General features: G+C 33.8%; 1 protein-coding gene and 1 long non-coding RNA gene across 2 annotated transcripts; one reads left to right on the top strand and one right to left on the bottom strand.

Annotated features, from left to right (window-relative positions):
- Positions 1–23697: 23697 nt before the first annotated feature.
- LOC127710403 (uncharacterized) lies at positions 23698–26933 on the bottom strand. The gene is made up of 5 exons (XM_052216232.1): positions 26666–26933; positions 25885–25950; positions 25654–25734; positions 25120–25185; positions 23698–24784 (listed from the first exon to the last, which is right to left on the bottom strand). The coding sequence occupies exons 1-5, from the start codon at positions 26925–26927 to the stop codon at positions 24342–24344; spliced, it is 918 nt and encodes a 305-aa protein (XP_052072192.1). The 5' UTR covers positions 26928–26933; the 3' UTR covers positions 23698–24341.
- A 592-nt stretch (positions 26934–27525) lies between these two features.
- On the top strand, positions 27526–29508 carry LOC127710409 (uncharacterized). Its single transcript, XR_007986172.1, has 4 exons — positions 27526–27681; positions 28224–28282; positions 28642–28704; positions 29249–29508. It is a non-coding gene; the product is annotated as an uncharacterized LOC127710409 (long non-coding RNA).
- Positions 29509–67770: the final 38262 nt, after the last annotated feature.

Below are 67770 nucleotides of genomic sequence, written 5' to 3'. Positions count from 1 at the left end.
CTAGTAATCGGCACCATATATGCCTTAAATAGGGGGCATCACTTTCAAGCAATATGACTGAGAATGGGAGGGACACCATCATTTGTCTTGTTCCCGATCAAATTTCGGTATTTGCATTTGGGAACGCAGCCCTCCACCGCTTAGCTTCCTGGACACCCCTTCAAAACAGTGGAAGTAGATCCGCTGCTGGCTGTCTTCTACCCGCTCTCTTAAAATTGAGAGACACTTCAAATGACCCTCCGCACTATGTCTTCAGGTGCCAATCGGATATGTACGATTAGGGGAACTTCTGCCTCTGCACATAATAAGGACCCATCTTAACGTACCTATCTGCGTCTGAAGAGGTGGGTTTCGCTGGCATAGGTCCAGCCCGACCTCCCCAACAGACCTCACCATTGGCGACCCAACTAACTCACAGAACTGTTTGTCTTGTCGAATAGTGCTGGATGGAGCAATGGCTCGTATGTCATTTGGACTTTTTATGATATCTTCAGTTGAAAGTTTCAAAGCTTTTTCACCAAATGGGAGATTTTTAACAATGTGACTGGATATTAAAAAGTCTATTTTTTCAACATTTCTTCAGCAATCGTCTGTCTTTTGGTATCCCACAACCTCCGGAAACTTCATCAAAGCTTTTGATATGATGGACAGAAGTTGTTTTCTCAATGTCAATGTCTCAGCCTGAAAGATTCAGTTAAAGGTAATTAATAAAGGGTCAGATACTATCATTTTATTTGTCAGGTAATTATTTGCTGGAAATGAGGCTTCAAGTCATAAGATCACCTTCACCTTGGTATATTGTTGCTAATACCAGATCAACACAGTCCTTAGCCTTTTGAATATGTCGTCTTGTTTTATCTTTCACTGCAGTCTGCAAACACTTAACAGAGCTAAAACCAGCAGTTTGTAGAAAGTCATTTAATTTTTCATTCATGTTTTCCAGTGTTAACTACAGAGGCATCTGTTATCTAACTACTCATGTGTAATTCACTGTTTTTGGCTCTACAAAGAGAAACATATTTCAACAATTGACAGCCCCTTCAATGCATATCTTTCATTTACCCTTGGACAGCTTGTCCGATGGTGTGGGACTCTGTTAGCCCTAGCCTGTTGATATGGGCTTCCAGCGCTTCTAAATCTCCACCAACTAGCATCCAGGCCTGGGCCTTGAGTGCCGCTACCCGGATTGGGTTAAGGGATGCTCTTGATATGAATAAAATGAGATCTCATGTGAAAGATGGGCGAAAGATACCAGAGGGACATTCAAACTCATAGATCGAAAAAAAAACCGACAACGCCATGGCTTAAAAAGACAAACAATAATACACAAGACTCAACATAGAAAACTAAAGACTAAGCAACACGAATCCCACTAAAAACTGGGGGTGATCTCAGGTGCGCCGGAAGGGTAAGTAGATCCTGCTCCACACGTGGCACCCGTCGTGTTGTCAATAGATATTAACGATGGACAATGGTATACCACAATATGTCCTGTTTTAAAAGACTGGCATAACATGATGGCTCAAAAATAAGACAATTGTAAATTTTGATGGCTTAAAAGGCAAAATTCTTGTTACAAATATTAATTGTTATATACATGTAGCTCAAAGATACCCTATACTAGTTACCCCTAAGGGTGACTGGGGAATAGAAGTATGGTCACCATTGGTCTTCCTCCGACCGGCAGTAAAACCCTCGCCAAAGTGGGGCGTCCGTTTGGCTGTGCGGGATGTACAAATTTGCAGCCACGTCCGGTCAGAATGGGGACGTTAAATCCGATGCCTCGTGTAAAGAGAGTCCCACGCTCTTTGCACGTTAAGAACCCTCGCAACAACTCTCTGAGGGGTCCGTAGGTGACCTGTTTCAAGGCTAAATATCTGTTCCTATCCAATATACCCTGATTTCCCGTGGCAGTCTAAATTTCTCCAACCTTAATCCCGGGCGCCTCTATTACAGAACATGCCTATTGTATTTATTGTTAATTTGTTCTCGTCCTGAATATGCATGAAATATTTGCCACTGGACGTTAAGCAACCAACAATCAATCAATCAAACCCTATACTAGTTGGGAAAACGATATCAAAATATCTTGTATATACAAAGAAATAGTTAGGGTGACCCCAATGGACCAAGTGAGCTTTCCTTATCACTTGGCGTCCGTCGTCCGTTAACTTTTACAAAATCTTCTCTGAAACTACGGGACCAAATTTAATCAAACTTGGCCACAATCATCATTGGGGTATCTAGTTTTAAAAATGTGGACGATGACCCGGCCAACCAACCAAGATGGCCGCCATGGCTAAATATAGAACACAGGGGTAAAATGTATATTTTGGATTGTATCTCTGAAACCAAAGCATTAAGAGCAAATCTAACAAGAAGTACAATTGTTTATCAGGTCAACATCTATCTGCCCCTGAATTGGTAATTTTAAGGAAATGTTGCAGTTTTTGGTAATTATCTTGAATATTATTATAGATAGAGATAAACTGCAAACAGCAATAATGTTCAGCAAAGTAAGATCTACAAATAAGTCAACATGACCAAAATGGTCAATTAACCCCTTAAGGAGATATTGTCATTTATAGTAAATTTTAAACAAATTTTCGTAAATGTTTGTCATCTTACAAAAATGTTCTCCTCTGAAACTACTGAGACAACTTTAACCAAACTAGGTCACAATCATCATAAGGGTATCCCCCCAAGGGTGATTTGGGAATAGAAGTTTGGCCTCCGACCGGCAGTAAAACCCTTGCTAAAGTGGGGCGTCCGTTTGGCTGTGCGGGATGTACAAATTTGCAGCCACGTCCGGTCAGAATGGGGACGTTAAATCCGATGCCTCGTGTAAAGAGAGTGCCACGCTCTTTGCACGTTAAGAACCCTTGCAACAACTCTTTGAGGGGTCTGTAGGTGACCTGTTGCAAGGCTAAATTTCTGTCCCTATCTAATATACCCTCATTTCCCGTGGCAGTCTAAATTTCTCCGACCTTAATCCCGGACGCCCCTCTTACAGAACCTACCTATTGTATTTATTGTGAATTTGTTCTCGTCCTGAATATGCATGAAATATTTGCCACTGGACGTTAAGCAACCAACAATCAATCAATCAATCAATCGACAGGACAACGTCACCAGTATTGCACATGCTGATTTATCCGTATTAGGGCTTATTTGCTCATATCATTTAATAATAATCTTTCATCCCCTGACTTCAGTTGTAACCCTGTATATATAAAGTGTGGTTAGCCACCCCCTTGTGCCAGGGATCCCATTTCCGCCTTACCCACTCAGTCTGATTTCCCCTAGTGACAACAATTCAATATATTTTTTTTTTTATTTTCGTCCTCCCTAATGTGTATTGAACAGTATACAACTTAACTGAAATATTAAGTAATTATGTACACTCTGATCTTCACCTTTACCTGTGCTTCTGAATACTATAAAGAGTTCGGGCATGAACGGTGATTGCTTCCAACAATGCTCTGATGTCCTATGTTTTGAGGGTGAGAAGCCTGTTTTGCTACCTCAGCAAACTATTGGGGATGACTAGTAATCGGCACCATATATGCCTCAAATAGGGGGCATCACTTTCAAGCAATATGACTGAGAATGGGAGGGACACCATCATTTGTCTTGTTCCCGATCAAATTTCGGTATTTGCATTTGGGAACGCAGCCCTCCACCGCTTAGCTTCCTGGACACCCCTTCAAAACAGTGGAAGTAGATCCGCTGCTGGCTGTCTTCTACCCGCTCTCTTAAAATTGAGAGACACTTCAAATGACCCTCCGCACTATGTCTTCAGGTGCCAATCGGATATGTACGATTAGGGGAACTTCTGGTCTTCCTCTGCACATAATAAGGACCCATCTTAACGTACCTATCTGCGTCTGAAGAGGTGGGTTTCGCTGGCATAGGTCCAGCCCGACCTCCCCAACAGACCTCACCATTGGCGACCCAACTAACTCGCAGAACTGTTTGTCTTGTCGAATAGTGCTGGATGGAGCAATGGCTCGTATGTCATTTGGACTTTTTATGATTTCTTCAGTTGAAAGTTTCAAAGCTTTTTCACCAAATGGGAGATTTTTAACAATGTGACTGGATATTAAAAAGTCTATTTTTTCAACATTTCTTCAGCAATCGTCTGTCTTTTGGTATCCCACAACCTTCGGATTCTTCATGATGTCGTGACATATAGTGACGGTATCTATTCAAGCCCCCCCCGGTGGATCGCTATCCTTGCCGTGGTCGGGGGGCTTGCGTGTCTCAGTGACCCCAAAAGCTATGCCAGCTGGAGCTTCGTCTCCTGGTAGGGTTACCCATGCTGGACAGGTCGAAGGGTAGAGACCAGACTAAAGTGATCCGAACATCGTACGAGTTGCCCGATGTTTTGAATAAAATAGGCTCTCCAACCCGTTGGCCGTGGGTTGCTACCCGTGTCGGTGGTTGACGAGATCCTTGCGGATGAGGGCTGTAGTCAGACTCCTTACGGTCAGAAAATACCCGGACGGACGAGACTATAGTTCAATAAGCTGCTTTGGCTCTGATATCATCTAAACGGGAGGTCGGATGGACCCGGTTCGATCAATCGGCTGGTCATGTCGAGCCCTTCAGTTAATCCTCAACAATAAGCTTTCTTGTAACAATTTTCATTATATACACATGTATTTAAATTAAGCTATTTATATTTCGGATAACTGAAGAAGGCGATGGCTCATGGGTCAATCAAGTGGTACGCTTTCTATTTCGCTTGATGGATACGCTCTGCTTGAGTATACTATTCTTGGAACATCTGGTGCTTTCCGCAGTGGATCTTGGGTGCTAATTTTGGGGACAGGCTGCATTATACTTGCAGCTTGCTTTCAGCATTAGCGCTTGACCCCGGCTCGCCACGGAAACACAGCATCGCCCTTGTAGGCACTCCGAGGTGGGTGGATGACAAGGATAGTGAATCTTTCTCCTTTCATATGGCAAACAAAAACCAAACTTCTCAATTAGCTTCAACAAAAAAAAGAAAATGTGATGACTCTGCGCCCTGTCAGGAAGATGATAGTTGGCCCCGATTTATTGTAATAAAAGGAACAGATGAAAAACCAGTTTCAAAAATATCTCCTTTTGTAATTCATAAACAAATTCAAAGCATTGCTGGTACAGTTAAAAAAGTTTCAAAACTGAGATCAGGGAATTTGTTGGTTGAATGTTCCAACAAAAGTCAATCAACAAATTTGCTGACCATGACAAAAATTACAGACTTTTCTGTTTCTGTCTCTCCTCACAATAGTTTGAACAGTTGCAAAGGAATCATTCGAGACAGAAGTCAATATCTGGGTGATCTTACCGTGGAAGAAATTAGTGATGAATTAACAAGCCAAGGTGTATCTGATGTTGTTAGATTTCAAATAAAAAAGAATGGAAATATAACCAAATTAAATACATATCTTTTGACCTTTAAAACTCCAACTCCTCCCTCATCTATTACATTAGGTTGCTTCGGAATCAGAGTTGACAGATTTATCCCTAACCCAATTCGATGCTTCACCTGTCAAAAGTTTGGTCATGGAACCAAACAATGTCGTGGTACGCAGAGATGTTTCAAGTGTTCTGGCGAAGGACACGAGGGAACAACCTGTAGCTCTGAATCTTCAAAATGCGTAAACTGTGGTGAATCCCATTTTTCATCATCTAGGGACTGCCCTGTTTACCTGAAAGAAAAAAAGAAAAAAAATATTATTAAAATAAAAACAGAAAGAAACATCAGTTACCCAGAAGCTAAACAGATAGCTTCTGTTTCGAGTGATCCTCTAGTTTCGAACAAACCATCGTACGCCAGCAAAGTTGTCCGCTCATTCAGTCACGAGCATACACAAACTGGGTGACTGGGGAATAGAAGTATGGTCACCATTGGTCTTCCTCCGACCGGCAGTAAAACCCGTGCTAAAGTGGGGCGTCCGTTTGGCTGTGCGGGATGTACAAATTTGCAGCCACGTCCGGTCAGAATGGGGACGTTAAATCCGATGCCTCGTGTAAAGAGAGTGCCACGCTCTCTGCACGTTAAGAACCCTTGCAACAACTCTTTGAGGGGTCCGTAGGTGACCTGTTGCAAGGCTAAATTTCTGTCCCTATCCAATATACCCTCATTTCCCGTGGCAGTCTAAATTTCTCCGACCTTAATCCCTTAATCTATTACAGAACCTACCTATTGTATTTATTGTGAACTTGTTCTCGTCCTGAATATGCATGAAATATTTGCCACTGGACGTTAAGCAACCAACAATCAATCAATCAGTCATGAGAATACACAAACTCGCATGACGTGGCCAATTGATGCTGAAACTTTTACAATGTTGCCTGTTCAATTAGAAACTTCCGATAAATTAATTATTCCAAGAAAATCAAAGCCATCTAAAACCAGTACTCAGTCAACTCAATCTTCCTTACAGAGCTCAATGTCATTATCTAAAAAAATGAAAAAAAGAAATCCGATAAAAAAGATGCAGTTAAATCAGACAGTTGGAGCGGTGAATCTGTCTGGGATCTTCCCAGTGACATAGATGATTCTTCCATCTCAAAAAGTCTTCCTTCATCTGCATCTAAAAAGTTATCTTCTACACCCAGTACAAAGTCTACTAGAGCCCCGTCTCCTCTTCGTTCTCCAGAAAAGAAGGATGTCCCAAAGAAGCCAGTAAATACATCCTCTTAGAAGTCTTCTGATTCGAGGTCGCGGGGTAGGGGTCGAGGCGGAGTAAAAGCAGCCGCGTGTGGTCCTGGAGATCGACGACTCTCCTCACACAACAGATTTTCAACACTTATCGACGAAACTGAAATGGAAATCGAAAGTGTTCCGCCACCCGAAAGATCACAATCTCAGGGTGAGCGAAATAAGAATGCTGGCAAACTCGACAGCATTCGCGTTTCTATTTTCAAATCATGACTAATATCATCCAATGGAATTGCCGAGGTCTTAAAATAAATCTTCTCGAGTTAACGCTTCTAGTTCAGTCATTTTTACCTTCTGCATTTTGTCTTCAAGAAACTCATTTAAAAGAAAGTGACAATGTATCTTTAAAAGGATACAACATGTATAGCACATTTTCTAGGGTAGATGAACGTGCTGCAGGCGGATCATCCATTTTTGTGAAGGACAACGTCATTCATAGCACAGTCCAACTCACCACGGATCTGCAGGCAGTTGCAATTCGTTTATCATTAGATAAGACAATTACATTATGTTCTATATATATTCAACCCAATTCAATTATAGATAAAGCTAAACTCAAAAACCTCACTGATCAATTACCCTCACCATTTATACTTATGGGCGACTTCAATGCCCACAACCCTTTGTGGGGAAGCAAGTCTCATAATATCAAAGGTAAGATCATTGAGGACTTTGTCTCTCAAGAAGGATTATGCATTTTTAATGATGGATCTAATACTTATCTTCATCCTGGAAACGGGTCTTATTCTGCTATTGATATCAGTATTTGCGATCCCTCTCTTCTTCTGGATTATTCATGGCGTGTTCATGATGATCTATGTGGAAGATATTTTTGCAAAACATGAAAATAAAATTCCTCCGTTAGGTATACGTTTAAAATCACATTTAGCTTCTTTTGATTTAAAATCTGTTGCTCAAGTTGAAACTTGCAAATGTCCTCCATGGGAACTTCCCAAACCAAAAATGATATTTGATCTCCGTGAACACAATAAAAATAAAACAAATCCTCTTTTAATTCAGCAACACTATGCTGAAATCAAAGCCAATTATTCAGATTTTTCAACTGTCTATACTGATGGATCAAAAGATGGTGACAGAGTTGCATCTGCTGCTGTCTTCATGGACAGAGCTGCAACTCTCCGTTTGCCATCTGATGCATCGATCTTTACTGCTGAAGCAGAAGCAATAATTTTGGCTTTGAAATTTATTGCTTCTTCAGATAAATCCAAATTTATTATATGTTCTGATTCACTTTCATGCTTACAAGCTATACAAAATACTAAAATTAAAAACCCAATAATTCTCAAAATCTTATATGTAATGAGGAATTTAAAAATTCTTCTTAAAGAAATATTATTTCTATGGGTGCCGAGTCATGTTGGAATCCTTGGAAACACAGCTGTAGACCTTGAGGCAAAGAATGCCCTGGGTGACCCTTTATCCAACTGTGATATACCATATACCGATTTTAAATCTAATATTAGAGAATATGTTTTTAATATATTGAAAAATGAATGGAGTAAAAAAGATGGCAATAAATTACATGAAATTAAACCTAATTTATGTAAACCTTTCAATAATTTTATGTGCAGAAAAGATCAGTGTGTTATTTCTAGATGTCGTATTGGTCATACTAGAATAACACACGAATATCTTTTAAAAAATGAAGTAGAACCACAATGTATACCTTGTAACTGCAAGTATACTATTAAACATGTTTTAATCAATTGTATTGACTTTGCTGATATTCGGAAGAAGCATTTCAATGTCAATAATATGTATGATTTATTTAATAATATTCCATTTACAAATATTGTTTCATTCTTAAAAGAAATTGGAATATATTATAAAATATAAAAATGTTGTTATATTTAAAACGATTTTAATTTTTATCACGTTATCTTAGTGTTGATTTTTATTTGTAAATAATCAATTTGCTTTAGTCTAGAATTTTAGTTTATTGAAAGACCTTTTGTCTGATTTTAAAAATATACCTTAAATTGTTATAATATTCGAATTAGCTCTCGCCGCGATATAGCCTTTCTGTGCTAATGCGGCGTAAAGCAAACAACAATCAATCAATCAATCTATTCAAGCCTGGAATAAGCCCGGAAACTTCATCAAAGCTTTTGATATGATGGACAGAAGTTGTTTTCTCAATGTCAATGTCTCAGCCTGAAAGATTCAGTTAGAGGTAATTAATAAAGGATCAGATACTATCATTTTATTTGTCAGGTAATTTTTTGCTGGAAATGAGGCTTCAGTCATAAGATCACCTTCACCTTGGTATATTGTTGCTAATACCAGATCAACACAACTACTAACTGGGGTTCTTTACCCCCCTACAATACCTATTATAACCCCTATATTTTGAACCCCTAGATACACAACCTCCATCTTATATGGGGGATAATTAACCCCAACCTTTCCAACACCCATATAACATCCAATGATATGGGAGTTAAATAACCCCCAGACTTTAACATTTAAATGTCAAGGAGGTTAAATTGATTTTAAATGTTATACAAGTTTGAAACATGGGGGTTATAAATATTTAAATGTTATATTCTACAACATACACCATTTTAACACCCATAAAATTCAACAGGATGATTTTGTATCCTCTATTTATGTAATCTGTTATATGAAAACAAAATCACTCACCATGAACTGTGATAATATAAATACACTTTATGTTCATCATGAGGTTTATACATCTTTTCGATCATATAGGTAGGATTTTAAAGAAAACAAAATGGACAGATATCAATGTGGTTGTTTTTCTGAAACATTTCATGATACTTTTACTAATACTGATCAAATTGAACACAACAACATTTGTGGACAACACCCATCACAAGAATCAGCTAAAGAGGGCGATGTCAAGAAATTAAAAATGAAACAGGTTATAGGAAAAGCTCGAGAAATGTTAATGGCACAAATGGATTCTGATAATGTGGCGTATCATTTGGCAGCAAGAAACGTCATAAACGTAGAAGATAAAAACAAAGTGTTCAAGATTAAATCTAAATATTTGAAAGCTGAGAGACTTTTGAAACGTGTTATTGAGTCTAAAAATTCATCTCTTCACCATTTGAGGATGGCTTTAATCAAGGCAGACCAGAAAGATCTATTGAAGTATATAAGTGAAAGAAATGAGCAATCCGAAGAGAATGATGATGATGATTTAACCAAAAGCTTGGAAGGAAGGTGTATGATTCCGTTGCAAGGGGATTCGTACGTTGTTGCGAAAACTTACAACGATCAGATTCTCATACACATTCGTAATTATCAAACAGTAGTTGAGAAGAAATATCCCACTAAACAAGGTGTGTCGCTTACACTCTCAAGATGGCTAAAGTTGAAATCTCAAAAAGACTACATTAACAGTATTTTTCAACTTGTAACGGATGGCGAATCGGTAGACGAAGAACTTATTCACTTAGGCGGAGGAGTGTACGTGACACTAAATTCAAAATATCCTAATGTAGACCTAAGACATTTCTGGAAACCTGAGGATTCGGATAAACCCATTGCAACCAAACGTGGAATAGCATTAAATAAAATCAAATGGAACAAACTTTGTGATGTCATGACTATTATGACTGACTTTGTTCCAGAACTTAATAATGCTATCATGTGTGAGTATACTCACTACAATGAAATGGAACTTCAGAAATGTTCTGAATGTCATCCATTTAGTGACGAAGATGAAGAGGAAGCATCTCAAAATCAGGAAGGGAATTTTCAGATAATGAAACCCATTATCATGCCTGATCATGAATCTGAATAAAATGGTGGTTTGACAATTTGTGAAAAGCAATGGAATTAGATGACACACTAATGACAATAATATTATGTTTAATATATTTTGCTGTTGTACTTATAAAATAAAATATACATATATAAATATTAATGTGTTTGTGTTTATTTTAATTCGGTATAATTGTTGAATTATTTTGGAACAGGTAGCAATATAGTTGACGATACTCTTATTTTTAGAGAAGGGTTTTACACTTTTAGTTTTTGTTTTTGTTCAATCTATGTTGTTGATATGGTTTGTTTTTAAAGGGATCTTTGTTTTCGAATTGGTACAGATTTGTAAAATTTTATAAATCATTGTTACACAGATTTAATGTTCATTTAAGTGGGCCATCATCAGAACGTTAATACACGTTTAAAACTACTATAAATTTGAACACTATTACACCACAGAAAAACAAAATGACACAGAAGCAAAAGGAGAATTACGTTAAAAGAATATGGACAAACCCTAATCATCCTGGAGCTTTTGCTGGACCAGATAAATTATTAAAAGTTATACGTGGTGAAGGAAAATTTGACATAAGCAGAGCACATTTAAAAAAGATTTTAGCTAAAGAGGATACATATAGTGTTCAAAAACCTTCACGAAAAACTTTTAGACGAAATAGAGTAGTTGTAGCAGGGTTGAATGCTCAATGGGACGGAGATTTAGCATCAATGGAAAATGTATCAAAATACAACTCTGATTTTAAGTTTTTATTGATACTGATTGATATTTTTTCAAGATTTTTGATAGTTAAACCTCTAAAAGATAAAAAGAGTGACACAGTAACGTCTGCTTTAAAAGAGATTTTTAAAAAGGGTAACAGGAGACCCAAAACTGTACGTTTTGATTTAGGCGGAGAATTTCAATCAAGCGTAAAAAAATATTTAAAGAAAGAAAAAATTAATGTATTTTACACGCACAATTCTAAAATAAAAAGCAATTATGCAGAGAGAGTAATCAGAACGTTAAAAAATCGTATTTATTCTTATTTTATGGAAAATCAAACATCTAAATACATAGATGTTCTTCAGAAATTGGTTAACAGTTACAACAACACACCTCATCAATCATTGGGAGGGGCAACGCCTGCGTCTGTTACCAAAATAAATGAGGACGAAATAAGATATATACAATACCTAGTTAGAAAAAAAACAAAATCTATAGAAGTAATAAAAAGGAAGAAGAAAAAACAAGTTTACAAATTCAGGATAGGAGATATTGTACGAATATCACAACTAAAAAGGGTATTTGAGAAAGGATATCAAGAAAATTGGACATTGGAATATTTCAAAGTATCTAAAAGATTTAAAAGAGAAAACCAAGACATTTATAAGTTGAAAGACACCCTTAATGACGAAGTGAAAGGATCGTTTTACAGATACGAGGTACAGAAAATAGACCAATCACAGAAGAAACTGTACAAAATAGAAACTATTCTAAAAACCCGAAAGGTAGCCGGAAAAGAACAAGTATTAGTGAAATGGTTGGGGTGGCCATCAAAATTTAATTCTTGGATTTTAAAGAAGTCGGTCAAAGATATAAAATAATATGCTGTAATTGTTAGATGTCATTCAAAGCCAAAATGAGTTTGATAATTGTTGTGTCTTCAGAAGATGGAAAAGGTTTATTTACCGATAACAAACCCTACGATTTCAGAGTTAAATTAAATCAAAGAATACGGGTTGATCATAATTGGGTGATCGCCATTACGGAATTTACTTCAACAGAACGTATCGATTCACGTAAAAATCCTGAATTATTTATTTTTTCAGACATATGCCAGAATAGTTTCATTGGAAATAACGAACATCCATTACTTAGAAGGACATATTTTGACAACGCAAAACAAAGAAACATTATTTACAATACTCCGTATTATATTCCGGTCAGACAGGGTGAAATACAACAAATTCATTTTTATATAAAGGATGACAATGGACAAGATGCTTCATTTTTACAAGAGAAGGTGACCATAACGCTTCATCTGAAAAAAAATCCCCTTGTTCTTTGAAATGAATAATTATCTAACAGATCCTCTCATCTGGAAAAGATTTCATAAAAACATGGAGGGGAATAAATTTAACGTATACAGTTACAGACGATTGAAAAGAAAAAATCAATTAGGACGGGGACTTCACGGTCGTTTTAGACATTCTTACATGATTCCTGTGAATGTAAATGCAAACGACACCGAGACAAATTCCATCAGTACTACCATGGTATCACCTGTTGTTGCCTCAGAAGATAGGGCAACTTCAGAAATGAAGGACGTAAAAGAAAAGAAAAAACCCCATGTTAAGGTGTCGAGTATTATAAAAAGAAAAAACAAGAAAAAAAAGCTCAAAACGAAAAAGGAACGCAAACAATCAACATCAAAAACAACCAAGAAGAGAACCGGACGAGCTTCAAAAAAGAAATTCAACAAAGACTATTACGATAACGTTTGGAGTCCAGTTTCTGTTAAAAAAAGAAAACGATAAAATAAATTATGGCTTTTTTGAGTGACGATAATAAGGAAATTGGCCTTCCAATGGAACTTTCAATATTTGCTTCTCCCCCTAACCAAGTGGCCATAGATAAAATAACATATACAGAGGAAAGGCCAATATCTAATCTGATTAATGATTCCACACCCATTGAAATAGCTATCTCAGGAGCCGGTAATGATTACATTGACTTGAGAAAAAGTCGTCTTTTTGTTAAATTACAAATTTTAAAAGAAGACGGATCTTACCTTCAACCAAAAGAAAAAACGGGAATTATTAATTTACCGTTACAGAGTATGTTTTCACACATTGATGTATACATGAACAACAAATTAGTATCGGCTAATTCCAACAATTATCCATGGAAGGCGTACTTCAAAGTTATACTGTCTTCGGGAAGCGATGAACAAAATTCTCAACTTCAAAGTCAGCTTTTTATGAAGGATGATGACCCTATGGATTCGTTGACATTAAATGCTGGATATGTTAACAGATATGAATACACAAAAGAGTCTAGGACATTCGAATTAGAAAGTAATTTAATGGAAGATGCATTACTTTTGGATAAGTACTTGATTAGTGGCGTGGACATTTACATGAAACTGTTCCGTTCCAGTGCTCCTTTTTTACTGATGTCCGGAGAAGCAAAACCAAATTACAAGGTTAAAATATTAGACGTGTTCTACAGAACTGCTAGGGTTAAAGTGGATCCGGGTGTTATTTTGAATCATAGGCGTCAAATTCAAGAATCTCCAGCTAAATATTTGATTAACAGAAGTAACGTAATACAAAATGTCATACCTCTAGGATCAACAGAATTTTACTGGGATTCTTTATTTCCGAAATCTCTACCTTCTAAAGTTGTATTCGGACTTGTTCCTCAAAAGGCAATAAATGGTGATTATACGGCCAATCCTTTCAATTTTCAACACTTTAACATGTCATGTATTACTTTGAAAGTCAATGGCGTGGAAGTGTATGGATCACCTCTTAACATGGATTTTAGCAGCAACAGAAATTACACAGCAGCATATGTAAGACTTTTTGAAATATGCGATAAATGGCAGAAGGATACAGGATTAAATATTTCTTTGAATGATTTTGGGAATGGTTATACGTTCATCGTGTTTTCCTTAGATCCTTCTGATTTCCAAGAAGATTTTCTCAATTTGGTAAAACACGGAAATGCTCGATTAGAAATACGGTTTAGCGTACCCACAACAGAGGTTGTGAATTGCATGTGCTATTACCAATCGCAAGCCATTTTGACATGTGACGAGACAAGAAATATAAACATAGTGGAACCATGAATGCAAGAGAACTGATCGTTTTGTTAAAAGACTTTAAATGTTTAAATAGAGTATCTATATGTATAAGTGACATTAATGGTTTGCCTGCTACCGTTGTGAATCACTACCCTCAACTATTTATTATCAATCCTGGAAAACATTGGTTGTGTGTATTTTTCTATGACTCTACAAAAGCTGAATATTTTGATAGTCTGGGAAAATGTGTAGAGTTTTATGGAACTAATTTAGCAAAGTTTATAAGCAACAACGCTAGAGATTGTTTTTCAATACAGAGACAATTACAGTCTAACACTTCAGATATTTGTGGACTTTATGTTGTATGTTTTGTAGTGATGAAAGTATGTTATCAATTTTCAATTAAAAATTTTAATGATATGTTTACTGATAATGTATTTGAAAATGACCAATTCATTAAAATGTTTTTTTCTAAATAAATATTAGATGTAAAAAAGTTTTGTTCTTTTTACGAGGGGTCTTCTCTGATATGAATATAAAACTCATATGCGACGTATCGTCTTCATTTTAAACAAAGTCATGGAGAAGGAACACACTCTTCTTCCTTTTTCATCTCCAACCACAATATATATCTCGGGACCAACTCAAGCAGGTAAATCGATTTTTACTAAAAAACTTATAGAAAATGCTGACGTAATGTTTACCAAACCACCGGAAAAAATTTTATATGCATATTCCGAATATCAACCATTATTTGACGACATGCAATCGTCCAACTTAATATTTCATGAAGGCCTGCCTGATAAACAGAAAATAGAAGAATTTACTCAAGATACTCAACATTCGTTAATCGTACTGGACGATTTGATTTCTAAAGTAGTACAATCAGAGGAAGTTTTACATTTATTCGCCGTCACTAGTCACCACAAAAAGGCATCAGTGGTCCTTATTTCACAATCTTTGTATCCTCCAGGTAAATACGCAAAAAGTATTTCCCTGAATTGTGCTAATTTTGTCTTGTTTCACAATCCTAGAGACATGCGTCAAATAGTAACGTTCGCATCACAAATACTTCCAGGAATGACTCGATATTTCTTAGATGCATTTTTGAAAATTACAAAACAGAAGTATTCATACATGCTTATTGACCTCTCGCCTCATAGAGAAGACAGACAATACATGCTTAGAACAGGTATTTTTCCAGGTGACACCTGTATAGTTTACAAACCTATATAAAAAATGCATTCTTGTTCGTAGGATCATTTGGTGATAATGAGCAGGCGAATGAGGTCAAATGCAGTGTTTCTGAAGTTTTTATACGAAGCTGGTACAAACCAACGAGTTGCAATCTTATCAAATCTGACTAAACCACAAATCAGTGTTCTATCTGAAGTAGCTTTAAATATTTATAAAGGAGTATTCCCCAACAAACAAAAATACGTCAAGTCATTAAAACCATATAAATCCATTGTGTATCAATTGGGAACAAAATCAGTAGGAGTGCGAAAAAAGAAACAATTATTGATTCGTCATAATAAACTAATTCCTAGTTTGTTAAGACCTGTTATGGATTTTTTGCAATGATGGCAAAAGAACTAGTTTTGTTATCTAAAAGAAAATATGATGAACTTTTAAAATCTGCGTCAGAGGATAAACAAGACAAACCTACAGGAGAAATAATGGAAAACGAAGACGGCGAGAAACCGCAAATTTCTAAACCCATAGAGCAAGTTCCAAACTCTGACCCAGCTGAAATGGGACGGTTCGTTGAGAAGATTAACGACGATGCGAGTGGTACACCCGGAATTCTAGATCAACCTCCTAAGAAAATGAAAAGAAAAAATATGAAAAAAAACTTAAAATGGATATTATATTAACTTTTAATTATGTAACTTCTCATTTGTACAATAAAAATCTTCAATAAAGGATTAATGTTAAGTCATTTGTCGCCACAGTAACCGAAAGGTAAAGTAGTTAAGTCATTTAACAATCTTCTCTTTGTATATACCATTCTGTACTCCTTTTCCTCAATCCTGTTGTATAATTTCCTTTTACATGCAAGTCGGGAAATTTTACGCGGATTGGTAGTCTTTATTGTCTTGATAGTTTTATTCACCACTACGTCACAAATAGATGAAAAATTTATTAGATCTGAATTCGTCTTATTGTCTAACGAAAAACCTCTCACTTTACACTTTTCATTGCCCGATGCCAATCTGTAGGCATAATTCTTAGGTCCTCCGGCCACAAAATGTGTGATGTGTTTATCCTCAGGCGAAATTTCATTTGTTAATTGCCCTAAGTAATTGCCAATAGGTAGTGTTTTTGAGATAATTTTATCTTTATCACAAAAGATGATCGAGTCTGTGTCTACATACAATGTGTTGTGACCCACTTGTTCCATAACGTTGTAGAGCTTGATTCTGGCCCAACAGGTAGTAAAAGATGCTATGAAGATGTTGGTTTTAACGTCTATGGGGATAAAAGGGGTCTCGTGTACATGTTCCATTTGTATGAAATCTTTACTAATGATATGGAAATCTTTTACATCCTTCCGGGGATCTGAGAGTAGCTGAAAGAACTTATCTCCCTCGTGTTCGTGGAAAAACGCTGTTTGCCTCATATTTAAACGTTGACCAAACTTGCCCCAAAAACTATTTAAACATATTTTTGCCAAACTACGGAGTCCTGGATTCTTTTTTATATTATCATAATCTAAATGTATTCCCTCGTGTTTTGCGTAATCAGCTATATATTCCATCTTTTCTTGATCTGTTTTACACTCCTGTGGGAAACCTGATGCTTCCTGTTTAAATTTCAAAAATAGATTGACGTAGGCATCAAAAAGGCCTCCCACACCCGTAAAAGGATCATGCTTTTTGAATTCTTCAAAATGATACACCTCGTATATTTTAAGGATTTCGTATCCTTTGGAAAGAGCCAGCTCCACTTCCGGAGTACACCATGTACCAACAATGGCTCTCTCGTCATTGGTGCAAGTGCAGTCGTTCTGGTTTTCATCATCGGCACACTTTTTGCAAAGTGGAAACTTTAATTTTCCATTGGAAACGTATGGTAAAACGGGATGAAAAAGACGTCTGTGGGGTAAAATCTTTACTTTAACCACCCCAAAATACTTGGAAATATCTTGAAAATTCGATGTAATGATAACTGGATGTCCTATGGGGTATTTAGCATACTTGTTGACGCTAGGATACAAGCTGAAAAATAAAAGAAGGAAATTTATCAACTAAGTAACCAAACAATGTAACATAAAAGAGTTCTGAATATACAAATGAATCAAAAACAGTACTTATTACATTATTTTATATTACCTTGTGAAATCATAATATTCTATTGTCTCTCCTGGTTCTGCGCATTCATGGTACAGTTTAATTCCGTTTGTCCTTCCACCAAAAAAGCTATCCCTTACATTTAATCGGTCTGTAACATCTAATGTAGAAACTAATTCTCTCATTTGGTCATCTGTCGACATTAATTGATGAAATTCGTGCTCCCAGATGCACACATACTCGTATCCTAGTCGTATCAGTTCCCTTTCTTTCTGTTTGGTCATAATATATAGTTCGGCCATCGAATGTTTTGTCTTCGGATGAGTTGTCTTTGTTCTATCATGGGGAAAGCAGGAGGGACAACCATGGAAACAACAACCTGAAATCATTAATGATAATAAGAGGGTTTACATCAATCAATGCGCCGCATGACTTTTACAATCGTTATTCAGTTGTAATAGGTGGGAAAAGTTTTGATCGTCTTGAAAGAAATCGATAAATAATAAGAAAAAATATAATAAATTTATAAATATATAAACAATATAATAAATTTATAAATATATAAACAATATAATAAATTTATAAATATATAAACAATATAATAAATTTATAAATATATAAACAATATAATAAATTTATAAATAATATTGCCGCCGCCGCCTCCTACGACCTTAATTATTTACTCACCTAAAAATTCGTATGCCGTTTTCTTTGGAGAATGGATATAGCCATCTAGTCTATAATTCGTGCCTGGTACTTTGTGTTCTCCTCGACCATTTAGTGCGTGTTGTATGTGAATTGGTTTTCCTGACCGTCTACCACGCTCTATTGTCCATTCCAACCATTGGATTGACACTTTACTGAAATTGTCTCTTGATACGTAACCCTCTGACGGAACTACTGCAATGGGACTTTTAACGAAAACTGTTCTTCCAATTGTGTACGCATTAGACGTATCTATCGTTTCCTTTAATACCCATTCACCGTCAGGTAATTGCACTTGAAGTGAACCGTTCACAAATTTCGAGGGACACTTGAGATTTGTGTTCTGGGTTAAATCCGTCACACACGTTTCATATTCTTCCTCTAGGAACAGTTGCCGGTAGATGGCTTGACAGACAGAAGCAATCGTGATGTAATTAAACGGATCTATACCTTCGGCGTGCGTTATTATTTCGCCTTTTTCGTTAGTGTCTTTTACAGATGTCACATCAATCATAATTTTACGAAACTCCATACATCCTCGCCTCAAAATATCTACATCGGATACGCAATAATTGTACATCTCCGACTGAAAGTCAAATATTTCATTTTCTTTTGAACGGTACCAATTCCAAAATAGTTGGGCTTCTTCTTCTCCCATATATTCGACTCCATAATATGATGCAGCCGGATAAGGTCCTTTATATGATTGGTGTTCTTGGGTGTTGAAGAGGTGGGGGAACTGACCCTTCTGAAGCTCCTGAAGACCGAAGCACTGTGGAATCTTTGATAACTTCATATTGATAAAGTTGATAGAATCGAGAAATGTAAGGTCTAAGTTTTTCGAGACATGCATATAGACAATCTTTGAACCCTCGAAGATGATTTTATCGGGTTTTACACTGTGATGATCTATGAGTGCATTGAGTATGGGGTAGTTGTCGAAACCTTTGGCGTTGTGTGCTATGAGAACCGTGTTTTTGTAATGGGGGGTCATGATGTGAGAGCAGAATTCGTAAGGTACGTCGTTACCTCTAAACACCCTCTGTCTGTAACCGCAACCATCTTTACAAGGTAAAATCCTTTTGTTCTTTTTTACTATTCTACAGTTTTCACAGCGACTCCCACAAACGTCACACTTAGAGTTTATCGTGAAATCATCGTTTTCACAAAGGGTACAAGTAGATTGCAAAACAGCAAAATTTACCTTGTGCTCATTCAGTCCACACCAAGACTGATGACAGTTGATGCAAATTTTACAAGAGTTACATCTCGTTTTCCTAGTACATTTCGTTTTACAAGGTTGGCTGGGTACGTAACCATTAGAACATTGTTCTTCATATCTACATCTGACCTCATAACAGTTCGTACAAATTTCGCATTTTTTACACCTGTCTGTTGTCGAGCATTGTTTCTCGCACGGTTCGCCGAGTAAATGACCTTCCCTACAGACCATTTGTTCATTTTGTGTTGTTTCAAAGTCGTAAAAAAAATATTTCCTCGGTTCCTTTTTACTAGAATTCCAAATTGATTTCCGCTGATAACACAAATGCTCTCCTAATTGATATTGGAAACAATTTTTACATTTCCATTCCCCGCATCTATGTTGTTCGGGTGCTCGTTTGTTTCTTTCTAGGACTTTTTTACAAGTTCTACACTGGTAAAACCTTTCGCACATTGATTTGTCGCAATCCTGGCCTCTGATGGTTTTACGGGAGTTGTGTCTTTTATAACACGCTTCACTACGACATGTTCGGTGGCAGTCGGAACAAGTAACTTGATCGTTACTGATCTTACATTGGTGACTACCGCAAACGTCACATGTTTCGCTACAGGAGTGCCTCCCCTTGTTTTTATACGGGGTTAAACAGTGCGAACAGAAATAGCCAAAACCAAAATAACCATTTATACTCCCTATGGCATCGTAATGTCCATTTCCGTCTGCATCACCCGTAAGGTACAGGTAAATGTTTTTACGTTGGGGGTTATTAGCCACACGATAAAATTTGTTGCCTAATTTTGAGGATAACACCAAAACGTTGAGGTCCAATAGGTTTTCAAAGCTGTGAATGTCTCTAATGCTTAGGGGTTTGTCAGTTGGAAGATTTGCTTCTTTACATAAAGTTAATGCCATGGTTTTACTGTAAGATTTATTATTCACGGCGGAATCACTCACGTGTTTGTAATAACTTTTGGTAGTCATGCCATGTTTCAAGACTTTTTGAAAAGTATTCATGTTGGGGTCATCGTCTTTTGTGATCTCTCTCCATTTGTTCAGGGGAACGACTTCGCAGAGCTTTAAAAAACATCTACCAATCGCTGTTGCCATGCACATTTCGTCGTCATTCGATACCTGTAATAATGACTTTTTTAGGGCAATTGAATTACGGGTTCCTTTGAGTCTTGTTATGGGTATCGTACCACTCCCACTAGGTACTGCAATGTTCCCTATTGTGACTTGCATAGCTGTATCCAGGGGTAAATTTTCGTCGGAATTTAGGACGTTTTCTACTGCAGCCATGACCCTTTGCGAGTTAATGTTGGACCAGCTATCCAATGGTACGACTATCGAATTATTCAATTCGGGATGTGAAATGATAACTCTTCCGAGGTCATAGTCATTTCCTCTGGCCCTACCCAGTACGTCATCGAACATACCCCTAAGTTCGTTTTGAAGATTGCGCATTTTTTTATTTTTCCAGATATCTTTGAATTTTACTTTGTATGTAGTCTCACGGGCTAAATTTTTGGAGAAGGTTTTCTGTCCTGACATTTGAAATAAATAGGGTAAATCTTCGTTGTCGTTACCACTCCCCCTTTGTTCGATGTCGTCCATAGTCAATGTGATATTAGGGTCGAGACTGTTTTGAAGGGACGTGTGTACACCTTGAATAACACTACCCCCCTCTTCAATGTTGTAGGGGGCAGCCATGTAATTTGTCGTTATAGCATCCATGTCCGTTACGTTTGCATCCACCCTTTGATTCAAGTCATCCATGGTATATACTATATTTTGGTTCATACCATATTGAAAGGGTGTTTGTGAATGGGGGTCCATATATTGACTAGCAGTGGCTCTGTAAGTGATGTGGGAGTGACTTGTTGATGGCATATTTATGTTTTTGATATTTTGAATAACATTAAATTCGTTTAAAGCATCCAAATCGAAATTAATGGCTAGGTCATCTGAATTTGATAATGTATTGATGTCATCTATAATTTGGTGAAATTCCAAATGATCTTTCAATTCCGATGATAAGTTGAATTTCATATAACACTTTTGACATGTCAACAAAAATGATAGTCTGTCTAAAACTTGGGAGTTGTTTAAAAGGAAGTTATCTGTAGCCCAACTTATTAAACTGTCAGCATCTGTAAATTTGTTCAATGTATATGCCAAATTGAATGACAGAAAGTGTCTGATCCTATTTTGTATCAAAGGATGATTCATAAGGTCATTGTCTAATGCCCATTGTTGCAAGTCCTCTAAAGATGTAAAATCCTTGACAATACTGTTCAAACTTGGTGATTTATGCTTCATTGTTTTTGGTTTTGTCCATTTACTGAAAAATATTTGTTATGTTCCGCATTATAAATATTTTAATATGTATGTCTAAGAGACAACAATTGCTTATACATTGGTTGGGGGGTATATTTACATCATATAACAATATTTTGCAACTATGAGACTGCCTTCCAGAAACTTTGTAACATTTGGTTTTATTTCTTTGGTATTTTCTATTTGCTTGATTATGTTAATATAAAAAAAAAGTGATGCCACTATTCTAAATTTTTAGTTTGATTGTACTAAAAGCAAAAATATTTGAAATGTTCACTTACCTTACATTTCATATGTTCCCATTCAAATAAAATCTTGTTGATTTTACTTGGTTTTATAACCCCTAAAATCATGGGGTAATGTTAAGGTTCAATTATTCTGTGTCATGACCTTGGATACAGTCCAATGAGTTTTACATAACAAAATATTTGTATAGTGGTACTGTTTGTATGAGATAATGTTAAGGTGCAATTAGTTTGTCATGTCATCATGACCTTGGATACAGTCCAATGAGTTTTACATAATCAAATATTGTTGTATAGTGGTACTGTTTGTATGAGGTAATGTTAAGGTTCAATTATTCTGTGTCATGACCTTGGATACAGTCCAATGAGTTTTACATAATGAAATATTGTTGTATAGTGGTACTCTTTGTCACACATTTTTTTTCTTTCTAAATTATAGATAAATGAAGACATAATGTTCATAATGGTTTTAATCAAAATATATACATTCATCATGAAACAAATATACATATTAAAATGCTTTTGGTAATGGAATTTCAGGTAAAGGAATGCAAAATATTTTAACAAATATCACATTTATCTTCAAGACCTACAATATTAAAATAACTTTTCATAATTTTGTGTGTTTTCTTTTTAATTTCAAAATCTTATATTTAAAGAATATTCAATAAACAATAACCAAGTAACTTCTTATCAAACTAAATTAATTATGTTCCCCCTATGTTTCTTTTATAAAACAAGTATTTGTTTAACAAAGCAATTACAGACATAGTGATATCAGAATTTCTTGGAAATTGTATGGCACATATTAGTCTTGATATATTTGGGATGAACACAAATAAATATCACATTACCTCCATGTTGTACACAACTAATGATTGCATAAAATAAAACTTCCTCAACAATAACCAAGTATTATTATTATTTTGAGATCATTTCTTTAAAAAACAATGTATGAGTAAAAATCACCTGAGTAACATTTTAGCACCAATTCTTTAATGCACAAAAAAATATCACATTACCTCCATGTTGTACACAACTAATGATTGCATAAAATAAAACTTCCTCAACAATAACTAAGTATTATTATTATTTTGAGATCATTTCTTTAAAAAAACAATGTTTGAATAAAAATCACCTGAGTAACATTTAAACACCAATTCTTTAACAATAATAGCACCTTGACTAGTTTATTACTTTTTATGAAGCACAATGACATATGGCATTAAAAACGTCAGTTAAAATATAAAAGTCACAACAGTTATGGCAATAATATCAAGTAAAATATATTCATATCAAAAAACAGTGATGAGGTAATACAAATCAAATACCTTTAAACAAAATAACAAGTTTCAACAATAAAAAATTAACAACCAATGGTGTAATTGAGTTTTTCAATAATTTCATACATGAGTATAAAATTTTTAAACATCAATACATAAAACATGTATAACAAAAAAAATACTAAACTACTCTATATACATCTTTAATATGAGCATCATATTATTCTGCAATGGATAAAAAAAAATCTAAATGAAATTTACACATGTAAATTAACCCTTTTATGAAAGATGTAAATATATTTCTTTAGGTTGAAAAGTTTAACATTATAGATTTAAAACTAAAACATGTGTATTATCCTAGTGTAGTCAAATAATAATATACATTCAAAGGCAAAACCAGATACACCCTTTCACCATAAAGCACTTTTAATAAAATTAGGGAGACAGCAAATCCATATTTAAAAAAGTATGTACCATTGAGTGTTTTGGATCTATTGTTTTTTAATAATAAGAATCCTCTCATAGATACAAAAAAAAAAAAATATTATATAACTAAAGAAATTGGTGTATGTATCTTCATTGAGATACTAAAAATAAATGCATTCACCTTACTATTCCCCCTTTATGAAAAACATCACCCCCTCTCCAACATAAAAAATAAAGGCTCAAATACATTGACCTAAATAAAAAGGATTAGGCCTAAAAATCAAAACAAGCAAAAATCTACTAGCTAATGAGTGTATTTCTAATATGTACAGACTAATCTTTCCAATTCTTTTATTTCAGGTGAGAAAATGTATTAAAATTTCAAATGAGAGGGTAAATAGTTTATTTTTAAAAATTTCAAGTGTTCAAAATATACCATTAAATTTTCAATTAAAGGAGAGATTATTCTTAAAAAAATATTTTGCGTTTATAAATATTTAAATAAAAAATTACCAGAGTTCAACAATTAAGGAAAATATAACATGATTAAAAATTTTTACAAGGCTGCTTCTAACTGTTTCTTCTTGTTGCGGGTTCTGGTGGCCACCGGTTCATTCAGTTCTACCATTTCCATGGGTGGAGCAGACGGTTCGGGTGAGGAGTCTCTGTTTTCAAAAAAAGTAGTAGGTGAATCTGATATTGGTAAGGGTATGGTGTGTTCAATTGGTGTAGACTCAAATGAAAAAACAGGAAGTCTGTCTATGGAATAGTCAGGTGTTGATGTCGGAGGTGGAGTGAGTGATGGCGGGACAGTAGAGGAAATCATACTCAAAAAAGAGGTCTGTGTTTGCGATATCTGGTGTCTGTCGGCTGTAATGGTGGTGGTGTCTAGCGGTTGGTGTAATGGCAAATATGTAGTGTTTCGTTTCAGTTGTAGTATCCATTTCAGGAGGTACATGAATGTAAACATCCCAAAAATTCCACACCCTGCCCAGAATGCTGTAAAACAAATTTATATAAATATAAATTAAACATATCATCAGACCTTTATATATAATAAATTTTATACATGTCTGTAAAATCATATCTCATATATGTTTACTCCATTTTTTTTTTACTAGTACTATTATAAATGAGAAAAAGTAGTCAGTTATCTCCCTTTACTGATGCAGGCAAGGGAGATAATTAAATTACCTCCCTTTAGGATATAGGGGGACATAAGTTTAGATGTTTGAGAGTGACAACAAAACAGGTTCAAGATATCCATTGTGTTCCAGCAATCAAAGTTCTTCTGTATTTAAACAGACATAACTTAAGTAACTATAGATGCATACCTATCATAGCAGTTTCCATGGTGCTTGACATCTTGTCACCATAGTTCATCATTGTTTTGTCCTGTACTGAAATAAAAAAAAAATTATTATAAATAAATCATTACTATGTTGTGTAGGGCCCCTTAAAAAAAAAAAACCTGCTCAACAATCAAAATGTTCCATTTACAGAGCTACTTGGATAGGTCCTCAATTGGCAAGGAATCTCATGTTAAAATTTCAAAGTTATATTAAAAACTGATGTGTCCACAGACACTGACAACACCAACCCAGACATGGACTGTCCCACATACCATAATACAACCGGTTTTTTTTTCAGTCATATAAAAACCTGACCCCAGACCATTGTAGAGAAACCGTTTGGAGAAATGTCATGCTCTGTACAGTATAAAGTTCTATATTATTTGATAAGAGTAGGCATCTTGGTAAAATTTACTGCCCCCAACATTTTACCATCAATCCCCTTTTAAAAAAAAACATATTGTACTGCATATAGCTGAAGTATTACTCATTAATAATTGTATAATAAAATCTTACCTTGATTTGTAGTCAGTGTTGTGGATATTTTCTGTTTGTTAGTCATTTCCAATTGAGAATCCTGTAAAACATTGTCTGGTACTACAAAATAAATGAAAAAAAAATTTAATAAAACATGTTTAATTCCTTCCTTAAAAAAAAAAACACACACACACAAAAAAAAAAAACAAATTGGGAGTATCTTACTTAAGTATTGCGCATTAATAATCATACTTAAATAATAAATCTTACCATGATTTGTAGTTATTTCCTGTTTCCTGGTTGTTTTTCCTTCCTCTGGTAAAATATTGTCTGGTACTGTAAAATAAATGAAAAAAAAATCTAATACTGGAACCGATTGGAAACTGGTTACAATCTCGCATGACATTGAAAGAGAAATTTGATATTTCATCCCTGGTTTTAAAATAAATTTGTTGGAAATGTTCCCATGGAATAATAATATTGATCACTCACACTTACTGCAAAAATCACCTACAAAATTGTTTAATTATGCACATACAGAATACGTTCCATTTGCCCCCCACAGCAGCAGACACATTTGGCGCCACTTGACCTCTATGACCTGCCATACTAATATCCAGAATGGACAGATAAGAAAGTGATGTATTTCATTCAATTGTTAATAATTTGCGATTTCTCATGTACATTTACTTGGCATCCCTTTACAGGACATTGACACAGTCTATGGTGATTAAGGGGCAAATTAGCTCCAGCTATTTTCATATAAGTCTAGCATTTTTTTTTCTGACAAGTTCCCATCAAGGACCTACCACCATACATTTTTCTACTGGAAATTTGTAAAGCTATAGATGGAGTTTCCATCTCCGATTTGGGACATGAAGATCAGATTTATTTATCCTTCAACTTTATAATAATTCCTAGTCAAGATCTGGTCGGATGCCTTTAGAGTTATTCCCCCTTTTTTAATTTTCGAAATAAGGCAAACTGTTGAAATCGTTAGAATGGTGGGACTTTAAGACATAAATCTTGTGAGGGGAATCATAAAACTTACCACATTCTATCTCATTGCAGTGCCAATTGCATAATTTGTTAAACATGTGTACCACTGTTGGCGGTTGCTCTTGTGCCTCAAGAAAATTGATGGTGCAATTACAACTTTCAGACTGAATTTCAACAATTCTGACGTTTTGAAGTATGTTAATTTCTGTACTACAGAAGCAGTTGGCAATTGCCGTTTCATATTGACAATCTATCTGTCCTTCTACGCTTAAAACTAATGATAACACCAGAAAATGAACGATCCAAAATGCCATGTTTGTTTTCTAATGTACCAAGGAGAACGTGATGGGTTGTAAACAACAGAATAAAAACATCGGAATCGTCATAAAAAATATAATATATAGCATACAATATAAGTATATTTTATAAACAATTCAATTTTCATCATATTTTAATATACATAATTAACGTCGTAAGAGAGAAAACTGAATAAATTAACTGTGGTTATTACATAACTCCTTACGGTTCACTAAATATATATGTTGGAATGGATATGTTATTGGTTCCGGAACGTTACACAAGATATTTAATTGTCCGATCATTTTCAAACGTTAACAACATGATTAAAATTACACAGTGAAAACTATTCTTAGATAATGATCTTTTAGTAATGTGCTAATTGAAATGAAGTTACCAAAGATAATAAATGGTTTCACAGTTAACTGTAAGCAGTGGCATTTGGAATGGGTTGTTTATATAATATTTTTTTACTATTACATATTTTCTCACATTAACAAAACATTTTAAAATAATAATGATCCTTTAGCAAGATGTTAATCAAATTTAATGAAATGTGTGACATCCTATTACCAAAGATAATTAACGGTTTCCCCGAGTGTAAGCAGTGTACCAGACGGGTGGCATTTGGAATGGGTTATTTATATAATAAATCTTTGCTATTACGCATATAGTCTAGTTTTAAAAAGTCTGATTTATTATGTAACACTTGTATATAATACGTGTAAAAATCAGTTAAACTTTATTCAGAGAAAGAAATTTGAGAAAAATGTAAGTACAATTTATTGAGTTATTTTTCATTTTAATGCATATTCTTTATATATGAGATAAAATATTTGTTATCTTCATTTTAACTTAAATTTATGAATTTTTGTTGTTAGAAACCTTACAAAATAAACTTGTTTCTATAATTCTAATAAATTAATTAAACTTGAATTGGTTAATTCTACTACATGTGTAAGTGATTTAATGTTGGTTTTAATCAGTCTAAATGTGACACAGGTAAACCCTAAATTCTGAATTAAATAATAAAAAAAAATGATATTGAACTTGTGTAAAGGAATTTAGTGTAAATATGTCCGTAAGTTAGGCCTATTCCTGATTTTGGAGATGATATTTCACTACGAATAACAAAACCAGAAAACTGTTGAATTTAATGTGATCCTTATTCTCCTTAATTTTGTTCAGAGATTGCGGAAAAATGTCCACATTAAGACCCTCTTTAATATTTGTGTATATTTATTAAATACATACCTAATATTGTAATGGTTATATCTGTTTTTTAAATATATTTTTGTTTCTTTCATTATTAGATTAAAATGGAATCTGTCATAAAACAGGAAGTACCAGTTAGAACCCCTGAACAGACCAGGTATATATCATTAAGGTTGTTAGCAAAACTATGTTGCCTTCATATTCACAATATAATCAATTATTTTGATAACATATCATTTAAACATCCTTTGAGTGAGTTTACACTGTCCATGTACTTGTTTGTTGTCTTCGTGTGTATTATACATATTTCTTGTTGCGTCCTTTGTTTGCATGTGTCCGAATTTTGCCATAGTCTATAAATTTATGATTTGTTTTTATTATCCTTTTGATTTGTTGCTGTGGTATTCGTTTTCCATTGTATTAAATTTATCTTCATTTATCTTCTATATACTGCTAAAATTTATGTATTTTATAATCTTTACATAAAAGTAATACATCTAATTTATGCTTTGGTAGATCTACTAATGTGCCTTTGGAACCTGTGCAACAACAGCCACCTAATAGAAATACCCAGGACATGTGAGTATATTTTTTCTTTTAAAAGCCTATTTTGTTTTAAAATAATATAACTCCAATACAACACACACACACATCCTTTCCTGAATTTTGTACAGTTAATTATGGACTGACCCCACCCAAAAATATGGGGAAGAGAAGTGTAGAGAGATACAATTTTTGTAAAACAACGAAATATACCATTATCACCGTTAATGTAACTTCTATAAATGACCATTTTGGTCATTTATACTTCTTCAGTACAGATTACATCAAAATAATTGAAAGATCCACAATCTAAAAGAAAATGTCTGATTGTGAGCAAATAAAACACATAGTTCCTAAACATTAAGCCATATTATTCAAGGTCAGATCCTTGCATCAGGGAGATATATCTTCACAAAATTTAGATATTGTATATTATAACCATTGACTTTCATGTTTAAAAATCACTTTAAAAAACCCTTATATAATGTGATTATATAATAAATCATTAGTAATTGTATATATCATAATTTATTATTTTAATTTTGTGCTGTAAAAAATAAATTTTATCTATATTTTTTAGACCTTCAGAATTAGAGATGGTGGAACATTTAAACAACATTATGAGTACAAGAATTGAAGATCTAGCCACCAAGATAGCGTACAATGCCCACATATTGACAATACAAAAGAGAAAGTTAGAAGAGGGAATTAGCTTTAAAAAACATTTAAAAATGAGAAAAAGACAAATGCTATTAGAAAGAAGAACAAATGGCATATAATTTGATCTTTGGAAATGGACACTAGTTATATAAAGAATTTTAAATACAATAAAAGAGTTGTATGTTATGATTGTTTTCTTTAATCTTTTATTACACAAAAAGTACCCTTACGGTGAGACAAACTCATAATGAGCAAATGTGTGGACAGGACCGTAATGCAGTTACCCTCTTGCCTTCCGTCTCTTATCACAATCAAAGTCACATGTGAGTTTTTATCTGTACCATTCATGTCTACATGCATAACACATTAAATACCTGTAAATATACTTTATATAAAGAAAAACACATATATTACATAATAGCTCATACATTTATTTTGATATTTTCCAAATACATAAGTAAGTCCTGTTATTAACTTCTGTGATAGATAACTCTTGTTATATACTGTATTATAGACCTCAAATAGTCCCATTGTCTCTGTGATAAGGATATTCCTTTAATAGTAGGTTTGTTGTTCAAAAATTGACGAATGTCTATAATTGTTCTTTTATTGTATTCACACACAGTTAATATAAATTCACCAGGTAGACGGAAATGTTTAATATAAGAACACAATGATTGGTTAAAAGTAAGGTTCTGTTCATTTATATCATAGTTGGAAACATTCATGTTATGCTTTGACATGTTTGATGACAAATATAAACTGCCTGTTATCCATAGGGTAGATGCTGTAAATATGAATATCACTATAACACCTGTCCATTTCAGTACATTTATGTGAATTTCATATTGATGGTACATATTCATTAAACTTGATGTGACACTATTCTGTGGTGATATTGAATTGATTCTGGTATGAGACATGGTTAATTTAAATAGTAAATCCTTTCTGTTAGAATTCAAAAATATATATAACCTTATAGAGTTTAAACACACTTTTATAAAATATTGTTGAATTGTCAGTTATATATTTGTATTCCTGATTGGTTAAACAGAAACACCCCCCCTTTACCCTAAATTGGTAAAAAAAAAAAGAAAGAAAACAAATTGGAGTAAATATACATAAGAGAAAATCTTATCACTATATATTCTGGATGTAACAAATGGGACATGACCCTCAAGTACAAAACTTAGATGTTGGATATATGGGTGTCAAACTTGTATAACATTTAAAATCAATTTAACCGCCTTGACATTTAAATGTTAAAGTCTGGGGGTTATTTAACTCCCATATCATTGGATGTTATATGGGTGTTGGAAAGGTTGGGGTTAATTATCCCCCATATAAGATGGAGGTTGTGTATCTAGGGGTTCAAAATATAGGGGTTATAATAGGTATTGTAGGGGGGTAAAGAACCCCAGTTAGTAGTAGTAACACAGTCCTTAGCTTTTTGAATATGTCGTCTTTTTTATCTCTCACTGCAGTCTGCAAACACTTAACAGAGCTAAAACCAGCAGTTTGTAGAAAGTCATTTTATTTTTCATTCATGTTTTCCAATGTTAACTACAGAGGCATCTGTTATCTTACTACTCATGTGTAAGTCACTGTTTTTGGCTCTACAAAGAGAAACATAATTCAACAATTGACAGCCAACTTCAATGCATATCTTTCATTTACCGTTGGACAGCTTGTCCAATGGTGTGGGGCTCTGTTAGCCCTAGCCTGTTGATATGGGCTTCCAAATCTCCACCAACTAGCATTCAGGCCTGGGACTTGAGTGCCGCTACCCGGATTGGGTTAAGGGATGCTCTTGATATAAATAAAATGAGATCTCATGTCAAAGATGGGCGAAAGATACCAGAGGGACATTCAAACTTATAGATCGAAAAAAAGCCGACAACGCCATGGCTTAAACAGACAAACAATAATACACAAGACTCAACATAGAAAACTAAAGACTAAGCAACACGAACCCCACCAAAAACTGGGGGTGATCTCAGGTGCGCCTGAAGGGTAAGTAGATCCTGCTCCACACTTGGCACCCGTCGTATTGTCAATAGATATTCACGATGGACAATGGTATACCACAATATGTCCTGTTTTAAAAGACTGGCATATCAAAATGGCTCAAAAATAAGACAATTATAAATTTTGATGGCTTAAAAGGCAAAATTCTTGTTACAAATATTAATTGTTATATACATGTAGCTCAAAGATACCCTATACTAGTTACCCCTAAGGGTGACTGGGGAATAGAAGTATGGTCACCATTGGTCTTCCTCCGACCGACAGTAAAACCCTCGTCAAAGTGGGGCGTCCGTTTGGCTGTGCGGGATGTACAAATTTGCAGCCACGTCCGGTAAGAATGGGGACGTTAAATCCGATGCCTCGTGTAAAGAGTGCCACGTTCTTTACACGTTAAGAACCCTAGCAACAACTCTCTGAGGGGTCCGTAGGTGGCCTGTTGCAAGGCTAAATATCTTTCCCTATCCAATATACCCTGATTTCCCGTGGCAGTCGAAATTTCTCCAACCTTAATCCCGGACGCCTCTATTACAGAACCTACATATTGTATTTATTGTTAACTTGTTCTCGTCCTGAATATGCATGAAATATTTGCCACTGGACGTTAAGCAACCAAAAATCAATCAATCAAAATATCTTGTATATACAAAGAAATAGTAATGGGTGACCCCAAAGGACCGAGTGAGCTTTTCTTACCACTTGGCGTCCGTCGTCCGTTAACTTTTACAAAATCGTCTCTGCAACTACGGGTCCAAATTTAACCAAACTTGGCCACAATCATCATTGGGGTATTTAGTTTAAAAAATGTGGACGATGACATGGCCAACCAATCAAGATGGCCGCCATGGCTAAATATAGAACACAGGGGTAAAATGTATATTTTGGCTTGTATCTCTGAAACCAAAGCATTATGAGGAAATCTAACAAGAAGTAGAATTGTTCATCAGGTCAACATCTATCTGCCCCTGAATTGGTAATTTTAAGGCAATGTTGCAGATTTGGTAATTATCTTGAATATCATTGGCGCTGTGCGGCGAGCCTTTTACATTTCGACCAATGAAAACGGGTTTAACGGGAAGAATGCGGTATCAGGATTGTTGGGGATGTCGCACCAGAAAATTCGATCATGGGGTTCAGAGTTGGTAAGTTTTTTGTGATTTGCCGACTTACAACAGACAGCACATCTTTGTGCGTTCACAGATGAAAGTAATTATTATTCCCGAAGAAAATGATGTATAACATTACAAGATTGGACATAAATTGAAGTTGCACGAGTCAATTTAGTCGCGAGGGGGTCAGTGAATTTTCCGAAAATGGAAACCGGAAGTTGACAATCGCAATGAAAATGTATATTCGACATTGCATATTTCGCTTTATTTTGATACAAGGTTACATAGATTAGCCACAAGTACCCTCATGAGTTACAATTTCAATCAATAAATGTTTGTTCTTTGAAAATCATAAATGTTTGAAATCATGGAGGAAAAAGGGGGAGGTTCAGGTTTACTTGAAGTTGACAGTGGCTGAATAAAAAAAAACAATGTTCTATCTTAACCTAGTACACAATTAACTATTCCATACAACTGATCAATCTTCACCTATCCAGTTCAGAAAATATATTAAAATGTTTTACCTACCTACCCTACCAAATTTTTTTTCAAGTGAAATAGGAAACACTATTTATTTTGGCCTGACTGTACATGTACCGTCATGTACATGTGTATTTTCAATGAAAGATTATGAACGATTTATCCTAGAATATCAATCACTCCTGAAAAAAAATATAGCATGCAGTTTTTATGACTATTCTTTATTTTTATCTATTTTCTTTCAGTTTACTCCCATCTGGTTTTCACCTTAACCAGCCTTACACTTGAAGACTCTGAAGATCCGATCCCGAACTGGCCAATTAAGCATCCAGAGAATTTATATGACCTCAGTAACACTGCGTCAGACGGCTGTTTCGATTACTTCTCAAACCTAACTACTGGACAATTCATATGTTTAATACATACAGCAAAGAATTTTGAAATTTACAATTTAAAAGTAAAGAAAGGAAGTTCCTCATTTGACAAATGGATTGACATTGCAACTGTTTGGCTTTCACACTTTACAAAAACTGCATTGAATGGAAAAGCTATCTGGGCGCTCTTTAACAGAAGACAAAAAAAATTTAAGGAATTGCAAAAGTGCTTCAATGCCAGAAATGATACAAAAGTTAAAGAAAAACTTAAAAGTTTTCTAAATGACAAACTTGTTCTACCGGAAGAAAAGAAAGAATCGTTTCAAAATGAAATTACTAAAGCTACAAAAGACACATCTTCTACCTGTAAACCTTAAAGTGACGTCTAATGATACATGTAGTGTTGATTGTGCAAGAATTGTACAAAGAAACAGACATTTCGCGAAGAATGTATCAAAACAGGCAACAATTTTAAAGTCACATAGTGCCAAAATAAATTCAATTAAGTTGGAAAACGATAATTTGAAAGCTGAACTAAGCAAAAAGAAAAAAAAGGTTAAGTGGAGTTGGCGAGAATGTAATTTCGCAAATTAGTAAATTAAAAAAAAGAGCCAAGATCTTTCAAAAAAATCAAAAGAGCTGAAATCATTAAAATTGATATCTACCCATCAACGAAAGCAGCTACTGACGATGAAAAAAGAAATTGGCCGTTTATCAAATGTTGTGAGCAAATCACTTGATCTTGCAGATGAAAAGGAAAATAAAACATCAGAAGTTGAGCAAAAATTGCATTCGGTTAATAAACTTTTAAAAAGTATACTAAAAAGATATCATTCCAACATATACAAATATCAAAATATCGTTCAATCAATGTCAACAAAGCAGAGACACGTCGCTTTCAGTGATAAATACAATTTTTTCTGTTCAAACAGATAAGTTCACAGAATTAGAACCAACTAACTTTCTGGTAGGAAATGAGTGTATCTCACTAGAATTAACAAGCGAACAACAGAACATTACCGCACACTTTGATGCACCTATTTTGAATCAGAAGATTCAAATGGATAGGGATGACATGTTTAAATTTCTATCTAGTTACTTTTCCGACAAACATATTGACAGTTTCTTAATGACAATTTGTAATGAGAATCTAAATTTTTTCTTTATGCCAGCAGCATGGTTCCAATCAAAAATTCTTCAATTTTCAATTTACCCGATAGAGAGTAACATGTATTGGTTTGATACCTGTGAATACTGATAATCATTGGTTATTGTTGGCGGTACAAGTACAAAAAAGAGTTATTTTGTATTTGGATCCTTTGGGTCATCGTGTTCGATCCAATATCGTAAACCGTCTTTACAATTTTACACTCTTCCAGTACTTGATTGAAACAAAGGAATCGCCAACGAAAACTGGAATGTTCTAGACCTAATAAAGAGTGGCCATTTCCCTACGCAGGGAGACTTCTCTTCTTGTGGTGCTATGATTTGCCTATACAGTAAAATGTTGGTTTCGGGAGCCACTATAATGGAAACTGGTGCGGTGGATAAGGATGTCAGGATGTTTCTTCTTAATGAAGTAATACAGACAATGTACAAAAACAGCGAAGATAGCTTTGGTTTGCAAACTGTTAGTTATGCATGTGACATGGATGACATAGTCCATGATATTGTGACCAACACCGAAAACAACGAAAGGCACAATAGGTTCATGGAGAATCCTGTTAAAATGGACATTGAAAGCACAACAGGCTTTGGTTCCACATTTCTATCACAGAGTTGCAGATGATCCAGGAGCACCTTCTATGGCGCTATTATGTACGAAAAAAATCTGCTACCATGTTTACATATGACACTAGAGTTTGCACAGTTGTTGATGCTACGGTTCTCAACAGCAAACTATGTAACAATTTAACATATGGACTTGTATATGTGTCTGAGGTATTGGCGAAAGAAGTTGTAATTGAACTTCTACATCGTTTACACGGACATCAAAGATTGACATCAATGCTGATTGTATACAAACAGACATTGCAATTCGCAGAACAATTAAAGATGAGGTTTATAAGATACGAATGCATAAGAGAAAGCTTCTGCAATAGGATACAGAAAGAACACTAACCAAAAGGTATCTTATATTTTGACAAAGATTTCTTGTACTTTATATTGTGTATGAATTTATATGTACATAATGATCATATGAGCTATACATGCACTTGGTTATTTCGGCTTCCTGATTTCCTGAACAGTCAGATCATATTTTTTACTTCTGTTTCTTTTATTTTTGTACGCCAGGCAGGGATGGAGTTCTTATGGTAACTCGTTGTCGGTCTTAACATTTGATTACATGTAGTAACAAACAGAAATTTCTTGTTTCAAGCACCCCCAAGGGTGACTGGGGAATAGAAGTATGGTCACCATTGGTCTTCCTCCGACCGGCAGTAAAACCCGTGCTAAAGTGGGGCGTCCGTTTGGCTGTGCGGGATGTACAAATTTGCAGCCACGTCCGGTCAGAATGGGGACGTTAAATCCGATGCCTCGTGTAAAGAAAGTGCCACGTTCTTTGCACGTTAAGAACCCTTGCAACAACTCTTTGAGGGGTCCGTAGGTGACCTGTTGCAAGGCTAAATTTCTGTCCCTATCCAATATACCCTCATTTCCCGTGGCAGTCTAAATTTCTCCGACCTTAATCCCTTAATCTATTACAGAACCTACCTATTGTATTTATTGTGAACTTGTTCTCGTCCTGAATATGCATGAAATATTTGCCACTGGACGTTAAGCAACCAACAATCAATCAATCTTGTTTCAAGCATCATAAAATGTTTTTTGGAATTTATGTAGAAAAAAATCACTTTAAGAGAAAACGGTTCACATATATATATATCACACTTTAACTCCAGTTTACTAGACATAGTTTCATCAAAACGATACAATATCGTTATGAATGATTAATTGAACCGCCGCTTTGATGTAAAAAAAAAACATTTTCTCTGTCATGTAAGAATTACATGACAATAACTATTAGATACATTTATTCCTCGTGGTGCTTAAGTGCAATGTATAGGCTTTGACTTATTAATTTGAGAAGTTACACAACTGTTGAAATTGGTGAAGATTATTACTAAGATAGTGTGCTAGTGACCTAATACGATGTATATGGGGTCAGTAAATTCTGTATGGGATGAGAGCGAAGCTCAAATCTCCATATGGAATTTACTTACCCCATATATATCGTATTAGGTTACTAGCACACTATGTAACGAATTTATCTTACCGACTATCTTAACATGTGATATTTAGACTAGTAGCCTATCAAAGTGATTAAGACTTCAATACCGTTAGTATTAAGAAACTATACTTTCATTGGTGTATACAAAAACAAATGCCAACAATAACAACTTGTTAGCTTTAAATGTGTTTTATGAATTTATTTCAATCGTTCATCATCAATGTCTTCGTCTGTTGAAATCTTTAAGATTTTTCTGCAAAACCTTGTTGTTTTTATAAAGGGACGTAACACCACTACTAGTCGTGTATTGAAATAAGCCCCGCCTACTAACCTAATATGGAACACTACTAACCTAATATGGAATATACACGATATCCACGCGGTTGCTTTTAACCAATCATATTCCTAGAAATGTATAGGTGGTAAGATAATATAAGATACTTTTTTTACTTTGCATTTTTATATTTGTCATTCCAGAGGTACAATTGCAAACAAAAAACCACAAGAGTTTGCACTTTTGGTACAGTTAATTATTTTGGTCAAGTCCTAACATTTGCAAATAAAAATATTGAATCTACGATAAGCCGCAATTGAGCAGATTTGGTTTATATTGTCCCACTGAAACAGAACCATTTATATAAATGAGGTAATATTAGTCTTTTCTTCGTATCCGAAATATTTCGTAACAAACTATTATTTTTAATTTATCGCAGGACTTTCTTGGTCTTTATCCTTCACGAAGAAAGCAACTTTTCTGAAACACCTGCTGAGTCAATAAAAATGTTAAAACTTTAGAAGAAACAGACTGATTTAATGTCACTCTGTCTCTGACCGCAAGAACGGTTAACGTGATTTATTTTTATTAGATGACTTAAATATGTGACCAAATTAGATAGTAGATTCTCATCAAACTTTAAAAGAATAGTTATTGTTATTGTGTAAGAAAAGAAATGTTAGTGGTTTCTTCATTGAATGTGTTTTTTTTTTTTTATTATCTAACAACAAATTAGAGTTGACGAATAATGTCTTATTGTAATTAAGTGTAGTCAAAACAAACATCAATCAATATTTGTGCATTCTAATTTAATGTCAAGAAGGTTATATTACTCATGTGTTTCTATATTTCTGTTTATTTGGAATTAACAACTATTTCGATAAAGTGTATGGACGGATTGACAAAATTCAAATGTGTTGATAGGGTTAGTGACATCAACGGATACAATGATATGTATTTCATCACGGAATATGTGCGCTGGTAAACTTTGACGTCCTCTTTGATCTTTGAATGCCAGCATACTAAATTGTGTGTTGTTAGTCTATGTGTTATTAAATACATAAATGCAGGTCACTTTTCAACATATAAACACTGCGTCCAACTTTTTCTTCTTACACCATTTGTACTGCTTACCATGTTGTGTCGAAATTGGATGTTTGCGTTATTGATGTATAATGATGAAATGCCGTTATGTTGATGTATATACAGTAATGAACACGATGAAAGATGCATCCTGTTTTTTTTAAATTTTATTTCAAGAATAACGATAAATCATTTGTTTGCTCTTATTTCAATTTCTATTACAAAAATCATTAGTCATTACAAAACATATATTGACTGCTAAGATTTGCAACTACATTCCAAGCAATTATATTGCAAATTATAACATTTGTTTGATTCATTTTCTATTTGAAAAAACATTTTGACACATAAATATGTCTCACCTGTATACAGTTTTGATAACAAAAAGCAAATGTTAAAATAGAAAAAGCAACACTTTAAAATATAAATATGCAAAAAAAGTATCCTGAGTACTAAAAGAACAGGACTAACTAATTTATGTGGAAATAAAATATGCCAATGTTTTGTATCAAACTACATCTCAAATACAGTATTGGCTTATTTTAAGTGGTTTCGTTACATTGTGTCATAGATCAAATTTATTCGTTCAGTGTATGTTCACTTGTTTTGATTGAGTTAAACCATTTCAATTGATATTTGATAGTGTGTCTTCTATGTTGTTATGTTACACTATTGTTTCAGGTAAGGGTGCAGGTTGGTTCCTATTAAAATGTTTAAATCCGCTGCATTTGTTTGCACCTTTCCTAAGTCAGGAACCTGTTTGAATGGTTTTACACTAGTCATTTTTTGGGCCTTTTATAGCTTGCTGTTCGGTGATAGCCAAATATCAGTGTTGAAGACCGTACTTGATCTATAATGGTTTTTCTTTTACAAATTGTGACTGCGATAGAGAGTTGTCTCATTGTCTCTTCTTAAATATCTTATAATTGTCTTAATCATTAAAAACTTTTATATATAAACCATAAAAACGTTTTAAAACACTGCAAAGACAATGGATTGGAAAGTTGCTTGAACCCAATACGTATTTATAGAATTTGGCAAAGAACTACCAAAACAATGGGTCAGAAAGTGGGTGACCCTAGAGCATAATTTAACGAATTTGGCTTTATTTCCATATTTCAGACGAAATTTTCGGCCTTATAGAATGCTTACCCCAGAAATTCTTTACTCTCCCGATGTAGTACTATATAATAGCTATTCATCGAAGCAGAGTCTCTAATCCCTAGCCATTAAGAACTACAGAAACTATGGGTCGGAAGGTGGATACCCCAATGCGTATTTTATAAAATTTGGCTTTATTTCCGTGTTTCGAACAATAATTTGGCCATTTAAAAAAGCTTACCCCAGAAATTCTTTACTCTCCCGATGTAGTACTATATAATAGCTATTCATTGAAGCCGAGTCTATAATCCCTAGCCATTAAGAACTACCCAGATAACTGGTTGGAAAGTGGGTGACCCTAGAGCGTATTTTATCGAATTTTGCTTATTTCCATGTTTCGGACGACATTTTCGGCCTTTAAAAATGCTTACCCGGAAATTCTTTACCCTCCCGTTGTATTTATATCCAATAGCTATTCATTAGAGCAGAGTCTTTAATCCCTAGCCATAAAGAACTACCAAAACAATGGGTCGAAAAGTGGGTACCCAAATGCGTATTATATCGAATTTGGCTTTATTTCCATATTTAGGACGAAATTTTCGGCCTTTGAGAAAGCTTACCCCACAAATTCTTTACCTTCCCGTTGTAGTACTATATAATAGCTAATTATTGAAGCAGAGTCTATAATCCCTAGCATCCCCAAGGGTGACTGGGGAATAGAAATATGGTCACTTCAGGTCTTCTTCCGACCGGCAGTAAAACCCTTGCTAAAGTGGGGCGTCCGTTTGGCTGTGTGGGATGTATCAAGTACGCAGCCACGTCCGGTCAGAATGGGGACGTTAAATCCAATGCCTCGTGTAGAGAGAGTGTCACGCTCTCTGCACGTTAAGAACCCTTGCAACAACTCTTTGAGGGGTCCGTAGGTCGCCTGTTCCAATGCTTAATTTCTGTCCCTATCCAATATACCCTCATTTTTCCGTGGCAGTCCAAGTTTTCCCGACCTGCAACCCAGTTGACCTTTATTACCGGACCTACCTATTGTATTTATTGTTAATTTGTTCTCGTCCTGAACATGCATGAAATATTTGCCACTGGACGTTAAGCAACCAACAATCAATCAATCAGTATAATCCTTAGCCATAAAGAACTACAGAATTAATGGGTCGGAAACTGCGTACCCAAATGCGTATTTTATAGAATTTGGCTTGTTCCCGTGTTTCGAACGAAATTTTGGGCCTTTAAGAATGCTTACCCCAGAAATTCTCTACAATCCCAATGTAGTACTATCTTATAGCTATTTATTAGAGCAGAGTCTATAACCCCTAGCCATAAAGAGCTACCAAATTAATGGGTCGGATAGTGGGTACCCCAATGCGTATTACATCGAATTTGGCTTTTTCCGTGTTTCGAACGAAGTTTTCGGCCTTTAAGAATGCTTATCCCAGAAATTCTCTACTATCCCAATGTAGTACTATGTCATAACTGATCATTGAAGCAGAGTCTCTAATCCCTAGCCATTAAGAACTACCCAGACAATTGGTTGGAAAGTGGGTGACCCTAGAGCGTAATTTATCGAATTTGGCTTTATTTCCGTGTTTCGAACGAAATTTTGGCCCTTTAAGAAAGCGTACCCCAGAAATTCTTTACCCTCCCGTTGTAGTACTATCCAATAGCTATTTATTAGAGAAGAGTCTATAATCCCTAGCCATGAAGAACTACCAAATTAATGGGTCGGAAAGTGGATACCCCAATGCGTATTTCATCGAATTTGGCTTTTTTCCGTGTTTCGAACGAAATTTTCGGCCTTTAAGGATGCTTACCCCAGAAATTCTCTACTATCCCAATGTAGTACTATATAATAGCTATTCATTGAAGCAGAGTCTATAATCCCTAGCCATTAAGAACTATCCAGATGATTGGTTGGAAAGTGGGTGACCCTAGAGCGTATTTTATCGAATTTGGCTTTATTTCCATGTTTCGGACGAAATTTTCGGCCTTTAGGAATGCTTACCCCAGATATTCTCTACTATCCCAATGTAGAACTATATAATAGCTATTCATTGAAATAGTCTCTAATCCCTAGCCATTAAGAACTAACTAGATTGATTGATTGTTGGTTGCTTAACGTCCAGTGGCAAATATTTCATGCATATTCAGGACGAGAACAAATTCACAATAAATACAATAGGTAGGTTCTGTTATAGGGGCTTCCGGGATTAAGGTCGGAGAAATTTAGACGGCCACGGGAAATGAGGGTATATTGGATAGGGACAGAAATTTAGCCTTGCAACAGGTCACCTACGGACCCCTCAAAGAGTTGTTGCAAGGGTTCTTAACGTGCAAAGAGCGTGGCACTCTCTTTACACGAGGCATCGGATTTAACGTCCCCATTCTGACCGGACGTGGCTGACAATTTGTACATCCCGCACAGCCAAACGGACGCCCCACTTTAGCAAGGGTTTTACTGCCGGTGGGAGGCAGACCAATGGTGATAATACTTCTATTCCCCAGTCACCCTTGGGGTGAGAATTGCTGGATAGCTTGACACTAGTAATATTGTTGGGACAGTATATAGTATAAAACAACCGATCATGCAATCAGTAACTACAAAATACTGCAAAACAGCATTATTTAAACCATGTATAAGGGAGCTACCATTTGATTTTTATGGGGGGCTAGGATGACAAATATTGTCCTGCCTTTTTATTTATCCCTCTATTCGGTCGTGCCTTTTTATTTTTCACTCTATTCGGTCCTGCCTTTTTTTTTGTTTTTTTATCCTGACTTTTTTTACATAAATTGTCATCCTGCTTTTTTGGCAAATAATCTCATCCTGCCTTTTTTTTACTCAAAACTCCTGTCCTGCCTATTTTTTTCAAATTTCATCCTAGCCCAATCAAATCAAATGGTAGCTCCCTAAAGAGAAAAGGGTGAACTCAAACAGGGAACAAACCAGCCACATATGGTGTGATATCTGTGCTTTAAAATGTAGTTAGGACAATAAAAAAAAATTGTCGTTGCTGGTACTGAAGTATATTATTTTGTCGTTACTACTCCCAAGAAAAATTTTGTCGTCTGGTATCTATGATGAGTATGTACGTTCTAAATTAAATGCTTCGGCGCTTGCTACACAGTTTAAAAATACAGTGTTGTACCCGTACACGCATGTCCATTTATTAATGTTACCTTAGGAAATACTTCAAAAGTTCAAATTACAGGGAAAAAAATAAGCCGACACCAGACCGATACCCATATATTTCAACCAGCAAAGGCAATTAGGATAACAATTGACCAAAGCTATTCAAATCAGTCAAAAAGAGAAAAAGGTTGCTTCAATATGTTATCTTCTTAATATTAAAAAGAGTTCGTGAAATTGCAATACTATTTCAACACATACTACAGACCCCTGGTGTTATGTAGTTATATATGTCTTTGTAATTTAATTTGATTTAATGTGTTGTAGTGGTGTAAATACACACAGGTTGTCATAAGGAGACTGCTCCGTCAAAGACATTGGGTTAATTTGCATGAATATGCATATATCTTGGTGATGGGTTGTATGCACCTCAAAACCAGAGTGTGTATATTTTGCTGGTTGCGGGTTGCGATCTAATAAGTCAGTTGAACAAGAAAGAGGGAAGAATTAAAATCACCAAAACACTGTATATACTTGTTAAAGGTTCTATTTGTGAAACTTCGATTGATTGATTGATTGTTGGTCGCTTAACGTCCAGTGGCAAATATTTCATGCATATTCAGGACGAGAACAAATTCACAATAAATACAATAGGTAGGTTCTGTAATAGATTAAGGGATTATGGTCGGAGAAATTTAGACTGCCACGGGAAATGAGGGTATATTGGATAGGGACAGAAATTTAGCCTGGCAACAGGTCACCTACGGACCCCTCAAAGAGTTGTTGAAAGGGTTCTTAACGTGCAAAGAGCGTGGCACTCTCTTTACACGAGGCATCGGATTTAACGTCTCCATTCTGACCGGACGTGGCTGCAAATTTGTACATCCCGCACAGCCAAACGGACGCCCCACTTTAGCACGGGTTTTACTCCAGTCACCCTTGGGGGTCTATAGAAAAGAAGGTTGAGTGGTTCAAGTGTTGGAATACTATTTTTTGAATAACTTTATAAAGGCAATCATGTTGATTCAGCTATAATTCAGTATTGTGCACAGGAAACCGGTGCTATTATCAATGCATGTATGTTGGATTTAATTCCGCTTCCTAACTTAATATTAACCTGAAGTTTGTAATGGTATATTTTTAATGCTTATATTTTAATATTTCAACCTTTGGAGGACTCCTCAAAACATTTAATTAAAAATGGATAAAATTGAAAATGGAAATGGAGAATATGTCAAAAAGACAAAAACCCGATTAATGTGCAGACAACAGCCGATGCCCATCAATCGGGCTTCAACGCAGAGATAAAATCTCGCACCTGGATGTGGTTTTCAGCTGTCACCTAAATTGTATACTAGTTCGGAGAAATGGAAGTCTATACATGATAAGTAGACATTGGCATTCATGTTTAATTCTGTCATATTTTTTTTTTCGTGTCTGGTCTAGGTTTTAATTGGTAATTCAGTATAGTCGGTTACAGTCCGTGTAACGTAAAAGTTAACAATACGTACGATGCCCGAATCATGTACGAACGATGCCCGAACGATGTACGTACGCTTCCCGAACGGTGTACGAATGCAAACGAAACGTTGACCGCACGTTGTACGGACGCTGAACGAATGATGTACGAACGAAACCATGTACCATAAACCATACAATAAACGATAAAATAAGCAACCTTTTATCGTACATCGTATGTTTTTGCGTACATCGTTTCATTAAGCGTATACCGTATCGTTTCGCGTACATCGTTTCGTTAAGCGTATATCGTATCGTATAGCGTACATCGTTTCTTGGCGTGCATAGTTTCGTTTAGCGTATATGTTTGTTTGTTTTTTTAAATATAAATATGAATGGCGTTCAGTTAAATCTTTTCATATAGGTGATAATAGGCGTAAAATTTAGATTGGATGCATGTTTCAGTTTTTAATTAATAATTTAATAAATTATAATTTGATCTGACTCGATGTTGATCCAAACCTATTTACATAAAAAGTTTGAAAAATAAACACTGAATTAAATTTAAACGAATTAAAAGATACGATTATGAATTGTGTTAGCCGTAGAAATACGTACTTGGTGAATGTGTGAGTAAACTGCAGTCTGCAGGGTATTCAGTCAACATTTTTTGAAAATAGCCTAAGGTATTCACATTTTTATTAACCTAAATGAACAATTTTTTTTAGATGGAATTCGGAATTAATCTAATGTTCTTACAAAAGTATATTCGGGGTCTTAAGGTTGACCTTTTGTCCAAAAGGTTTGTTTAATATTTCTATGTTTTCTCTTTTATCGCATGTATTTTAAAATTGACTGAATAGCAGGGTCGAGTTCAATATCGTAGCGGCTACGTAGCTGCTATCAATATTTATGTAGCAGCTAGGCTAAAATGCCTCTAAATACACGTTCAATAGTCATAAATCTACGTAGCACTACGTAGCCGCTACGATATTGAACGCAACCCAGCTTTATCTATATATCGTAATTAAACCAATTTTTTTAGATTATAGATTTTTTTAATTCATTTATCAAATCAGTCGAAAAAAACAAATATTCGAGAAATTTCAAATAAGAACAATTACTCGTTATGTGCCTCATCAACCCTAAACAAAAAATCCATACCAATGTACATTTGTACATACGATTATGTATTATTTTGACTATATATGCACTTGACTTTAAACAATCATCAACAATTGTCCGGCAAAAAAACTAGACCCTCTATTCTTTAATTTTCTTATACCATTTTCCTCTCTTTTTTATTTTTCTTGTTATACTCTAATTTTATTTTTTTTTCTTTATTCTCCTACAACTACTTTATTCGGAGCAACCCCACCCTAAATATACATATGATACATGTACACACGGTCTATAGTTCATCGCTTGTGCCGTGATACACATGTTTGCATAACAAAGGATGTCCTTGTTCATATTTATAACATTTTAAATGTCCTTCTAATAAAACATCTAATAGTTGCCACTGGACATTAAACAGATAACTATACATTCATCCGTCATATTCTCAGTTTTGTTATAATGTGTAAATCAAACAACATGATAAAACAATAATTATTGCAGATTTTCACTGTAGAAATAATAGGGAAAATTGTAAACAAAACCACCCAATAACATCCCTACGCCACAAAGTCTAGCCTTTTCACATGTAAATAAATTATTTTCATAAATCTATTTCAAAATAATTTTAAACAATATTAAATCAAACGGTCATTTTTCTTATTTGCCAAAAAAAAAAAACACAAAAAAACACAAAACAGTTATTTTCATTTCTTATTTTAAACAGATCGATTGTTTTCAATGGTCGGTGCCTGACAACATCTATAAAATCTATCACCATGTTGGCCAGTAAGAAAGCTACATAGAACAGGAAAACAACAATGTCCTAGAAATATTTCCAGGCCATATTTTCCAATCTCTGTTGTAATGTGGTTTAATGCAAAAAGGTTAACTCCTGAATACTGATTTGTATCCATCAAGCATTTGGGGTTAATAACAAATCTATGGTAGTCACTTTTTCTTTACTCGCAAAGTATTCGACTAAATCATGTTTTATTTATGAAAATTGATCATTGCTGACGAATGTTAAATATTGATCCCTAGATTTTCAATTGTCTAGTTGTTAGGTTACTGTCTGATCTCGCAAACCTGAAATTTTATGGTCATTATTTTTTGCATCCAATTGCACCAATTTATTAAAAGGATATTAACGCGACACCGTACGAGAGTCGTTACTTTACATAAACTACTAGTATTTTATTTTCTATAACGAAACACGAAACCACTTTTCGCAATTCGCTTTGGGGTAATTGTGCTTCTCTTTTGACAAAATATGGCCTTGTCTCAAAAACAAAAAGTATAATATAATATAGAGTAATATATAAAACTGGACCTGAGTGAAGAGTTGGGAAGTAGGAATTCCGAATTTTAATTGAATGTTCTAAATCTTTGTGTATTTCTGATATATGATTGTACAGACTCAAAAATTTCTTTGTTTTGATGAAATGAAAGGTCACCGTCACCAGCCAATAGAAGCAAAATGGATATAATAGATCTTTCTAATTTTGAAACCAATATTTCTCTTGCTTTGTTGATAAAAGGGCACTTAAAAAATAGTGAATACTATCCTCAATAGGATGGCCACAGCTGCATGCGGGATTGGGTTTAATATTAATAAGGTTTAAATCTGCTTTTGAAGAACTGCACAATATTTCTCAACTGTGTATCAATGATATTAAGATTTCTATCACCACAACTAAATTAGGAAGTGCGTACTGCGAATAAATTATTATACTCAGTTTACTATTGTCTACAGCAATTTATCACATATAATACCACGTTAACAATTAGGGTGACGGTGTTTGACAGTCTGAAGGAGACAGCATCAAGGATATAATAAGGCAAAGCTTTTGTTGGTACTCAATCTTACTAAAGTTTTCTGTATTATATTTAATAGATATATATCAGAGATACGATAATGTTGTTTTCTTTTTTATATCACACCTGATCATCTATGATGGGATAATGTCTAATGATATCATTTAACCAGAGACTGAATAACGTAGAAATGACAAATTAAAGGTCACTGTACGGCCTTCAACAGTGAGCAAAATCCATACAGCATACTAAGATATTAAAGGCTCCGAAATGACAAATTTTAAATAAACTCAACACTGTTCAAACATCACCGCACGTCAAATTTTGAACAACAGAAAAATCTGATTAGACATTCGTGACAATTTGTCACGCCTTCATGAATTGGCGTACGTCCTATCAGAAAGCTTCCATTGAAATTATTTTACACACAAGTAACTGTGACAGTGTATTTTATTTTCTTAATAAATAAAACAAAAATGTATTTTGCGTTAAATGTGCAATGAAGCCACGGATTCGTAATCTTCAAAAATAGTTCAGAAACGGTTGAAATAAAACAATTATTGCCAGTGCGCGTTTATAAAACGGGCTATATTTGTAAATTTTGAGATACTTTTAGTACTTGTGTTCTGTGTATAGAATTTTAGAGGTCAATACGACTTTTAATCAGTTGGATTTTCAATTTTGATAAAAGATGTGTTTTTTTTCTTTTCTTTAAATCCATTTCATGATTCTTTGATATTTCCATTATCTTCCGAATATTTTTTAAGATGAATAATCTAAAATTTGTATACCAAACATTTTAAATATTACTTTGCGTTTATAAATAGCATTGAAAGTACAACATCTTATAAACGAAAAAACATTGACAGAGGTAAATGAGCCACTCTTTCTCATGTTGAGATGGAATATGTTCGTTATTTGATTTAATGAGTTTAACAATCGAAACCCCTGAATTATCGTCTTTTGACGAGCACGAAAAATGGCGAAACTGGACTTCCAACAGCGGACAATGATTTCTAATTATACAATATGCTTTCAATGGATTTTTAAATGCAAGGTAGAACTTATCAATTAAGACATTTCTTATCCCTTTTGAAATTACTTAATCGAATATAAAGTCACATGCACGAAGAAGTTTGAAATTTGAAAAAAAAGGCATGACAGGAGTTTAGAGGGGGGGACAAAAGGGTAGGATGGGCATCTTGCCAAAAAGAAAAGGGCATGAGGATTTATGTAAAACAAGTCAGGATAAATTAATAACTAAGAAAGGCAGGAAAGAATAGAACGAATAGAGTGTAAAATAAAAAAGCAGGACTACATTTACATTGAGTTTACATTTAAAGAAAAATGCAGGACATCATGTTTCCATCCTATTACGTCATTGATGATCTGATCACTACAACAGTTTTACAAAATATTCGTTCTCGTGAAAACTAAAATTTGTTTAACTTTCAAATCATTCATCGAGGTCTCTTCTCAGGATATAACGGCCATCTGTATGTTGGCTTTAAAGTCGACAAGATAACAGGTCAGTTTATTCAAGTGAATTTAAGATTTTTTGCAATTCTAAAGTGAAATGGATAAATCAATCTCATCTTCGATGTGCCACATGGGCATCCCTATAAATAAGACAGTCCACTCTTGACCCATGGCATTAGATATTTTATGCATTTCATTGGATATTTTCTATCACAATCCAGGTCAGCTAATAACCTATATTATTTACGTATCTGAAGATGAATTTGTATAAAACGTTGTGTTTGATTTCAATTTCTGAAAATTAAACTAAACTTTTTCGAACGTCGGGTTGTGGCTTTATTATTTGTGTGAATTCGGGATTTACACGTATTAAACTCTGGAATATATGACCAAACATTTAGCCAGATTCGGGGGTGGGGGGGGGGGGAATGCTTCAGCAAACACTGTTGAGAAAAAAAAAATCATTCTGTATCATAATTTTACTTTGTTAAATATTTGCAATTCTTAAAAAAATTCAAAACCAACTATTTTTTTTTTGTATTTCTTCATGTTGCATAACTTTAAAAAATGGGGATGTACACGACTCCCCAAATTTAATCTAAAATTCAACTACGTTTCTCAGCACTTTTAATATTGAAACAATACGAAATATCACTATTTTTTTTTAATCAAATTCGCCGGAATACTGGGAGCTATCTGAAGTCAGTTCATAGGACCTTAGTTTTAATAAAGGCGTGGCAATCCATCACTTTTATCCAATCAACTATCCTTAATATTAAAGATTGGCGTGCAATTGTGTCTGTATCAAGTTAGATAAATATAAATCATATTTCTGGACGTACATATGTCGGGGTTTAGGCTACTTCATTCGATAGTAGTAGTTGAAAAAAAAAGGATTTTCTGGTTATATCTATTTATAACTGAAATAAAAGTGGCATTAAATCGTAGAGGCAGTCCCTTTTTATGTGAAGAATAGAACATATTGAGCTTTCTGCATTTTCTTCTGTCCACTAGCAAATGTCGGCCTGTACCACTGAAAATATATAACTTCCGGACTAGCAAACACGGGCAACCCAGTTACTAATCTTCCTGCTTCCAACTAAACGTCATGTTCTATATTGTCGGAATCTTGTTGAGTACAACCACCCCATAACTCACGTGCATGTTCCATAATTGGTCTTATAAGTGTTAAGTTTATACGAATCAGATATTTTCGAGTCAATACACATTTCAATTCTTTTTAGAAATTTAATATTGTGCTTGCACAATTTAAAACGTGTTCTATATGTGTATAGAATTTACCATTGGAATCAAAAGTAATCCCAAAGTCCTTATGGCAGGAGACAATTCTACTACTTGATTTTGAAGTTCTATTTTAATGTCATCTGGGGAAGAATTATAGGAGAATAGCATAGTAATTGTCTTGTTAGGATTAAAATCAATAAGCCAATCTTTAGACCATGCTGAAATTTGTTCTAAATCGCTATTAAAGACATCCTCAATTGTGTAAGGACTATAATACTTAAATTAGAAAGTGATGTTTCATCAGCACACAATCGAGTTTGACTTATCAAATTACCAGCTATGTCATTTACATGAATAAGGAATAGTAGGGAACCTTATACAGAGCCTTGTGGAACTCCAGCATTTGTATTCTGAAAAGGCGAATATGAACTTGAAACAAAAACGCTTTCTTGTTTATTTGAAATATAACTAATTAAGTGATTAAATACATTTTTAAATACATTTTTTTCAAATACTTTTCCCACTGCTGATAAAAATGAGATTGGTCTATAATTGGAAATCAGTGATTTGTCTCCGGTTTGAAAATATATATATGCTCAAAGTCAACACATTTTAAAGATGTTTTGAAAATAAAATGGTTAAATGCATTTTTTTTTTTACATAAAGCACAAATAAATTTGCATACATTGTCAGATCAAAATATCTTAAAAACCCCAGGTCAGAGATACCGTATATATTCGACTGAATATACCAAATCGATAATTTTACATTCGTACTTATGACGTAATAAGATCTGTGTTCAGGTAAAAAGAACCAACAGATGGTGTACATTCTAATGTGTTTATCACCTTCCATTATACATCTGACGATGACATTTAGCTTTAGGGCCATTTTATTTTCGCATCGAAAAACAAAAAGTTTAAAATGTTGGTTCATTCCTCCTACATGTACTCCCACTTTTAATAAATCTGGTAAGAAAAGTTAAAATTTCATGTTGGAATAGGAGGAAAACTTGTGAAAACAAAGGATTATACTGTATAAACATTGTTTAATTATAACTTTAAATTGACCAGTGTTATTTTCGCTATGTACTAGGTTATATGTGTGTGTGTATGAATTCTGTGTTTTTAATTTAGATAAATATGAAAAAAATAGAAACAAATATAGTAAATTATTTTATTTCTTTTATAGATAGATAAACAGATAAAAAATTTAATGATAGTTTATTGGCGTGTCACCATTTATATACTGTAACACATTTACAATATTTACATATATTATCATAAAAACATAATCTTAAAAGAATTATGAGAAGAAAAGAATTGAAAACTTAACAGTCTAAAAAATATCGAAATAAAAAATGTCTCCTTCTTTATATATCGTAAATATGTTGAATATCTCATCTTCACTGATCATGTGTTCATACAGTTCGTTCCTTAAATCACAATAAAGCGGACATTCAAGTAGTACATGTCCCTCAGTTTCCATCTTACTATCACATATAAAGCAAGTCCGTTCATGCATTGGCAAATGTATATTGAGCAGGTGTTTTTAAATAGTTCACTATTAATTTCGGATTTGAATGCTCTATATATGTCCTTATTTTGTTACCACCACTACGTCTTTCAGAAACTGGATGGAGATCATCCGACCATTTATTTTTAAAATCGGTTAAAGAGTTTATATTCATTTTTAGCTAACACTGTAGTTTTAAGAATGTCCGTGTCATTATACCAGTCACTGACTAATATTACACGATTCAAACTAATATTTGAATTTGTACATGCTTTATAACGTCTAAAACTATTACCCGCTCAATGTTCATATACCTTTAACAATTCCAATGATTTATAATGTGTAAGATTCTCTTGAGCACTGACAATTAGGTTGTTGTCGTCTGTTAGCAAAAATGTGCAACCTTTGGTAGCACGTGCCCAAATACCCACATTGTTGATTTCATCAACGTTTTTATCAAACTGGTACTAGGTTCGTTTTGCGTTTGTTGTACATGGAAATCTTGCAAGATGGAAAAGTTTGTTTTAAAATTATCTATCATCTATTTATTTGTTTGGATGACATTTTTTTAGGTTTACAAATTCAATGATTTTTCAATCTTATATTACTTCTGGTTATCTGACTTATCCTTTGATGAAGAAAAAGCATTTTATACATGATTTTTTCTTTTAAATAATATACTGAAAGTGTAAGAAATATGTTTTCTTTAAAAAATACAGGTAAATCTCAGGTGAATTTTATCCTTTGATAAAGAAAAAACATGTAACAAATGATTTTTATGCCCCATTTATGGGCATTATGTTTTCTGGTCTGTGCGTCCGTTCGTCCGTCCGTCCGTTCGTCTGTTCCGCTTCAGGTTAAAGTTTTTTGTCCAGGTTAAAGTTTTTGGTCGAGGTAGTTTTTGATGAAGTTGAAGTCCAATCAACTTGAAACTTAGTACACATGTTTCCTATGATATGATCTTTCTAATTTTAATGCCAAATTAAAGATTTTTTCCCATTTTCACGGTCCACTGAACATAGAAAATGATAGTGCGGATGGGGCATCTGTGTACTTTGGACACATTCTTGTTCTTTTAAATAATATACTGAAAGTGTAAGAAATATGTTTTCTTTAAAAAATACAGGTAAATCTTAGGTGCATTTTTTATTAAACTTGATTGTTATAAAAACAGTCGTTTTTTTAAACCATATTTTCAAATTCACTGCATGATTTAAACAGCTTAAAAGTGTTTCATTCATTTTATTTTTGTACGTATACGAAAATTTGATAGCAAGTTAAAATTCAATGTTCATGACTAACGAGTATTAGATTTTTTGTGAAATTAATCGATTCGCGGCTTTTTACAAATACCGAAAAAAGGAATATGGCGTAAACGTCAATTAATGGAAAAGCAACCCAACGAGAAAAATAAAATTTAAGAGGCACCTATAAATAGTTTTGAGTTGGAGAAATCATTCATATGCCATATGATTCTATTTAGGTTTGTGCGTTTTTCGATTTACGAATAAGTCAATTAGAAAAAATTAAGTAATTGTACCTAGGTGCATTTAATAAAGCACCTTTTGAACTTATTATTATCATTTTTTTTTTCATTGTAATTTTATGTTTATGTATATTTAATGTTACCCGATATGGAGTTCTTTTAAAAGATAAAATTCACTTGAATGGGTATTTCTGGTGTATACAATGTATACATGTATCACACGTACTATCTACATGTACAATACACGGAAATGACACGGCTGTGTATTGTAAAGTTACTGAAGGAAGATTTATGTCAAATGCATATCCCCGGGCGAAGTATTTACTGGTTTGTCAGAACGGTTAAGTGTAATTTGTGCCAACTACCATCATATTGAAAAGGTTTGAATCTCGCCCATCTCTTCTTTTCTTATAATATGAATTGCGCCAATAAATGGAACTTAATTGTGCCATATTTACCTCTAAATGATTAATCTATTTACACGTAATATTAGAATACCCAATTCAAAGGATGTCTGATTTTTTTTAAAAAGATGTGGCCGGTCTGATAGAGAGCCCGAAACCGTTGTTGTGGTTGTGAAGATTATAAATTCCGCCAGGCTTTTATAGAAAAAGGAGAAATTAGATGGAAACATAATGCGCGCTGTTAAATCATACTTTGCAAGGCTGTTTACAGATGACTCGTGCACAGTCATTTTAAATTATGAATAAGATCACATACATGCATCAGAGACATATAATACTAGCCCGTAAATAGGAGGAGGGAATCCATCAAAACGGTGTGCAGAAATACCGCAAAGGACTTCTTAGTGCACTCAGACCAACGTGTTTGGACTAAGGACACTAAAACGGTGTTTTAAGATCACAAAGAATATGGATATACAGTTTGGTGCCAATACAGAGGAGGGGCGACAGCCTTAGTTGCTGTGTGCAAATTTTTGTAGGTCACGTGGTACGATTTTAGCGTCCCTCGACAAGTTTGAATCTAGAAAAGATCGATGTGTTCATGTTTTTATATCAAATATACTCTTTTGCACTCGCAGAAAATGTAGAAAGTTTTGAAATAAAAAGATTAATCAATGAAAGAAGATCACTTTATATGAAATATTTTCTTTATGTTTTTTACCTTTTAAAGTAAATTTTATCAATAAAGAAATGCACTGTAATGGCGGGAAATTTTATTCGATCTCTGCGAAATCACGAGGCACAGATTTTTGTAAATTTTAGAAATGTCAGCACGTGAAAATCATTCAAATTTATGTCAATCAAAGAACACTATTCGAACATTCTAAATCTTCTTAAGTCTCCTTAAGTCTCCAGCCGTTGCTTCGTAATAAGTCGCTTAAATATGATTTCCGGTAAGTAAAATATCCAAAATATTTGTTAAATCCGCGAGTAATTATGTTATTTTAGGCATATAAACTCTTATGTATTTTTATTATTTTGAAAACAAAATGAAAATTTTGTCTTATGAATATTATATATAACCATCATGAAAAAATTTAGTTTTTTTTTCATAATTGAATCGTGCATTATTTGTGTATTGGATTGCTTAATTGCCTTCTCTCTAGAGTTATCTCTGTTTTGTTTAGTGACAAATGACGAAATAATGCAACATTTAAAATTTTGTATTTTACAAAACTTTGTCCCGATTAAAAACTTAAAACCGACTGAATTAATTGAGAATTCAGTGATTATCGATGTCGAAATTAGCCCTTGTTAATAAACAGTCAGTTTTGGTATAAATATGTTTATTGTCAAGAAATAACTGACAAATTTGTTTATAATTATGTATGTACAAAGTATATGTATATTGTATAATCAGCCCTTCTGTATATTACTTGTTTTTTTAATTGATTCAACAAATTTCGCTTGTCCAGGTGTCATTAACGGTGATGTCCACACCACGAGTAGTTTTATATAAATGACACAATACCAACAAATGGAAGTTTTTAACGACCTTGACTGGCTATACAGCCCTTGCACGGTCGGACACAATACCACCGCGACCGATCGATAATAAAAGACAAATCTGCGTGCCGTGTGCAGAGTGTCGTCCCTCCCCTATATTTTATTATTTTGAAGCTAAATGACTTTGTAATCAGCACGTGCCACTGGTACAAATCAGGCCAGGATAGTTTAAGAAAAGTTTTTAAAAAATTTAAAACTTTTAACCACAGAGTGAAACTAATGTTAGCTGTCAGATAAACTAAGTCCATTTATAAATAAAATACGATTTATTCTACAAAATTTACTTCTGGATACTATCTTGTGATCATAAACAAGCTTTTATCCAAGTTTGGTAGAAATTTGGGATATTTTAAGATAGTTACGTAAATTTCAAAAACTTTAACCACAGCATGAATGTAATGTTAACTGAGAGAAAATCTAGGTCCATTATACATGTAAGTAAAACACAGATAATCAGGATTTTTTTCTTCCAAAATTTACTTCTGGATACTATCTTATGATCATAAACATTCTTCTGTTGGTAGAAATCATGGATAGTTTAAGAAAGTAATTAAAATTTCAAAAACTTCAACCACAGAGTGAATATGTGGATTTTGCTAGCCGACGCCGATCGCTATGTTCCGCTTTTGCGACAACAGTGAAAATTAGTACACATGTTTCCTATGATATGATCTTTCTAATTTTAATGCCAAATTAAAGATTTTTTCCCATTTTCACGGTCCACTGAACATAGAAAATGATAGTGCGGATGGGGCATCTGTGTACTTTGGACACATTCTTGTTCTTTTAAATAATATACTGAAAGTGTAAGAAATATGTTTTCTTTAAAAAATACAGGTAAATCTTAGGTGCATTTTTTATTAAACTTGATTGTTATAAAAACAGTCGTTTTTTTAAACCATATTTTCAAATTCACTGCATGATTTAAACAGCTTAAAAGTGTTTCATTCATTTTATTTTTGTACGTATACGAAAATTTGATAGCAAGTTAAAATTCAATGTTCATGACTAACGAGTATTAGATTTTTTGTGAAATTAATCGATTCGCGGCTTTTTACAAATACCGAAAAAAGGAATATGGCGTAAACGTCAATTAATGGAAAAGCAACCCAACGAGAAAAATAAAATTTAAGAGGCACCTATAAATAGTTTTGAGTTGGAGAAATCATTCATATGCCATATGATTCTATTTAGGTTTGTGCATTTTTCGATTTACGAATAAGTCAATTAGAAAAAATTAAGTAATTGTACCTAGGTGCATTTAATAAAGCACCTTTTGAACTTATTATTATCATTTTTTTTTCATTGTAATTTTATGTTTATGTATATTTAATGTTACCCGATATGGAGTTCTTTTAAAAGATAAAATTCACTTGAATGGGTATTTCTGGTGTATACAATGTATACATGTATCACACGTACTATCTACATGTACAATATACGGAAATGACACGGCTGTGTATTGTAAAGTTACTGAAGGAAGATTTATGTCAAATGCATATCCCCGGGCGAAGTATTTACTGGTTTGTCAGAACGGTTAAGTGTAATTTGTGCCAACTACCATCATATTGAAAAGGTTTGAATCTCGCCCATCTCTTCTTTTCTTATAATATGAATTGCGCCAATAAATGGAACTTAATTGTGCCATATTTACCTCTAAATGATTAATCTATTTACACGTAATATTAGAATACCCAATTCAAAGGATGTCTGATTTTTTTTAAAAAGATGTGGCCGGTCTGATAGAGAGCCCGAAACCGTTGTTGTGGTTGTGAAGATTATAAATTCCGCCAGGCTTTTATAGAAAAAGGAGAAATTAGATGGAAACATAATGCGCGCTGTTAAATCATACTTTGCAAGGCTGTTTACAGATGACTCGTGCACAGTCATTTTAAATTATGAATAAGATCACATACATGCATCAGAGACATATAATACTAGCCCGTAAATAGGAGGAGGGAATCCATCAAAACGGTGTGCAGAGATACCGCAAAGGACTTCTTAGTGCACTCAGACCAACGTGTTTGGACTAAGGACACTAAAACGGTGTTTTAAGATCACAAAGAATATGGATATACAGTTTGGTGCCAATACAGAGGAGGGGCGACAGCCTTAGTTGCTGTGTGCAAATTTTTGTAGGTCACGTGGTACGATTTTAGCGTCCCTCGACAAGTTTGAATCTAGAAAAGATCGATGTGTTCATGTTTTTATATCAAATATACTCTTTTGCACTCGCAGAAAATGTAGAAAGTTTTGAAATAAAAAGATTAATCAATGAAAGAAGATCACTTTATATGAAATATTTTCTTTATGTTTTTTACCTTTTAAAGTAAATTTTATCAATAAAGAAATGCACTGTAATGGCGGGAAATTTTATTCGATCTCTGCGAAATCACGAGGCACAGATTTTTGTAAATTTTAGAAATGTCAGCACGTGAAAATCATTCAAATTTATGTCAATCAAAGAACACTATTCGAACATTCTAAATCTTCTTAAGTCTCCTTAAGTCTCCAGCCGTTGCTTCGTAATAAGTCGCTTAAATATGATTTCCGGTAAGTAAAATATCCAAAATATTTGTTAAATCCGCGAGTAATTATGTTATTTTAGGCATATAAACTCTTATGTATTTTTATTATTTTGAAAACAAAATGAAAATTTTGTCTTATGAATATTATATATAACCATCATGAAAAAATTTAGTTTTTTTTTCATAATTGAATCGTGCATTATTTGTGTATTGGATTGCTTAATTGCCTTCTCTCTAGAGTTATCTCTGTTTTGTTTAGTGACAAATGACGAAATAATGCAACATTTAAAATTTTGTATTTTACAAAACTTTGTCCCGATTAAAAACTTAAAACCGACTGAATTAATTGAGAATTCAGTGATTATCGATGTCGAAATTAGCCCTTGTTAATAAACAGTCAGTTTTGGTATAAATATGTTTATTGTCAAGAAATAACTGACAAATTTGTTTATAATTATGTATGTACAAAGTATATGTATATTGTATAATCAGCCCTTCTGTATATTACTTGTTTTTTTAATTGATTCAACAAATTTCGCTTGTCCAGGTGTCATTAACGGTGATGTCCACACCACGAGTAGTTTTATATAAATGACACAATACCAACAAATGGAAGTTTTTAACGACCTTGACTGGCTATACAGCCCTTGCACGGTCGGACACAATACCACCGCGACCGATCGATAATAAAAGACAAATCTGCGTGCCGTGTGCAGAGTGTCGTCCCTCCCCTATATTTTATTATTTTGAAGCTAAATGACTTTGTAATCAGCACGTGCCACTGGTACAAATCAGGCCAGGATAGTTTAAGAAAAGTTTTTAAAAAATTTAAAACTTTTAACCACAGAGTGAAACTAATGTTAGCTGTCAGATAAACTAAGTCCATTTATAAATAAAATACGATTTATTCTACAAAATTTACTTCTGGATACTATCTTGTGATCATAAACAAGCTTTTATCCAAGTTTGGTAGAAATTTGGGATATTTTAAGATAGTTACGTAAATTTCAAAAACTTTAACCACAGCATGAATGTAATGTTAACTGAGAGAAAATCTAGGTCCATTATACATGTAAGTAAAACACAGATAATCAGGATTTTTTTCTTCCAAAATTTACTTCTGGATACTATCTTATGATCATAAACATTCTTCTGTTGGTAGAAATCATGGATAGTTTAAGAAAGTAATTAAAATTTCAAAAACTTCAACCACAGAGTGAATATGTGGATTTTGCTAGCCGACGCCGATCGCTATGTTCCGCTTTTGCGACAACAGTGAAAATTAGTACACATGTTTCCTATGATATGATCTTTCTAATTTTAATGCCAAATTAAAGATTTTTTCCCATTTTCACGGTCCACTGAACATAGAAAATGATAGTGCGGATGGGGCATCTGTGTACTTTGGACACATTCTTGTTCTTTTAAATAATATACTGAAAGTGTAAGAAATATGTTTTCTTTAAAAAATACAGGTAAGTCTTAGGTGCATTTTTTATTAAACTTGATTGTTATAAAAACAGTCGTTTTTTTAAACCATATTTTCAAATTCACTGCATGATTTAAACAGCTTAAAAGTGTTTCATTCATTTTATTTTTGTACGTATACGAAAATTTGATAGCAAGTTAAAATTCAATGTTCATGACTAACGAGTATTAGATTTTTTGTGAAATTAATCGATTCGCGGCTTTTTACAAATACCGAAAAAAGGAATATGGCGTAAACGTCAATTAATGGAAAAGCAACCCAACGAGAAAAATAAAATTTAAGAGGCACCTATAAATAGTTTTGAGTTGGAGAAATCATTCATATGCCATATGATTCTATTTAGGTTTGTGCGTTTTTCGATTTACGAATAAGTCAATTAGAAAAAATTAAGTAATTGTACCTAGGTGCATTTAATAAAGCACCTTTTGAACTTATTATTATCATTTTTTTTTCATTGTAATTTTATGTTTATGTATATTTAATGTTACCCGATATGGAGTTCTTTTAAAAGATAAAATTCACTTGAATGGGTATTTCTGGTGTATACAATGTATACATGTATCACACGTACTATCTACATGTACAATATACGGAAATGACACGGCTGTGTATTGTAAAGTTACTGAAGGAAGATTTATGTCAAATGCATATCCCCGGGCGAAGTATTTACTGGTTTGTCAGAACGGTTAAGTGTAATTTGTGCCAACTACCATCATATTGAAAAGGTTTGAATCTCGCCCATCTCTTCTTTTCTTATAATATGAATTGCGCCAATAAATGGAACTTAATTGTGCCATATTTACCTCTAAATGATTAATCTATTTACACGTAATATTAGAATACCCAATTCAAAGGATGTCTGATTTTTTTTAAAAAGATGTGGCCGGTCTGATAGAGAGCCCGAAACCGTTGTTGTGGTTGTGAAGATTATAAATTCCGCCAGGCTTTTATAGAAAAAGGAGAAATTAGATGGAAACATAATGCGCGCTGTTAAATCATACTTTGCAAGGCTGTTTACAGATGACTCGTGCACAGTCATTTTAAATTATGAATAAGATCACATACATGCATCAGAGACATATAATACTAGCCCGTAAATAGGAGGAGGGAATCCATCAAAACGGTGTGCAGAGATACCGCAAAGGACTTCTTAGTGCACTCAGACCAACGTGTTTGGACTAAGGACACTAAAACGGTGTTTTAAGATCACAAAGAATATGGATATACAGTTTGGTGCCAATACAGAGGAGGGGCGACAGCCTTAGTTGCTGTGTGCAAATTTTTGTAGGTCACGTGGTACGATTTTAGCGTCCCTCGACAAGTTTGAATCTAGAAAAGATCGATGTGTTCATGTTTTTATATCAAATATACTCTTTTGCACTCGCAGAAAATGTAGAAAGTTTTGAAATAAAAAGATTAATCAATGAAAGAAGATCACTTTATATGAAATATTTTCTTTATGTTTTTTACCTTTTAAAGTAAATTTTATCAATAAAGAAATGCACTGTAATGGCGGGAAATTTTATTCGATCTCTGCGAAATCACGAGGCACAGATTTTTGTAAATTTTAGAAATGTCAGCACGTGAAAATCATTCAAATTTATGTCAATCAAAGAACACTATTCGAACATTCTAAATCTTCTTAAGTCTCCTTAAGTCTCCAGCCGTTGCTTCGTAATAAGTCGCTTAAATATGATTTCCGGTAAGTAAAATATCCAAAATATTTGTTAAATCCGCGAGTAATTATGTTATTTTAGGCATATAAACTCTTATGTATTTTTATTATTTTGAAAACAAAATGAAAATTTTGTCTTATGAATATTATATATAACCATCATGAAAAAATTTAGTTTTTTTTTCATAATTGAATCGTGCATTATTTGTGTATTGGATTGCTTAATTGCCTTCTCTCTAGAGTTATCTCTGTTTTGTTTAGTGACAAATGACGAAATAATGCAACATTTAAAATTTTGTATTTTACAAAACTTTGTCCCGATTAAAAACTTAAAACCGACTGAATTAATTGAGAATTCAGTGATTATCGATGTCGAAATTAGCCCTTGTTAATAAACAGTCAGTTTTGGTATAAATATGTTTATTGTCAAGAAATAACTGACAAATTTGTTTATAATTATGTATGTACAAAGTATATGTATATTGTATAATCAGCCCTTCTGTATATTACTTGTTTTTTTAATTGATTCAACAAATTTCGCTTGTCCAGGTGTCATTAACGGTGATGTCCACACCACGAGTAGTTTTATATAAATGACACAATACCAACAAATGGAAGTTTTTAACGACCTTGACTGGCTATACAGCCCTTGCACGGTCGGACACAATACCACCGCGACCGATCGATAATAAAAGACAAATCTGCGTGCCGTGTGCAGAGTGTCGTCCCTCCCCTATATTTTATTATTTTGAAGCTAAATGACTTTGTAATCAGCACGTGCCACTGGTACAAATCAGGCCAGGATAGTTTAAGAAAAGTTTTTAAAAAATTTAAAACTTTTAACCACAGAGTGAAACTAATGTTAGCTGTCAGATAAACTAAGTCCATTTATAAATAAAATACGATTTATTCTACAAAATTTACTTCTGGATACTATCTTGTGATCATAAACAAGCTTTTATCCAAGTTTGGTAGAAATTTGGGATATTTTAAGATAGTTACGTAAATTTCAAAAACTTTAACCACAGCATGAATGTAATGTTAACTGAGAGAAAATCTAGGTCCATTATACATGTAAGTAAAACACAGATAATCAGGATTTTTTTCTTCCAAAATTTACTTCTGGATACTATCTTATGATCATAAACATTCTTCTGTTGGTAGAAATCATGGATAGTTTAAGAAAGTAATTAAAATTTCAAAAACTTCAACCACAGAGTGAATATGTGGATTTTGCTAGCCGACGCCGATCGCTATGTTCCGCTTTTGCGACAACAGTGAAAATTAGTACACATGTTTCCTATGATATGATCTTTCTAATTTTAATGCCAAATTAAAGATTTTTTCCCATTTTCACGGTCCACTGAACATAGAAAATGATAGTGCGGATGGGGCATCTGTGTACTTTGGACACATTCTTGTTCTTTTAAATAATATACTGAAAGTGTAAGAAATATGTTTTCTTTAAAAAATACAGGTAAATCTTAGGTGCATTTTTTATTAAACTTGATTGTTATAAAAACAGTCGTTTTTTTAAACCATATTTTCAAATTCACTGCATGATTTAAACAGCTTAAAAGTGTTTCATTCATTTTATTTTTGTACGTATACGAAAATTTGATAGCAAGTTAAAATTCAATGTTCATGACTAACGAGTATTAGATTTTTTGTGAAATTAATCGATTCGCGGCTTTTTACAAATACCGAAAAAAGGAATATGGCGTAAACGTCAATTAATGGAAAAGCAACCCAACGAGAAAAATAAAATTTAAGAGGCACCTATAAATAGTTTTGAGTTGGAGAAATCATTCATATGCCATATGATTCTATTTAGGTTTGTGCGTTTTTCGATTTACGAATAAGTCAATTAGAAAAAATTAAGTAATTGTACCTAGGTGCATTTAATAAAGCACCTTTTGAACTTATTATTATCATTTTTTTTTCATTGTAATTTTATGTTTATGTATATTTAATGTTACCCGATATGGAGTTCTTTTAAAAGATAAAATTCACTTGAATGGGTATTTCTGGTGTATACAATGTATACATGTATCACACGTACTATCTACATGTACAATATACGGAAATGACACGGCTGTGTATTGTAAAGTTACTGAAGGAAGATTTATGTCAAATGCATATCCCCGGGCGAAGTATTTACTGGTTTGTCAGAACGGTTAAGTGTAATTTGTGCCAACTACCATCATATTGAAAAGGTTTGAATCTCGCCCATCTCTTCTTTTCTTATAATATGAATTGCGCCAATAAATGGAACTTAATTGTGCCATATTTACCTCTAAATGATTTATCTATTTACACGTAATATTAGAATACCCAATTCAAAGGATGTCTGATTTTTTTTAAATAGATGTGGCCGGTCTGATAGAGAGCCCGAAACCGTTGTTGTGGTTGTGAAGATTATAAATTCCGCCAGGCTTTTATAGAAAAAGGAGAAATTAGATGGAAACATAATGCGCGCTGTTAAATCATACTTTGCAAGGCTGTTTACAGATGACTCGTGCACAGTCATTTTAAATTATGAATAAGATCACATACATGCATCAGAGACATATAATACTAGCCCGTAAATAGGAGGAGGGAATCCATCAAAACGGTGTGCGGAAATACCGCAAAGGACTTCTTAGTGCACTCAGACCAACGTGTTTGGACTAAGAACACTAAAACGGTGTTTTAAGATCACAAAGAATATGGATATACAGTTTGGTGCCAATACAGAGGAGGGGCGACAGCCTTAGTTGCTGTGTGCAAATTTTTGTAGGTCACGTGGTACGATTTTAGCGTCCCTCAACAAGTTTGAATCTAGAAAAGATCGATGTGTTCATGTTTTTATATCAAATATACTCTTTTGCACTCGCAGAAAATGTAGAAAGTTTTGAAATAAAAAGATTAATCAATGAAAGAAGATCACTTTATATGAAATATTTTCTTTATGTTTTTTACCTTTTAAAGTAAATTTTATCAATAAAGAAATGCACTGTAATGGCGGGAAATTTTATTCGATCTCTGCGAAATCACGAGGCACAGATTTTTGTAAATTTTAGAAATGTCAGCACGTGAAAATCATTCAAATTTATGTCAATCAAAGAACACTATTCGAACATTCTAAATCTTCTTAAGTCTCCTTAAGTCTCCAGCCGTTGCTTCGTAATAAGTCGCTTAAATATGATTTCCGGTAAGTAAAATATCCAAAATATTTGTTAAATCCGCGAGTAATTATGTTATTTTAGGCATATAAACTCTTATGTATTTTTATTATTTTGAAAACAAAATGAAAATTTTGTCTTATGAATATTATATATAACCATCATGAAAAAATTTTAGTTTTTTTTTCATAATTGAATCGTGCATTATTTGTGTATTGGATTGCTTAATTGCCTTCTCTCTAGAGTTATCTCTGTTTTGTTTAGTGACAAATGACGAAATAATGCAACATTTAAAATTTTGTATTTTACAAAACTTTGTCCCGATTAAAAACTTAAAACCGACTGAATTAATTGAGAATTCAGTGATTATCGATGTCGAAATTAGCCCTTGTTAATAAACAGTCAGTTTTGGTATAAATATGTTTATTGTCAAGAAATAACTGACAAATTTGTTTATAATTATGTATGTACAAAGTATATGTATATTGTATAATCAGCCCTTCTGTATATTACTTGTTTTTTTAATTGATTCAACAAATTTCGCTTGTCCAGGTGTCATTAACGGTGATGTCCACACCACGAGTAGTTTTATATAAATGACACAATACCAACAAATGGAAGTTTTTAACGACCTTGACTGGCTATACAGCCCTTGCACGGTCGGACACAATACCACCGCGACCGATCGATAATAAAAGACAAATCTGCGTGCCGTGTGCAGAGTGTCGTCCCTCCCCTATATTTTATTATTTTGAAGCTAAATGACTTTGTAATCAGCACGTGCCACTGGTACAAATCAGGCCAGGATAGTTTAAGAAAAGTTTTTAAAAAATTTAAAACTTTTAACCACAGAGTGAAACTAATGTTAGCTGTCAGATAAACTAAGTCCATTTATAAATAAAATACGATTTATTCTACAAAATTTACTTCTGGATACTATCTTGTGATCATAAACAAGCTTTTATCCAAGTTTGGTAGAAATTTGGGATATTTTAAGATAGTTACGTAAATTTCAAAAACTTTAACCACAGCATGAATGTAATGTTAACTGAGAGAAAATCTAGGTCCATTATACATGTAAGTAAAACACAGATAATCAGGATTTTTTTCTTCCAAAATTTACTTCTGGATACTATCTTATGATCATAAACATTCTTCTGTTGGTAGAAATCATGGATAGTTTAAGAAAGTAATTAAAATTTCAAAAACTTCAACCACAGAGTGAATATGTGGATTTTGCTAGCCGACGCCGATCGCTATGTTCCGCTTTTGCGACAACAGTGAAAATTAGTACACATGTTTCCTATGATATGATCTTTCTAATTTTAATGCCAAATTAAAGATTTTTTCCCATTTTCACGGTCCACTGAACATAGAAAATGATAGTGCGGATGGGGCATCTGTGTACTTTGGACACATTCTTGTTCTTTTAAATAATATACTGAAAGTGTAAGAAATACGTTTTCTTTAAAAAATACAGGTAAATCTTAGGTGCATTTTTTATTAAACTTGATTGTTATAAAAACAGTCGTTTTTTTAAACCATATTTTCAAATTCACTGCATGATTTAAACAGCTTAAAAGTGTTTCATTCATTTTATTTTTGTACGTATACGAAAATTTGATAGCAAGTTAAAATTCAATGTTCATGATTAACGAGTATTAGATTTTTTGTGAAATTAATCGATTCGCGGCTTTTTACAAATACCGAAAAAAAGGAATATGGCGTAAACGTCAATTAATGGAAAAGCAACCCAACGAGAAAAATAAAATTTAAGAGGCACCTATAAATAGTTTTGAGTTGGAGAAATCATTCATATGCCATATGATTCTATTTAGGTTTGTGCGTTTTTCGATTTACGAATAAGTCAATTAGAAAAAATTAAGTAATTGTACCTAGGTGCATTTAATAAAGCACCTTTTGAACTTATTATTATCATTTTTTTTTTCATTGTAATTTTATGTTTATGTATATTTAATGTTACCCGATATGGAGTTCTTTTAAAAGATAAAATTCACTTGAATGGGTATTTCTGGTGTATACAATGTATACATGTATCACACGTACTATCTACATGTACAATATACGGAAATGACACGGCTGTGTATTGTAAAGTTACTGAAGGAAGATTTATGTCAAATGCATATCCCCGGGCGAAGTATTTACTGGTTTGTCAGAACGGTTAAGTGTAATTTGTGCCAACTACCATCATATTGAAAAGGTTTGAATCTCGCCCATCTCTTCTTTTCTTATAATATGAATTGCGCCAATAAATGGAACTTAATTGTGCCATATTTACCTCTAAATGATTAATCTATTTACACGTAATATTAGAATACCCAATTCAAAGGATGTCTGATTTTTTTTAAAAAGATGTGGCCGGTCTGATAGAGAGCCCGAAACCGTTGTTGTGGTTGTGAAGATTATAAATTCCGCCAGGCTTTTATAGAAAAAGGAGAAATTAGATGGAAACATAATGCGCGCTGTTAAATCATACTTTGCAAGGCTGTTTACAGATGACTCGTGCACAGTCATTTTAAATTATGAATAAGATCACATACATGCATCAGAGACATATAATACTAGCCCGTAAATAGGAGGAGGGAATCCATCAAAACGGTGTGCAGAAATACCGCAAAGGACTTCTTAGTGCACTCAGACCAACGTGTTTGGACTAAGGACACTAAAACGGTGTTTTAAGATCACAAAGAATATGGATATACAGTTTGGTGCCAATACAGAGGAGGGGCGACAGCCTTAGTTGCTGTGTGCAAATTTTTGTAGGTCACGTGGTACGATTTTAGCGTCCCTCGACAAGTTTGAATCTAGAAAAGATCGATGTGTTCATGTTTTTATATCAAATATACTCTTTTGCACTCGCAGAAAATGTAGAAAGTTTTGAAATAAAAAGATTAATCAATGAAAGAAGATCACTTTATATGAAATATTTTCTTTATGTTTTTTACCTTTTAAAGTAAATTTTATCAATAAAGAAATGCACTGTAATGGCGGGAAATTTTATTCGATCTCTGCGAAATCACGAGGCACAGATTTTTGTAAATTTTAGAAATGTCAGCACGTGAAAATCATTCAAATTTATGTCAATCAAAGGAAACTATTCGAACATTCTAAATCTTCTTAAGTCTCCTTAAGTCTCCAGCCGTTGCTTCGTAATAAGTCGCTTAAATATGATTTCCGGCAAGTAAAATATCCAAAATATTTGTTAAATCCGCGAGTAATTATGTTATTTTAGGCATATAAACTCTTATGTATTTTTATTATTTTGAAAACAAAATGAAAATTTTGTCTTATGAATATTATATATAACCATCATGAAAAAATTTAGTTTTTTTTTCATAATTGAATCGTGCATTATTTGTGTATTGGATTGCTTAATTGCCTTCTCTCTAGAGTTATCTCTGTTTTGTTTAGTGACAAATGACGAAATAATGCAACATTTAAAATTTTGTATTTTACAAAACTTTGTCCCGATTAAAAACTTAAAACCGACTGAATTAATTGAGAATTCAGTGATTATCGATGTCGAAATTAGCCCTTGTTAATAAACAGTCAGTTTTGGTATAAATATGTTTATTGTCAAGAAATAACTGACAAATTTGTTTATAATTATGTATGTACAAAGTATATGTATATTGTATAATCAGCCCTTCTGTATATTACTTGTTTTTTTAATTGATTCAACAAATTTCGCTTGTCCAGGTGTCATTAACGGTGATGTCCACACCACGAGTAGTTTTATATAAATGACACAATACCAACAAATGGAAGTTTTTAACGACCTTGACTGGCTATACAGCCCTTGCACGGTCGGACACAATACCACCGCGACCGATCGATAATAAAAGACAAATCTGCGTGCCGTGTGCAGAGTGTCGTCCCTCCCCTATATTTTATTATTTTGAAGCTAAATGACTTTGTAATCAGCACGTGCCACTGGTACAAATCAGGCCAGGATAGTTTAAGAAAAGTTTTTAAAAAATTTAAAACTTTTAACCACAGAGTGAAACTAATGTTAGCTGTCAGATAAACTAAGTCCATTTATAAATAAAATACGATTTATTCTACAAAATTTACTTCTGGATACTATCTTGTGATCATAAACAAGCTTTTATCCAAGTTTGGTAGAAATTTGGGATATTTTAAGATAGTTACGTAAATTTCAAAAACTTTAACCACAGCATGAATGTAATGTTAACTGAGAGAAAATCTAGGTCCATTATACATGTAAGTAAAACACAGATAATCAGGATTTTTTTCTTCCAAAATTTACTTCTGGATACTATCTTATGATCATAAACATTCTTCTGTTGGTAGAAATCATGGATAGTTTAAGAAAGTAATTAAAATTTCAAAAACTTCAACCACAGAGTGAATATGTGGATTTTGCTAGCCGACGCCGATCGCTATGTTCCGCTTTTGCGACAAAAGTCGCAGACTCGACAAAAATGTAATAAACTGTTATACTTTGAACATGTGTATCTAATGTGCTGGTAAACAAGTTTATACATTCTAAAATATTTTTTTAATAAAGAAATACTAGAGAACTATAAAAAAAGTGAAGTTTACAAACAAGCTAGAGAAATTAAAAGGAAAAAAAAACCAGTAGAAAATACATTATTACATTGAGCTAAAATAAATATAACAGACAGAAAAACAAAAGAAAT

Source organism: Mytilus californianus, unplaced genomic scaffold (assembly GCF_021869535.1).
Source record: "Mytilus californianus isolate M0D057914Y unplaced genomic scaffold, xbMytCali1.0.p SCAF_77, whole genome shotgun sequence".
In the NCBI taxonomy this organism is placed as follows: domain Eukaryota; kingdom Metazoa; phylum Mollusca; class Bivalvia; order Mytilida; family Mytilidae; genus Mytilus; species Mytilus californianus.
Note: the sequence above shows the minus strand (reverse complement) of the source record. Positions and strands in the feature narration are given on the sequence as shown.

Coding starts and splice junctions, on each gene's coding strand:
- LOC127710403 (XM_052216232.1), bottom strand. CDS start 26,927: ATGGCATTTTGGATCGTTCATTTTCTGGTGTTATCATTAGTTTTAAGC. Junction 25,735..25,884: donor GGAAATAACTACAAATCATG/GTAAGATTTATT, acceptor TTTATTTTGTAG/TACCAGACAATGTTTTACAG. Junction 25,186..25,653: donor AACACTGACTACAAATCAAG/GTAAGATTTTAT, acceptor TTTTTATTTCAG/TACAGGACAAAACAATGATG.